General features: G+C 41.0%; 1 long non-coding RNA gene across 1 annotated transcript; it reads left to right on the forward strand.

The window, feature by feature from the left end:
* Positions 1-32,868: 32,868 nt before the first annotated feature.
* LOC119487920 lies at positions 32,869-56,713 on the forward strand. Its single transcript, XR_005206814.1, has 5 exons — positions 32,869-33,160; positions 34,880-34,885; positions 45,771-45,779; positions 48,655-48,658; positions 56,703-56,713. It is a non-coding gene; the product is annotated as an uncharacterized LOC119487920 (long non-coding RNA).
* The last annotated feature ends 15,376 nt before the right edge of the window (positions 56,714-72,089 follow it).

The following is a 72,089-nucleotide window of genomic DNA, read 5'->3' on the forward strand; positions in this document are numbered from 1 at the left end:
TAGGCATGAGCAGTGAGATTGGTTAGGTTAAGGCATGAGCAGTGAGATTGGTTGGGTTAAGGCATGAGCAGTGAGATTGGTTAGGTTAAGGCATGAGCAGTGAGATTGGTTGGGTTAAGGCATGAGCAGTGAGGTTGGTTAGGTTTAGGCATGAGCAGTGAGATTGGTTAGGTTAAGGCATGAGCAGTGAGATTGGTTGGGTTAAGGCATGAGCAGTGAGATTGGTTAGGTTTAGGTCAGACTTTTTTCCGTGAGGTTTGTTCCCAAGTGTTCCAAGTCAGATACACCAAACTCTCTTAACTGGACAAACTTGTTGTAAATTGTTCATTTTAGCCCGATGAATGACATGTGTGTGTACATGTAAGGGATATTTCATCATTAGCATAATCAAAACCCCTAAAATTGCTGTACAGTATAAAGCTGCCTGTTGGCCGCAGCCTGTACACTCCCATGTGTCTAACGCTTTCAGTGTCTTTTTTTATGCATGCCATAATGAAGGCTGTGTGGTCTCCTGTATGATATTGGTTCCAGCTGCTGAGGCATTGTTCATCCACTTCCTGCTTAGCTCCATGAAGATCCTGATTGGAGTGGCACCCAGTCCAGCTCTCCAATGCAGGAATGCAATCTCCGGTTCTGAAAAGTGAAGCCAACTTGAATCATTTGAAGATAAAATGAGATATTGCTTTATTATTCCCACAGCAGGGGAATTTGCAATGTCATTGAATGTTAATGCCACTTATATAGCTTTTAATCAGAGGTTGATTTTGTTCAAATTGCACTTGGATTCAACTTGTCAGCATTTATAGCCTACTTGTCAAGTAATTTAGCTTTAAAGCTTTAAAAGAGTTGCAAGACTGGCATAGTCTTAATAAATCCAAATATTCAAATTCACCTGTCTAAAGCGGAGTTCCAGTAAGTGCTTCAATTTCAAAATAATTAACTTATTGCTGTGTGTCACAGTTATATCACAGTTTCTATCGGCCCAAAGCTAACAAGGGTGGGAGTAATGGACACAATATGCTTGTTTTATTGGTGCATATGGTCCCCATCTGTAGATATGTACTTTTTAATGATACAGCACAATTTTATAATTAATAGCTAATTATTTCGCGGACCCCCTGGCAGAGTGCCACGGACCCCACTTTAAGAATCACTGCTTTAGGGCGGGGCTACCTGGTGATTGACAGGTCGCTACCACGGCGTTACCGGTCTGAGGGTTATCCGTGTTTTCATCCTAAAATTTTAACAATTTCACAGTGTGTTTTCAATTTATGAAAGTTAATTGTAACATTTTGGTCATCTAAAAATGTCTTATTCAGCGTTCAGTTGTACTTAGCTCCACCCTCTCGTGTCACTTCTGGTTGCAAAAAACCAAGATGGTGGCGGCCAAAATGCTGAACTTGAGGCTTCAAAACTGTAGTCAACAAACCAATGGGTGACGTCACAGTGACTATGTCCACTTCTTATATACAGTCTATAGATGCCATACAGGGGACAGTTGTTAAATACTTAGCCAGCTTGTCAGTCAAACATCTTGCCACCATGTTGCTCTCTGTTGTGTTCAGGAGATGTTAATCCTTCTTCAGGCTTTTGTGTGAATTAGTATTGAGGCACCTGGAGACCGGGCCAGGTATAGTTTTGTCTACTGATATTGCAAACACACGCTTAAGAACTTTAGGCGACCAAAAAGGTTATAATTAACTTTCATGAGCTCAGTACACATGTATAAGTTGTGTGAGAGTTTGTAAACAGATATTTTGATAAAGATTTGCTATTGTTAAACGCGGCCCCCATTTACTTCAATACTACAAGACTTTTCTCCATTTTGATATTCTCCGTTCACCGGGGAGGCATGTGGGAAAAACAAAGTTTTCTTCAAGAATTCAAAGTAACACAATGTGAGTAATTGATATACAAATAGTCATTTTGGGGGTGAAATATTAATTTAAGATGACAGTGAGCATAACACTGGGTATTAAAACCAACCAATCTTGTTAGTCTTAGTCATTATCAGTGCTCTTTAATTTCATGTTCCACTTCCTCTGTGAAGTTGAGATTTACTCAGTTTATGACTCCCTCAGGCGAATCACAGCAGGAACTATAATGTAATATATTATAGTATATATTAGTATATATTCATAATGCTTGTTTGACATGGTGTCAGAGAGAGAAAGAGAGAGAGAGAAACTCAGAGAAACAGAGGCAAGACGGACGAGTATGAAACATGACAACACATCATTTGCATTCAGTGTGTTCTAGAATATGAAAATACTTCAAATATAAATCAATTCATTCTAAATTGACAAATGTTGTGGTCTTGAATTCACGGTGGTTCTTTGGCTCCATCTACTGAAGTTTAAACCCACAAGTACAATAATATCACTGAAAATTGTTTTTAGAAATAAAACCTCCAGATTTCCAATCCGTGGTGTTATCAGACCTGACAGAACTAATGGAAGAAACAATGTAAATACATTCAATAAACAAGAATTATCCTTTAAAATCACAATATTTTATGGAGCTTATATTTGATCAGTTAATGCAGTATATCTATGCATCAGTATTACTAGCAATGAGTAACTCATACCACCTGTACAGTCAATAGCCAATAATTACCTCTAAATGTGTTAAATCTTTGTTAATGAGCGTAGCTGTCCATGTTGTACCCCGCCTCATTCTGTATATATACTGGGTAAAACAAAGTTTGGAAACTTGTGTTTGGTGGATTATTTCTCTGTTGTTACAATGCTAATTGGCATTGTATTTTACATCGCTGGAAAGCCTGTTTATTTACCTTCACAATGATGTCCAACTTGTAAGGATTATGCATCTGTGGGATGAGCAGCACAGCTGATTATGTGGGTAGCGCCCAAGAAAAAATTGCCAAAATGCTCCGTCAATGGTAAACAGTGTATTCTCCTGTTGGTATTGACTCTTGTTTTGAGTTGTTTGGTGGATTGGATGAATGAACTCTCTATCAGTAACAAGGAACAAACAAGACATATTGGCTATTTTACACTTTATTCATTTAATACACCGTCAGGAGCCTCAGTAGCGGTGGAAGATCCATACGCAGCCACAACAGCCTGGCACCTCCTCCTCATGCTGGTCACCAACCTGGTCACACGTTGCTGTGGGATGGCGTTCCATTCCTCAACCAGGATTGGTTGCAGGTCAGCCAGCGTGGTTGTGTTGGTCACTCTAACACGTACAGCACGCCCAAGCTGATCCCACAAGTGTTGAATTGGGTTGAGGTCTGGACTCTTGGCAGGCCGTTCCATTCTCTCTACTCCCACATTGTGGAGGTAGTCTGTGATAACCCTGGCTCTGTGGGGGCGAGCGTTGTCATCTTGGAGGATGAAGTTAGGTCCCAGATTGTGGAGATACGGGATCGCCACTGGCTGCAGAATCTCATCCCGATATCTCACTGCATTGAGATGGCCTTCAATGATGACAAGCCTTGTTTTGCCAGTGAGGGAGATGCCGCCCCACACCATGACACTGCCCCCACTAAAAGCTGTTACTCCAACCGTGCAACAATCAGCATAGCGTTCTCCGCGTCGTCTCCATACTTTGACCCTGCCATCCAACTTTCACAGACAGAACCTGGACTCATCACTGAACATGACATTCCCCCACATGTTCAGGTTCCATTGTCTGTGATGTTGACACCAGCGCAAACGGGCCTGACGGTGAAGGGCAGTCATTGCAGGCTTCCTGGTAGCCTTATGAGAATACACTGTTTACCATTGGCAGAGCATTTTGGCAAATTTTTCTTGGGCGCTACCCACATAATCAGCTGTGCTGCTCATCCCACAAATGCATGATCCTTACAAGTTGGACATCATTGTGAAGGTAAATAAACAGGCTTTCCAACGATGTAAAATACAATGGCAATTAGCATTGTAACAACAGAGAAATAATCCACCAAACACAAGTTTCCGAACTTTTTTTTCCCAGTATATATATATATATAGAGAGAGAGAGAGAAAGAGAGTCTAACTGTACAGTCTAACTGTAAAACATAAGTGGGTTTAGACATGCAGGTACAACACTCAAAACATGAGACATGAAAATCAGCTTTATAAATTCCACGTACCAACACTTATCTGACTTCAGCTACTGCAGTTTGATGAGTTGCAACGTGACTGAGACAATTTTTGGCATCATTGGGCAAAAATTCCTTAATAACCTTTCAGCATATTGTTATTCAAGTGTTCTGAGAGAAAACTAGACTTCTGCTCCTCTTCATGGCTCTGTTTTCAGGCTTTAGAACATCTAACCAGTGACGGGAGACTTTGACCAATCACAGGTCATTTCAGAGAGAGAGCGTTCCTATTGGCTGTGCTCCAGCTGGTCTCAACATGGCACGTCACAAACTTTCTCATTTTACAGCTAAACAGTACACTGCAAGATGATTCTGATAACATTTGAGTAGAGAAATAAACATTAAAGTAACAGAATATTGATTCATATTTGATCAGCGCTGCCCAGTTTGACCGTTTGATCGGAGTTTGCAAGTGATTGAGCAGCTGGACGTCAGACTCCAGATCAGCTCTGATTGGTGGTTTTCTCCGGTCTGTGAAATCTTGCAGATGCCGCTAGGAGCACCGGAGGACACCGGATGACACAGAGGAACATGATTTATTTCAGATTACCTGTCTCAATGACTACTGTCAGGATATAATGACCGTTTTATAAAAATGACTTTATTTAATCATATTTGCTCCATTTCTACCCACTGCTGCTTTAAAGATTTATTTGCTGTCATTTGTAATATTTGCAATTGATTTAATCATACCCCTATCATACAAGTGAAGCATGTATGAGGCAGGTCTACTGATGCGCGCCAGACCCATTCGTATGAGACAGCTGTCAGTTGTCACTGTTGAACTGAAACGAGACTCCAGTCTGCAGTGTAGTTCATACACAGGAAGGAATGGTTGCTCGGTATATTCAAAACCAAGTCAAAACTGCATCCCTTTCTGTTAACCTGAGGATTAATTCCCCATATATAGCTATTAACAAGTGTAGCGTTTAGCTGATACAGAGCTGCAAAAACAATGTTACTATATTAAAATGTGAGCATTAGAACTGAATCTTTGCAGGTCCCTTGAGCAGTTTTAGAGCGATGATCTGGTCTGAATCCACTGGGATCTTATTATGATGGTCTTGTCATGCACAGGAGGAAGCTATTTAATGCAGAGACTCCAATTCAAACCAAATTTTTTTCCACATTAAAAACACATTAAAAAACAGCTAAAGTTGACCAAAGTGCTCATTGGAGGAAATCTGCAGGAACTCATGGGTTAATGAAATAGCCTGACACTCACATTCAAAGTTTTAAATGAAAGCATTCTAAATGTGTCCCAGTTTATTTCCCGTTGCAGTGTATGTGAATGACATCAGCTGACAGGAATTAAACCTGGACCCAAGCTGTTGCCTAGCAACGCAATTCTGTTCCAATTTCATTGAAATGTACTAAAACGGAGCGTTTCAGACAGAGGGTAAATACAGGTATATTCAAGCAGACAGCATGAGGAAAATAAAGGGGGTTTTAAATATTAAAGTATGGAAACATGTTCTAGTAGAAACCAAAATTACAAATAAGAACCTGAAAATGAGCATGATATGTCCCCTTTAAAAAGCTGTCAGGTCATCTTAAAGGAAGAATAAACTCTTAATAACTTCAACAGTTGTTGCTGATGTTTAGTTTGCTACATTTCTAAGCCCATTTCATTGTTGTGTTGTACTTATAATTGACCACTCATATTCTATATACTGTAACCTCAAGCCTCCACATCTAAATAATATACTTCAAGATGTCTTGGCATTAGATTCACAGAGTCAGTGAGCCTGGGCTTTTTTCACATTCAGCTTTTATACTGCGAGAGATTAATCACAGAACAAGACTACAAATCTGCTAGCAAGACATTCTGATTCTTACATAGAGCCCCTTTAAGAGTATGCAATTTCCTAAAACAGCTGGTCACTGTAGTTTTAGCAGACGTTACTCAAACAGGAGGAAATAGTGCATTAGTTGGGGACTATTTTCAGTGGCGGATTAATCAATATTAGGGTTATTAGCACTCCTCTGTCTAACAAATGGCACAATATAACTAGGTCAGACAGAATTTGTTTGTTGGAAGGAACGTTTTTAATGCAGAAAATACCCCCCCCCCCCCCCCCCCCCCCCCCCCCCCCCCCTCCCCTCTCCACACACACACACACACCTATCAAACTGCTGCACTTGAGGAAAGACAGAAAAGCCATTTAAACTTGATTGTGGCAAATATGTTTCTATAACCACTGAGGCAAAGTAATCATTACTGAGCAGGAGTATAACCATTGGAATACTGAAGCGTTGTCAGCAATGTGATGATTGATCACTATTAATGTCATGTTCTGGCGGTGCCAGCCTCTTATTATTTACTTTTGTGATTTTGGATTTGGTGTTTTTGTATATATTTCTGGTGTTTCCTGTTTTATTTTGGTAGTTCACTCCTCCTGTCTTGTCTGGTTTTACTTCCCTCCTTTGTTTGTTTTCCCGCCTTTTGTTGATTGTCTGCCCCGCCCTGATTTGTTTCACCTGTGTGTAATCTTGTCTGTTACTTAAGCCTGTGTGTTTCCCCTCTGTCTTTGTCGGTTCGTCTTGTCTCCCCAGTCCCGTCTACCTTGTCCTCCGTGTTCATTGTTTCCTCCAGCTCTGGTCTTAGTGTTCCTCCTGCCCGTGTTCTCGTATCCTCTGGTTTGTAGTTTTGTTTTGTTCTCAGTTTGGTTTTGGTATGTTTTCTTTGTACTTTGTTCCCCTCCTTGTTTTGTGGTTTTTGGATTTTGTCAGCTTTAAATAAAGCTCGCTTTTATTTAAAAACTTCCGTTCCTGCTGGTTACTCTGCGTTTGGGTCAACGTTGTAAACAGATCACGACAATTAATTTCGTTTTACATGAGTTTGTCTCCACATTGCAAATAGGGCCATTCAAAAAAGTTTGAATATCTAACTATAAAGCACGGAATGTGTATGTGTCCTTGGCATATATCGAGAACTGTTCATCTGATTGAATTCACACTTGGCGGATGAATTGATAAGAGACCCAAGTTGGTACAGTCTTGTGACACCTTCAGTATTAATAGCGCTCTGTGCAGCAGCGGGGGCGTGGCTTCAGGGCTCCGGCTGGTGGGCGGTGCTTGGTATTTCCTCAACTGATGGCGAACACGGCTGCCGGGTCACAAACTTTCTCATTTTACAGCTAAACAGTGCACTACAAGATGTTATTGAAAACATCTGAGGAGCCGGCTCTCATATACGGCAAGACTCCAGATCAGCTCTGATTGGTTGATTGGCTGTGAAATCTTGCAGATGCCGTAAGGAGCACCGGAGGACACAGGAACATGATTTTTTTCATTGACTACTGTCAGGATATAGTGACCGTTTTATAAAACAAACTTTATTTAATCATATTTGCACCAATTCTATCTTCTGCTGCGTTCAGGTTAAAAAGAAAACATGGTTAAAAGAAACCAACATTGACTGTCAGTAGGAAGAAATAAACAGCGGTCTTCCATGTAAAAGTCTCACGCTTTGTTGACCTATTCATCCAACCCGACTTCTTCTACTGTATAAGGTTTCTCCATCTTGGTTCTTCAAGGACAAAAGTCATAATTGACACGACCACTAAAAGTCGCTTGTCAGCTACAGTAATTGTAAACCTGTCGGGGACCTTTGTTGCTTGTCATTCCCGACCGCCCACCCTTGATTAAAGGCAAAATCCCCTTCAAACACTTAAAAAACAAATGCTATTATTTTCCTCTTGGGACGACAACTAATCTAGTTTCAAGAGCATTAATATGAAATTTCTCATGTTTCATTGCTGATTTGTTTTACGTATTTTAAGGTCAGATAAATGGACTTGCATTTATATAGATAGTGGATTGATTTTAGTTCCTAGATAGATAGATAGATAGATAGATAGATAGACAGACAGACAGACAGACAGACAGACATTTTAGTTAGTGGTGAACGTCCAATATTGCAGCTTATCATGCTGTTGGGGGGAGGAAGGAGAAGCACATGAGCTCTCAATCAATCACTATTTCCAGGTATCACAAACATCATATTAAAGTGGGATAATAATGCAGACCAAAGTTGCCAGAGTACTAGTGTGTAAAGTATGGGATGGTGTCCTCTGTTTAACAGGGATTTATGGCCACAAGTAAATGTAAGGTTAATGCTGAGGATGGATGAGTTCTACGCCTCAGTCAGGACACCAACCACAAAGTCTAATTTGCTTCACAGAGGTTTTATATACCACAGACTCTGTCATCACGTCAGCAGTCATGTTGGTGCTGGTGGACAGATGGAATTGGTGTAAAATAAATTATTATTTATTTACAAGATTTTCACAAACACAAAAGGCCCTGAACCACAAGAGACTCTTAAAATAAGAGCGACATCTAACTTTAACAAAAGGAAACCAGAAAGGAGCTAAAACCACTACTTGACCTTAAATGATGAAAACCAGAAGCAGTCTTACAACTAGAATGATACTCGGAGAGCGCAGACCTCCGCTAAGGTGCCTGACTTTAAAAACAGATCCCAGCTCCCAGCTGGCGGTACGGTGAGGTGGTCAGCTTGTTATTAACATGGTGTGTTTCCGTGTAACGTATCGGTGGATGCCTCTCTCATTCAGCAGCCTTGTTATGTCTGTATAACGTTACACTACATTGTCTCTCATCCCGTCATCTACCGCTTTGTTCTTTCTCACCGCGGACGGACAGCAGCTCCCGCACCTCGATGTCTCTACACATCCACACACGTATCTCTGTGCTCTCAGGCGGGGGTCACGCGTCATCAACACATCATCAACACATCATCAACACATCATCAGTTACACTGTGCATGTGTTATACCCTGTGTTTTTAATGTTCTGGCTGATCGGAATCCTTAAAAATATTCCTGAATCCGGATCATGGTCTGGATCGCCACCAAAAGCGAATGTATTGTTCATTGTGCTACACCCCACCCCTCCATAACATGTTCAAATCCATCACAAACTTTTGGAGTAATCCTGCTAACAGACAGACAAACAAACAAACAAACAAACCAACGCCGATGAAAAGATAACCAGGTGTTACCGCCTTGACGGAGGTAACAACACCCGTGCTCCCAGTGGATCTGAACAAGGAATTTAGCTCCACCCTCTCATGTCTCTTCTGGTTGCAAAAAAACAAGATGGCAACAGCTAAAATGCCAAACTCGAGGCTTCAAAACAGCAATCCACAAACCAATGGGTGACGTCACGGTGAGTGCGTCCACTTCTTATACACAGTACAGTCTATAGTCTAGGGTCAGGCAGCAGTTAAGATGGCAACCATCAACCACAACATCTCCAGCTGGAGGCTGGCAGAGGACCTCTGTTGCATGTCGTTCTCCATCCCCCCCCCCCCCCTCCCCCTTCCTGTCATCTCTCCACTGTTACCCTCTGTCCTTGGACCCTCAATTATAGGGAAAGCTCCCCACTAATGTAATTATTGTCACACAGTTTGCTTGCTAACAAAATCCTGCCTTTTTCAGTGAAGCCACAGTGATGACAACCCCGGTCTCTAATTAAATCGCCATGGCTAATTTGTGTGAGGTGCTTTCAACTGACTCTGATAATCACAGGCTTTATTATGTTTGCATTGAAACAAGCAAAGTGAAACGAACTTTAATTGAAATAGATCTAATTGTAAAACTAATTTGAAAATAGCCACAAAAAGCAAATGTTGTCATCAGTGCATAGCTGTCGTTCCAGTTGCTGCCACTGGATCTGAATGTGTGCCAGCAGCAGGGAGAATGCAATCCTAGAAATTACATTTATATATGTTTCCCCAATTATGTTTCAATTCTATTTAATTGCGTTACTAAATTCTGTTACTGATTATAAATCCTGATATTTTCTGATAGCCCGTTGAGTGCAATCACTCATTTGTTGACCTATTAATGTATTTCATCTACATATTTCCATGCCCCAATTACTGTATTTATGCTATACAGTAGTGATGAACCCATTGAGACTTATAGCCAACTCTGCAGTTCCTCTAAACTCTACGAGGCTTTTAATATCTTTTCGCTCATTGTTTTAGTTTTATGGCTCTCAACTTACAGCACTGTCATCAGCGTCGTTGTCCAGCAGCAGCAGGCGGTGGTTTTCACAGGAAAACTCTAACAATGGTTTGTCCGTTCTGGGCTACTGTAGAAACACAGCAGCCAGCTCCATGAAGAGGACCCGTTCCCTATGTAGATTTAAACGTCTCATTCTAAGGTAACGAAAACACAACGATTCTTATTTTCAGATGATTATACACTAAACTAAACATACTTATTAACATTATATTCCATTTCTGCCAATAGATCCCACTAAATGTTACACACTGTTCCTTTATATACAAATAATGAAATATACAAATAAAGAACTGAACTGACTGAGGAACAGGGACTCAATGACATATATAAAACATGAAGTAACGGTTGTCATTTTTAACATTTTATTAGGTATATATGGGGCGGCTGTGGCTCAAAGGTAGAGCATGTTGAAGTGTCCTTGGGCAAGATACCTAACCCCAAATGTCTCTTGAAGGCTGAGCCATCAGTGTGTGAATGAGTCTTTAGATTAGATCCTGATGGGCAGGTTGGCTCTTTGCATGGCAGCCTCTGTCATCAGTGTATGAATGTGTGTGTGAATGGGTGAATGCTGACATGTAGTGTAAAGAGCTTTGAGTGGTCAGAAGTCTAGAAAGGAGCTATATAAATGCAAGTCCATTTACCATTTACCTACCATTTTACCATTAGGTATATACAGTATTAGGGCTAATAAGTTAACGCAAATTTGTTTTCAACGCCACTTATTTCTTTAACACTTTAACGCAACTTGCGTTTTTTATTTTGTAGCGGCCATGGTGATTCATACTAGCTTGTCGCGAAGGAGGCTAAATAACGCTCCAAACTTGTGCTAAATTGGAGGAAGGGTAGTGAACACAGTACTGTACTGTACTTTGTTATTGTCATCTATAGTGGTTATTTGCATAAGAACAATCTAAAAAATCTTGGCAAGTTGTTATGAAGTTAAACAGGTCATAATCCCCTCTCTATTATTTATTTTATATTGATGTGAAAACATCTCCTGGATGTATTGGATGTAACTGGATTCATTCAAGTTTCTTGCTAAACACTTAATTTGACTAGATTACATTTGAACGCATCATGATAACGTTGTAATTTACCTTCACCCGATAGTCATTTTGCTGAGCAGACCGTGTACGCCTCATAATAATAACAACTGAATGGCACCTCTGTTAACGTTAGTAGCTCCGCTATTCATCCAGTCAGGACTGTGTCAGGACTGTGCTACTAACATTCTCATCCTGCTGATTTCAACACAGATTTTTCAGGGAAAAATAGGGTGCATCCCTCAGGTTTAGTAGCACAATGCTGTTGAGCACTTTTTTCCTCTCCGCTGTGGCTCTGGTCCCAATCAAAACTGAAACATGATACAGCGTGCGTACGCATCATTGTGCAGCGTAACTGTGGGAAAGCATCAATAAGAGGAATCGATAGTCACGGAGGCATGAGATGCCAAGAAAGCGGACAACTACGGTTCTCTATTCCCATCACTAGTGTTTTCCCTGTCTGCCAAAGTGGCTGGTGTCCTGATGATTTCACCTGCCACTGCCAACAATTTACCTTCATTTGGCGGGTGGCGGGTGCTAATTTCAGACCTTGGCTGCAACGGTTGCACCGTAGATATTTACGTCACTGCAAAAGTTCATGGCAATCAATCCAATAGTTGTTGAGATATTTCTGCCTGGACCAAAGTGGTGGGATGAGTGGCTGGTGCTGTTGGCGTGGCTCGAGGGATGGCAGTTTTTAAATTCCAAATTTAGATTCATTCTTTTGTACAGTGGGTAGAATAATGAAAAGCCTTGGCTGTCCAGACTCCCAGCAAGGCGAGTGAGTCAAACAGGAGACCAAAGGGGGCTTCACAATAAAAGTGACTTCCCCTAAACATGAGCTGACACTGAACCCTGCAGCGATCACTAAGTAAGCAGGCTGAGAAAAACAACAGGGGGACAAAAATCAGCAAGTGCTCACACACATCCCATGGTGACTGTTAGGTATTCATTTGAAGAGATCAGAGATTGGATGAACGAGGGCTGACAATGCTGGAGAATTTTGATTTCTAATGTTAACTTCTTTCTCTCTATCTAAGTGCACAGAAGGAACCTTTTCAACCTTCCCTTTTCTTCAGCAGAGATCCCCAAATGAAACAGTGACCTGGTTAATATTTAATCACTTGAATGCAGAGCCGGTATCCTGATGGTTCAGATAAGATATCCCCTTGCAGACTGTGGATGAGGATGAGCTGCTCTCCAGTGGGTACAGTATCACTGGACTCCATTTCACTGCAAAACAAGCTTTTTGGTGGCAACTATCCTCTCTATTGACTGCTTCTTAGTTCCTGGCGGTTCAGAGAATGTGCTCCTTACTATTCACCCTTAACAAGGGATATCCTTGAAGAGAGGTTGGATATTTCCTTTAAAAGTTATACCTCTTTTTGAGGGAAAACAGTGATTTTATGCCATAAATCAGTGGTTCTCAAACTATGGTACACGTATCACTGGTGGTACGCGTGCTCTCTCTAGTGGTATGCGGAGGAATCTTTGACTATCGATTCCTCTGTATTGATGTTTTTCTCACAGTTACGCCGTTATCACGTTTCAGTTTGTTTTGGACCGGACACACGGCGGAGAGAAAAAAAAGCTCTCAGCAGTATGGCACACCTAAGCCTGAGGGGGTGCACCCCATTTTTCCCTGATAAAGCGACACAACAAATCTGTGTTGAAATCAGCAGGAAGAGAGTTGGTAACGTTAGCTGTTAGCAGTCGGTGGGCAGCACAGTCCTGACTGGATAAATACCGGAGATACGAGCGTTAACGGAGGTGCCATTGAGTTATTGTTATGAGGCGTTCAAAGTCGGCTCAGGAAAAATTACTATTGGGTGAAGGTAAATTACAACGTTATCATGATGTATTCAAATGTAATCTCGTAAAATGTAGTTTTGGTGAGAAACTTGAATAAATCCAGTTGTATGAAGGAGATGTTTTCACATCAATATAAAATAGTTATTAGAGAGCAAATTATGACCTGTTTAACTTCCTAACACTAGCCCTGAGCAGCTTGCCAAGATTCTTTTAATCAAAGCAAATATTTAAATAATCATAATAATTAGAATTTAGTGTTTTTATGCAAACCTTCTGCCCCGAAAAATAGGGCTTTTTGGACCTGCAGTGCATGTTTTTATATTGTGGCATGCTGGGGGATTCTCCGTTTTGTTAATGGAAACATTACTACCCAAAACAGTCAGTCCTGTACGGTTCATGTAATGTACTCCTGCATATAATGTCGTTTTCTTAATAATATGCTGTTTGGAGTGATTTTCAATAAATGCTGAAAAATAAGTGCGCAGTATGTTGTCTATAAATTAATGTAGTGATAAAATAGAGGTTACGTCTGAATTTGTTTGGCCCCCAGCAACAATCTGGGTTTCTCATGTGGCCCCCCAGGAAAAATAATTGCCCACCCCTGGTCATAATGGTGGTACTTGGAGAGTCAAATATTTTCTGAGGTGGTACGTGGTGTAAAAAGTTTGAGTTCCATAACTACTGCCATAAATGAAACTGAATTCTAAAGTTTAACTTAGCAGCTGAAAATATTGATTGTTGATGGCCCCCAGTGGTTTAGGGGAAACACCCTAGGTGAATAGGGTAAAAAAAAAAAAGTATAGCTATTGCCATGAAACTTCCCCAGTTGATTACATACTACATACCTACATTAAGACAGTCATTTTTTGTACTACAAGTTTTTTGAAAATGAATGTTGGAATAGGCAAATGAGGCATTATCTTATCAAATATGTACTAATTTGCATACATTTCCAGAATAGAAATCTGAACATTGGATAACCAAGGTTTAAAATTCTTGTTTCACTTTGTTGACATATTAAAGTCAAAGGTTTTTACTGAGGGGATTTTGGATATCTCTTTTTATTACTCCATAAATCTGAAAATACTGTCAACAGTCATTAAAAAGAGAAAAGAGGAAAACAAATTCTCCTCCTCTCTCCATTTAGGAATAAAATGTTATATAAATCAGGCATTGAATGATATATGAACAAACCCTTCTGTAAAAACTTTCTGAATATAGATAGGAATGAAACTGGAGGGTTTGGTGGGGATGCTGCTGAGGTGGAGATGTCTGTCTCAGAGTTAGAAAAAAAACTCATTTTGAGTAGAATTCCATACATTTTGAAGACACCACAGGTGAATAGGGTAAAACATATAAAACTAATAGATATCACCATGAAACCTCCGCAGTTGATTACTTACATTAAGGCAATTGTTTTTACTATTACAAGTGATCTGAAATTGTATGTTTAAATATGCAAATGAGGCATTTTCTAATGCTAACTTTTGGTGAATTCAGGGGAAATCTACAGACACAAATAGACTAAGTAATACAATAACAGTTTTTTAAAAAGTTATGAAAGCAAAATAGCTCAAAATCTCAAAATTGACAAGTGCATGAAAAATTATATTTTTGCCTGGAGTATCTGGCCTTAACTTCTCATCTGCTGCAGTGATGTAATAGTGTGCTCCACAGTGTGTCACCACACTATTATAGTTGAGCGTGGCTGCAGGTGCTGCAGAGAGCTTCTGATCGTCCCCACACTGCGTGGATCTAGATCTTTCAACCAGCCTGGTATTGATTCGTAGGTAAAATGGCATTTATTCTAATTTTCATGAATATTAGATTATAGAGTAATTTTTTTTTTTTTAAGCAGAACAACAATTTTTTTTTAAAGGTGGTTTTGAGGTGGAATAAAACACACTCAACCAGCACTGCAGTTTTAAAACATCACAGGGGTCCTATGACCATCTTTATAGTGCTGACCTGAGGTTATTACAGATTTTTACAATAGATAACATCCTTTTTTCCAATCTTTAGTCACATTTTCAAAACTCTAAACTAGGGCTGTCAAAGTTAACGCAATAACGTGTTAACGCAAATTCATTTTAATGTCACTAATTTCTTTAAATTCATTAACGCAACATGTGATTTTTAAGGTTGTAGCGGACTAAGATAATTGTATCATATGAATGTAGAAAAGGAAGATGATTAACTGTGATTAACGATGGACAATCATGCAATTAATCGCAATAAAATATTTGAATTGTTTGACAGCCCTAGTTTTTAATAGTTTCTGGACAATGATGGAGCTCTATGACAAAGAGGAAGTAGATATATCAGGCTCTGATACTTGTTAGTAGAATCACTTCATTGTTGGTTTGGATCTGTATATGTGATTTGATGAAAAATATATAATATCACAGAAATATCCATTAAAGCACTTGCTGAATTGGTTGCATTTCTTTTGCAGCTTTTGCACTTAGCTCCATTTATTCTAAAGAATGTTTTTTCCACACAGCTAATTTGCGGAATTAATTGAAAAACACTGCAACTGCAAAGATGATCAAGTTACATCACTGTGATTATTCTGCATTTCGACAGTCGCAGCACATGGGGTTTGGAGAAATTGTCTCTGTTTCAGCACATACACCAGTCACACACATTCTCCACAGGGAAAATCAGTAGATTTGTGGAAAATACCTGGCATCTCAGTTTCAGATTCAACTCTAACATACAGTACATCCCGAATGTAACAACTTACGTTAGTACATGGACACACACTGAAGGAGAAACTGGATTTGTTCTTGAAGAAGAAATGTGATTTTATCTTGAGCCTCGAGACAAGGTTCTCATCAATGTTTATGGCACCAAACAATAAGAGCTGATGTGGTGTTCTTTCGCAGATTGTGGCAATAGAAGGGGTTAAAGGCCACTGAAAAAACTCAGATTTCTCTTCAATAAATATAGATGGGAAGAGTAGAGAGGCCGAAATGTGGTCTTGATTTTGAGAAACACTCATTGTCTCAATGATAAGGATTATGGTTGCTAAATGCAGCCCTTAAAGAGTCCAATCTTTAACATTTATTTACAGCTGCCACCTAGAGGAAAACAATTAAAGGAACCAGCCACTTGTGTCACATGATACTGTCCCAACTTCAAAACCTTGATGCATATTAAGGCAACTAAAAGTTGAGAGCTTATGCCGGAAAAACCAGAAGCAGCAATTAAAGTGGACTTCTGCTTCTACATGAATGAACCTGTTTAGCCCGCACGAAGCATTGCTGTATTCAGATAGGCTGTCTGGCTGTGCTGCAGGCATCACAGGCTGCTCTGGGACCACTTCACATCCCTACAGTTGATGCATTAAAATCTCACAAGCATGCTAATTCGGTCCCACTGGAACATGCACTGTAGGGGTAAAGGCAATGTATGGAAATAAACTGTTACAAGGGTACATGAAAACACATGAACAGATGCAGCAGTAAAGTGGTGTTTGCAGAGGCAGAGTAAACCTTGTTAACTCTGTATGAGTAGACAATATGAAATGTAATCTGAAATGTTATTCTTTAAAATGTTAAAAAAGGAATTCTTAATTTCAGATTTGGCATAACTTAAAACTGAAATGTATAAATGTTGAAAAAATAAATGATAGTGCTGCACTGGGTCAGGAAACACGGTGTTATAAATGCTGAATTAAAAAACCAGGTGCTCTTCAAGGATGGGGCAAGTAGTCAAATAAAAATAAAAAACAGTGACTGTTCAGCAAACTTTGAAAGGAAGTCCTTGGTATAGGATGGCAGTCAGGAAAACATTCGCTACACTCTGATTGTGAATTTAAAATCCTTTATTAAGACATGGATAACAGCCACCAACGCGTTTCGACTCAAAGTCGAGACTCAAAGTCTTCATCAGGGTGTGAAGTAATATGACACGAGAAAGCTACCCACTTGAAACAATAAAATGACAATGGACATACAGTATGTAATAAGAGTGAAAAGACAAATTATCTGATAATATAAATTATAATGCTCACCCAAAACTAAAATAAAATATAATAAAAAATAAAGTGCAAGGCAGATAAAAAACAATAACTAGAAGTGCCCTCGGAGAGCGCAGACCTCCGCCAAGGCAGGTTTCATGTATATTGCTGCCCCCCTTCCCTCCACCCCACCTGGATTGCCACCAAAATCTAATGGATTGTTCATTGTACCACACCCCACCCCTCCAAAGAATTTCATTCAGATCCATCACGGACTTTTGGAGTTATCCTCCAAACGGACAAACCAACAAACCAACAAACAAACCAACGCCGGTGAAAACATAGCCTCCTTCCTAGGCCTTGACGTAGGTAATAAATAACCAATGGTATAAACTGAGAGCAACCGTGTGGGGCTCAACAGTGTGACTTAATAGTTCTTGTCTTAACTCTCTTAACGACTGATAAAAGTATTTTGAGGAAAAAGTAATGATGGTATACGGGGAAAAAAACTATATAATGTATATAACACAGTATAGCAACACATTGTTCCCTGTCAAACTTGATACTGAAAAACACAAACTTCATCACAGTTTAAAGACAGAACAACAGCCTATTGTGGCCCTACAGTGTGAATATACTCCTAAAGGAACTACTTAGACGATGCTTGTCATCATAGTTACAGTAATAACCACATGGTTGAGGTTAAGGTTTGGAAGTTGTCACCTGACTTCCTCCTTTTGCTTCCGTCATAATCCCTACGGCCACTACAGGACGCTGTCATTTGCAAACAAATGTTTGGGGCATTTGCTGAAACAACTGATGCTGTTGTTCATCACTACTGACACTTTCAGTATTTGAAGTTATCTTGTAACCAAGGAAAATTGCCTTATATTCTTTAAGAACATGAAAGAAATGTTCCATATTTTGCACTTTATATGTAAATAGATACAAATATGCAAATTATATCCAAAGCAGACCATATGCCAGCAGGTATTAACATCATATGGCACCAGGTTGCACTGAGATATTATCAGCAGGTTGTCATTATGTTTACAAGAGCTGATGTTGGATATGAAATGTTTTTATTGCTTGATATGTAGAGAAAGTGAATTATCACGCTTTAGTGTTCTGGTAGTTAGAAACTAACATTTCAATTAGAGCTTTATTTAGTGCTGTTGGATTCTGCCCGACTGTCTTTGGCTCCAGTGATCTTGTAGTGTCAAATATGTTCCCTGCACATGGCTGGATGCTGCACATTATACCGGGAGAATACCTAAAGGCCCAACCTGAAGGGGGATACATTCAAGAACTGAACTAAAATGCCTTTTGTGGCCCTTAGGTCCTTTACACTCCAGGGCCATGATGAATAAATGACACAAAAATGCGGAATAATCGCTTGATTTTTTTTATATTTTGAAATGTAAGAACGGAAGGAGTGGATCTGGTCTTTGTCAAGGTTGAAAAGAGTAATAAAGTTTGCCGTCTTGGTTTGGACTACAGAGCCGTGTTGTTGTACACTATAGTGTACTGTATGTATAAAATATGTCCATTCCGCACAATGTGATTGGTTGATGCCTTCATTCGCGGTGTGAAAGCCCAGGAAAATTGACGTTGCTCTGAAAAATAATTACATCGCTCTTTCGACGTGTAACATAGTTCTGTATGAAAGTACAAAAACAACAGTTCGAAAAAATATATTGACGTGAATTAATTGCACACCCCAGTGTGTAAAGGCTTAAACTGTTTACAAGAGTCAAATTCACTAATTTCACATTTGGCTAAAAGGAAACTAAAATAGCTTACAGTAGTTTAGGCTATACCAACATTTAGCTTAGACAGACTGCTGTGGTTGTATCATCAGATCTGCGGTCGTATGTCTTGGACACTCAGGTGAAGAAAGGAGCAGAGCTGTCAACTGACCAGCACCTGGTGGTGAGTTGGATCAGATGGCGGGGGAGGCTGCCGGACAGACCTGGGAAACCCAAACGTGTAGTGAGAGTGAACTGGTAACGTCTGGCTGAGGTCCCTGTCCGCAAAGTCTTCAACTCCCACCTCCGGAAGAATTTCTTGCGCATCTCAGGGGAGGCTGGGGACATGGAATCTGAGTGGGCCATGTTCAAAGCCTCCATTGTGGAAGTGGCTGCTAGTAGTTGTGGCCGTAAGGTCATCAGGGTCTGTCGTGGCGGCAACCGAAGAACCTGCTGGTGGACACCAGCGGTGAAGGAGGTCACCAAGCTGAAGAAGGAAGCCTTTCAGGCTTGTTTGGCCTGGGGGTCCCTGAAAACAGCTGACAGGTACCGGTTGGCCAGAAGGGTTGCAGCTGCGGTGGTTGCAGAAGCAAAACTCCGAGTGTGGGAGGAGTTTGGGGAGACCATGGAGAAGGACTTTCGGTTGGCCTCAAGGAAGTTCTGGCAAACCGTTAGACGACTCAGAAAGGGAAAGCAGGGCCTGACTCAGGTGGTGTTCAGCAGGGGAGGAGAACTGCGGACCCGGACTGGGGATATCGTCAAGCGGTGGAAAGAGCACTTTGAGGAACTCATGAACCTGACCAACACGTCCTCCGTAGAGTAGGCAAAGTTTGAAGACTCGGGGGAAGGCTTGTCCATATCCTTGGCAGAGGTCGCTGAGGGAGTCAAAAAGCTCCTCAGTGGCAAGGCGCCAGGGGTGGATGAGATTCGCACTGAGATGCTGAAGGCTCTAGACATTGTTGGGCTGTCTTGGCTGACACGCCTCTGCAGTGTCGTGTGGAGGTCGGGGACAGTACCTGTGGAATGGAAGACCGGGGTGGTGGTTCCCATTATTAAAAAGGGGGCCCGGAGGGTTTGCTCCAATTACTGGGGTATCACACTGCTCAGCCTCCCCAGGAAAGTTTATTCTAGGGTGCTGAAAAGGAGGCTCCGACCGATTGTTGAACCTCGGATTCAGGAGGAGCAATGCAGATTCCGTCCTGGCCGTGGAACAGTGGATCAGCTCTTTACCCTTGCAGGGCTGTTGGAGGGGTCCTGGGAGTTTACCCATCCAATCTACATGTGTTTTGTGGATTTGGAGAAGGCTTACGACCGTGTCCCCGGGGGGAGTTCTGTGGAGGGTACTGCGGGAAAATGGGGTTCAGCATGTTGCAATTCAAGTGTTCTGAGAGAAAACTAGACTTCTGCACCTCCTCATGGCTCTGTTTGAGAGAGCCTTCCTATTGGCTGTTCATTCAACAGAGGCAGCTGTCAATCACTTGGGAACTCCGACCTAACGGTCAAACTAGGCGCGCTGATCAAATATGAATCAGTATTCTGTCAGTGTAATGACTATTTCTCTCCTCAAATGTTTTCAGAAACATCTTGTAGTGTACTGTTTAGCTGTAAAATGAGAAAGTTTGCTCCGGCTGGAGGGGCGGTGCTTGTTATTTCCTCAACTGATCTCAACATGGCTGACGAGTCACAAACTTTCCCATTTTACAGCTAAACATTACAGAAGAGAAGCCAATATGGCTTGACTGCCGAGTGATAAAGTACACGGTCATCCGATGATCTTCTGCATCCATTGGGGCCATAGAGCAGGCGCAGTAGCGTTTCCTTTAACTCCGCCTCCCAGCCCTCAGTCCAGCCTCTGTCTGGGTCTCATTCACATGAACGGAGGAAGGAAAATAACTCTGGATTCGGCTATCAGTGCACTTTACAACTTTTAGGACCTGATGATTTAAATAAGGGCTATTCAAGTGTTCGTATTGGGAAGTTGATTTATCTAAAAAAAAAAAAAAATCCGCCGAGTTACAGACATCTCTTTGCCAATGTAAGTCTATGGGGAAAAAAGTGTTTTTTTGGCGTGATGGCATCTCGTGATGGACACAGAAGTTGTAGTACCACCGTTTGGCCTCTAAGAAAATTTGCTTCAACATCCGACGTTCTCCCTGGGGGCTTGGTCAGTCTCCCACTTGTGACACATAAATTAGCAATACAACATTCAGAAGAATATTTAGCAACATTGTTTAATTTTTTGAGTTTTTTATTTGATTATAGAGAGCCCAAGTCCCGCCCCTTCCGTTGGACCCCATGGGACCTTATTTCAGAAAAAGACATGTACGTATTCAACAAAGAGAGATAAATGATGAGATCTATGATCATTTGTCTTGGATATGTTTAACTCCAAGAAAGATTCATCACGCCAGGTGACAAACTCATCAATGACTGGGCCATGGTTGGATTTATTGTCGTGTAGCAGACTCTCACAATGACTAAATCATCTTCAAATTTCGGTACGTTACAGTTCTCATGTTTACTTCGACACATGTTTGTGTACAGAATATGAAGCAAAGGTGAGAGAACACAGACCTGGGGCGAGCCAGTAAAAGAACATAATGAATCTGATAAAATGCTGTTCACTTTCACCTTTTGTGTTCTGTTTATCAAAAAATCCATTATTCAACCCACCAGATTGGGATTCAACTCAAAATGCTCCGTCAGCCTCATGGCTGAAATGTGGGGTTGGATAGTATTAATTAAAGCCTGAAGAAAAATCAATAAATAGCAATCTAGCATGGTTATTATTCCCCTCTAGGTGTTTAAACGAAAGGTTAAGTAGGGTCATATTCCTAAATGCAGGATATTCCATCTGGTTAGAGGATGTAGTTTAGCCGGTAGCACTGTTGAGCACAAACTGGTATGTTTCGTAACAGTCTACTCGTGTTAGTAAATGCTGTATATAGATTCATGAATTCAAATGCAGGAACTAATCTATCTAGTTTTTCCTCTGTGCAGACGGAAACAAAATATTCTTAGTTTTGAAGCTCAGTAAGGAAAGGTACAGTATATACAGTATATGGCAATAGTTCATATGCACAGCATGCATGCTATAGTATAGAGGCATAGTGTTGCACCCTCCCTCCTCCCCCCTCCTGTTGTACAAATCCTAAAACAAGCCACCAGATGGTCTCCCCCAGGATACAGCCACTGAGGGGATGTACGCTGGGAAAAGCAGCTAATATTAGACATATTAGAGCATTTCTCAAGGTACTTCCACTGACAGATGGCATGGAAGCATCTTTGACTCACAGCACAATGTGGATGGAATCGAACCACACATAGCAAACTGTAGCACTCTATATCTAAGGCCAGAGAGAAGAAACATATTACTGGACCCCATTGTTTTATTGTGTAGGCAAAGAACACAAGATTGATTTGATTCTCAAGTCCAAATTCACAGAACACATTCATGCTTTTCAGAGAATGATCCCTTTCCGTTATGCACTGTGTACTCTATGAGCTTTCCTCTAGTGCCGACTCCAGTTCAAAACTTTTTACACAAGATAGCAACAACGTGCTCACACTATTCATAGTTGTAGTTTGTGTTACAATTAACTTTCACGAATTGAAAACACACTGTGAAAGGGTTAAAGTTGTAAAACATAAACTCCCAGACCGGACAACGCTGTGGTATCAACCTGTCAATCACAAGGTAGCCCCGCCCTAAAGCATCCCCTGCTTTATGGTCTATCTGACTCTAAATGGAACCATAAATTACTAAATGAACATCATGCTGTATTGAAGAAGACTTGAAACTAGTGATTGAGACAATAAACTCATGTTTACAATGTTTACCGAGGTAATAAATCAAGTGAAAAGTAGGCTCATTTTCTCATAGACTTCTATACAATCAGACTTCTTTTTGCAACCAGAGGAGTCGCCCCCTGCTGGCTGTTAGAAAGATTGCAAGTTTAAGGCACTTCAACATTGGCTTCACTTTTTCAGAACCGTAGGTTGCCGCCTGGTAGTGGCCCATAGGCAACCTCGCGGGCCTTGTCTTTTCCATGTTTGTTTACCTGGCTGGCTCTGCAGCCCTTAAACCTTTCTGTGGAAGTATCTCTAAACATCATGTAGACACAGACCTGGCTAGGAGCTGAGCTGACTGTTGCACATACATTTTACATTAATTATGAAGCAAAAGAAACGGTGGGACAGAAAAGCTCAAAATCAAGTTAAAGCCCAGAGAAATAGAAGCAGCCAAATGCTCCAAAATAAGCAGTTAATGCCGTGAACGCGGCGGTAGCTCTGCAGATGACAGAGAGGAGGAGCAGAGCAGAGTGGATTCAGGAACACAGCCCCCCAGTGAAAACACCAAAATGTCAAAGTTTTACATCTGAAATGATAGGCAGAATAAAACAGGGATAATATAACCTGGGTTAAGTTAACAGGATAAGGTTATTTAGCTCTGCTACTTTCATCAGAAATTCTAATATGCTAATTAACTAATGGTACTCCAAGTGTTATGTCTGTGCGATTAGCTCAGCCTCAGACCTTACAGAACTTCATTACAGAGGGATTCAATGAAGGAAGCCAGTAAAATGTATTTTGTTTGATGCCCTATTTATTGCTGCACTCACCAGTCTGAAATCTAATCTTACTCTAATGCATGGAGCTCTAGAGAGAGTTGAGTGTAAAAAACACTTAGATTAACCTGTAGTTGTAATGTAATAGAATGCAAATGGAACTGCAATAAGTAGCATTACCTTACTTATTAGTAATGTTCAGTTGTTGATGATAATAGCACTTATTTAGTTGTTTGTATGTTGACTCAGTTATAGAGAGGCGAAGTCCCTCCCCTTCCAATGGACCAGATTCGGACTTTTCAGACTAAGACAACTTTATATATCCCAAGAAGGACAATTAATTTACAGCTTACCCCATCACAAACACACAAACTACATCCAAAATGCTACATGTGAATCACAGATCAGTAAAACAGGAAAACAGAGGTCGGTGAAGGACCACGCTAGTCAACGGTGAGGGACAAATCATTTTCTGATCCTGTTTGAACTGTGCCACGGATCACACATATGATGTTCGTCAATTTAAAAGATTATTTTGCAAGTCATATCGGAATTCATTTTTCCACGTCATACTTCACTGCCCAAGCGTAGTTCATACCACCCGTTCTCACTTCCAACTCGTCAGATACTGCGTTTCTGTGCCCCTCGGCATCGGTAACCGACGCACGGAGGCACCCTTTAGCAACAATAAACCCACCCGCAGTGTTATTCGATGGTCGGAGCAAGTGACGTAATAGTGCATGAGAGTCAGCAAAGGGCAGGTGGGAGGGTTAGTGGATAGGAGACCAGGAGACCGCTGTTCGTGTCCCGTGTGAAAGTAAAGTAACGTTGACTTATTTTGTCACGTCAGACTTTAGTCACGTGACTCGTTGGTATCGTCAGTCTCGTGAGTCACTAGTCAGTGAAGTTAAAGTCAACCACGACTGTTTCCTAATCCTAACTAAGTGGTTGTGTTGCATAAACCTAACTTTCCGTGAAAACGGAAGTTTATTTTGAAAGGACACTATGCATGTAACTAGCGTATATTGACATGCCGTCCCTGGTCTGTCCAAAAGTAACGCAAGAGGAGTACCCCGTCGGTCTCCGATGCCGAGGGGGCACTGACCAGACGAGTTGGGAGTGAGAATGTGTTTCACCATACAGTGTCAGAGTAGTCTGTTGAAACTACATAAGGGGAAGAACAGAAATGGAGGAAGGTAGTCAGTGGAGGGAAAGCAAGGTAAAGGAATTAACAGTGATACAGGGAGATGCTTCTATCCAAGTGAAGCTCCAGTTATAGCAGAGTTTTTTAGAACTTGGTTGCAGTGTCAACAAAAGATTTAGCATCTCAAACCTAAATTTAAGGAGGCTAAGGACAGCAATAAACGCAGTGGAAACACAGCATGTCATTTCTAGATCAAACATATTTTAAGAAATAACCCCAACACCCAACAAGTCACGTGACTAAAGACTGACATGACAAAATAAGTCAACGTTACTTTTAGTTTTACACGAACATCTCCTGGTTGAAAGTCTTGTGTTTGTTTGACCCGTCCACCTCCCCTCCCTTCCGCCCTGAACAAACTCTCACGTTATTAATACTACGTCACTTGCTCCGACCGTCAAATATTGCGAGGGTGGGTTTACATTGGAGTCAGTTGAAAGCCCTGTTCGTCACATACTGTTGCTAAAGGGTGCCTCCGCACATCGGTTTTCGATGCGGAGAGCCACTGACCACAATTTGATGAGTTGGGAGTGAAAACGAGTTGGTTTGCACCGCTGTCATTCATTTTTCTTAAATACCTGCCTGGCAAATGTGATGTTTTATTATATTCATCATATACATACAGGTACATAGATGAAATTTAACCTCTGCATTTAACCATTCTTAGGAGCAGTGGGCTGCTTTAAAGCGAAACTTGGGGTTCAGTGTCTCGCTCAAGGACATTTCAACATGCAGACAGTAGGAGCCGGGGATCGAACCGCCAAACGCCGACCTTATGGTTAAAGGACGACCGGCTCTACCCAATAAGCTACACCCGTGGTTTTTATTGTTGCGCCAACGCATATTTGTGTGACATTATTGGTTTCAAATGAGGCATTTCAGGGCAGAGATCCGTTCACACTGATGTTAGATATGAGTGAGCATTAAGCCCTGTAATGTGAATGTAGTTTTAATTACTGTAAATCATATTGAGGAAACAGCATTCATGTGCCATGCATCATTCTTGTTTCGACCAAATGTCACACATGCTGTCAAATAAATGTAAATGTAAGCATGTGAGTGTCTGTATAGCGTGAGCCACGCTGAGAGAAGTACCTGTTTGATGTCTGAAACTCAATGCAGCCTTTATGTGAAGTCCTTGTAGTGAAATGTAATATTCAACAACACACGGTAGGATCAGAGGCAGTAAGACATCAGACGTTTGATCAGGAGTCAGCCTGTTGACGCATTTAGCTTCAGCTTGTTTAATGCATTATCTGTCTGTACCAGCAGACTGGGCTTCACCAAGTAAATGCTACGAAGCACTACTTCACAGCCCTCATTAGCTGCACACAGGGTCTGAAATTAGCACCCGCCACTGCCAACAATTTACCCACATTTAGCGGGTGGCGGGTGAAATCATCAGGACACCAGCCACTTTGGCAGACAGGGAAAACACTAGTGATGGGAATAGAGAACCGTAGTTGTCCACTTTCTTGGCATCTCATGCCTCTGTGACTATCGATTGCTCTTATTGATGCTTTCCCACAGTTACGCTGCAGAATGACACATACGCACGCTGTATCATGTTTCAGTTTGTTTGGGACCGGAGCCACGGCGGAGAGAAAAAGAAAGCGCTCAAAAGCGTGCCGCTACTAAACCTGAGGGGACGCACCCTATTTTTCCCTGATAAACCTGTGTTGAAATCAGCAGGAGGAGAGTTAGTAACGTTAGCTGTTAGCAGCCGGTGGGCAGCGCAGTCCTGACTGGATAAATAGCGGAGCTACTAACGTTAATGGAGGTGCCGTTGAGTTATTATTATGAGACGGTCGGCTCATCAAAATGACCATTGGGTGACAGTAAATTACAACGTTATCATGATGCGTTCAAATGTAATCCTGTCAAATTAAGTTTTTTGCGAGAAACTTGAATAAATCAAATTGTATGAAGGAGATGTTTTCACATCAATATAAAATAGATATTAAAGAGAGAATTATGACCTGTTTAACTTCATAACAACTTACCGCGATTTTTTTTAATCAAAGCAAATATTTAAATAATCATAATCATTGTGTGTTTTTATGCAAATAATCGCTATAGATGACAATAACAAAGTACAGTACAGTACTGTGTACAGTAGGCTACCCTTCCTCCCCCCAGAAATAGGGCTCCCCCAGAAGCTACGGTATAATTTGAACACTGTAATTTACCACGTATATAATGTTTTTTATGTAAAATATATCGAACATTGAATGACATCAGATCTAAAATGTTATTCCTTCATTTAGTGCAGAGATTTCAAAAGTGGCAGATACAATTTCTGACTGGCAGACAAAAAAAATACTTGTGGACACACTAAAGTTCAACTGAATTTCTGAATTGTGCTCACATGTTGTTGAGCACATGGGGAAATCTCCTCTGTTCACACTTAGCTAGCCAAGACAGAATCTCTAAAATTCAGATGATGACTGACAGCTGAGCAGGGCTGATATTCACCAAGCCCTCCACAAATAAACGTGGGAGTTTAGTTTTTTTGGTAGGTCTTAAAACTTTTAAACTCCTTATTGCAAAAAACATAACAGCTTAATAAGTATTTAAATGGCTGCTTCAATCAGAATGCACTAGACTAGAAATTATGTGGAAAATAACAGTCTGCTACATGTTGACTGAGGAACATGCTGACATTTAATTTGCAGTGAAATTTGGTGTTGCCGTCAATTATCTGAACGATTACTGAACACGGGACAAAGTTGTCTCATCACTCACTGTCTCTCTCTCTCTCTTTCCCTGTAGTCTCTTTACCTTGTGTGTGCCTGATAAAATAGTTTTTACACCAGATGCATGTCGAAATGTCCTTCAGACACATTTTCATTGCCTCCCATATTTTGCGGCCCTAAGAAGAACACTGTAAAGTAGATGTTGAATTAACCCAAACAAATGATTTGTGAACAGTGCCGTTTCTCATCCATTTTACTGGCCCAAAAACTCGACGACACAATTTGAGCGTTTAGGGGGGGGGGGGTGTCGGGGGGGGTGGCAAATCCTTTGAAATTTCTTACAGTATGATGTATTTCATCCTAGCATGGTTAGTAGAACAGCTCTAGAGAAGCACATAGAGCTATGGAGACATCATGTTACTAGAGCTGTCAATCGATTAAGATATCTAATCGCATGATTGTCCATAGTTAATAGTCACAAATTAATTGACCATTTTTTTTCTGTTCGAAATGTACCTTAAAGGAAGATTTGTCAAGTATTTAATACTCTAAATTTGGAGAATTATTTATCCTCCTTTCTGACAAGCTAGTGTGACATGGTTGGTACCAAAGGATTCCTCAGGTTTTTTACTTTCATATGAATGCCAGGACCTTCACTCTAGCTATAAAACTAAGCCCGCTACAAGTTAAAATTGCAAGTTGTGTTAATGCGTTAAAGAATTTAGTGTCAATAAAACAAATTTGCGTTAACTTTGACAGCCCTAGAAAACACACTTCAACATGTTCCAAGGGGTATAAGATCAGTGAGTGATAAGCACAAATGTGGTTAACACATTGAAATCACTACCATACACCACAGATAAAACAATCCAAGTGCAGGTTCTGCTGACAGAGCTGACATTGTCTGTGCCACTTTGTCACTTTTTCTCCTTATATCACATTTAGGACAAGTCATAGCTCTGTGGGAGGTTTGATTATATTTGACTTCCACTAACATGACTCTTGCTTTGGCACTAAGTCCAAAACAAAGATACTGTAAGCATGCACCTCCCAGCTATACAACAAGCAGACACATATCCAAACATCCCAATGTTCAATGTACAGTCATTTGTGTTTTCCATTTAATACTATTGTTCAGTAAATTATGTATTGGCCCAATAAAGGGAATAGTTCAATGTTTTTGGAAATACAATACACTTTCTTTCCAAGAGTTGTTTAATCCATACACAAAGAAAAATTAAAAATGACAAGTTGTGGTTTTAGGGAGGTTACATACAGTCACAAGCAATTTTTTCATTTGCACTAAGTTTGCCAGATACGGTTGCTGAGCGCAGGTATTGATCTCTGTACAGGCACATCCTCACTTTGACGCCAAGACTTCAGGAAGCTGCACTCAGTCACTGAGCCCACTTGTTATTTAACAAGAAATAGTTCCAGCCTGTAACTCCAACAAAACCTCTTTTACATTCTCTTTGTGTATGGAATAAACACACAGCACATAGTTTGATAAAGCAGCAGTAGGCAAGTTGGAGCAAATATAATAAAAAAAAGTTATTTTTATAAAACAGTCACTATATCCTGACAGTAGTGCATGAGACAGGTAATCTGAAGAAGAAAAAAAAATTTACCTCTGGTGCTCCTAACGGCATCTGCAGGATTTCACAGACCGCAGGAAAACAACCAATCAGAGCCGAGCTGGAGCCTTGCCGTCTGTGAGCAGCTGTCAATCACTCGCAAACTCTGATCAAACGGTCAAACTAGGAAACGCTGATCAAATATGAATCAATATTCTGTTACTGTAATGCCTATTTCTCTCCTCAGATGTTTTCAATAACATCTTGTAGTGTACTGTTTAGCTGTAAATTGAGAACGTTTTTGACCTGGCAGCCATGTTGAGATCTGCTGAGGAAATACCAAGCAACGCCCACCAGCTGGGGGCGCAGCCAATAGGAACGCTCAATAGGAATGCTCTCTTTCAATGAAATGACCTGTGATTGGCCAAAGTCTCCCGTCACGGCTAGATTTTTCTAAAACCTAAAAACAGAGCCATGAGGAGGTGCCGAAGTCTAGTTATCTCTCAGAACACTTGAATTACAATATGCTGAAAGGTTATTATGGAATATTTGCCCAATGCCAAAAAATGTCTGCCTACTGCAGGTTTAATCAGTGAGCTTAAGAGGTGTTTGTAGATGCTTCTTTGAGCTTTGGACAGAGACAGGCTAGCTGTTTGCTTGCTTGCTTCTAGTCTTCATTGCTAAACTAAGCTAACCACATCCTGACTCCAGCTTCATACTTGACACGCCGACATGAGATTGAGACCCATCTTCTCATCTCCCAAGATAATAAAGCGATTAAGTGTATTTCCCAAATTGTTGAACTATTCCTCTAAGTTTTTCTTTTAGTACATATAAATCAATTTACCACATAGTTGAGAAATCACTATTATCATTATTTGAATTTTAATCAAAGCTCCTATTGGTTAAAGTTACTACAAGGAACTTTTAACTGGCTATGAAACATTCTCAATGTCATACTGATGCCTCTATATGACCTACATAAGCAAATGAGACCATCAGTGAGAATATTGGCTATTTCTATATAGTTATTCTTTATGCCTGTCATCAAGTCCAATTCCCCGCGAAATCAGATGACGAAGTTTACGGCACGCAAGTTCACCAGAAACTCTTTCAGCTCAGACTCCAGCGACTAGCCGCCCACTGACACACCCAGATCCGGCTACATTTCCGGCTACACTGCCGCCTTCGACCTGCAGTCAGAGCTCCGGCGGGAGGTGGAGAGCTCCGTGCCCGGCAGCAGCGGCTCCTCCTCCAGCCAGGAGCAGAGCTTCACCTCGCTGGTCCGCTGGTCCCCGCTGGGAGAAAACAGCAAACATTTGAGGTTTAGCCTGGACCTTGTCTACTGTTTTGATAAACAAGCTCTACTTTGATGCTTTTTTATGCACTGTGTGGGGGAGATTGTGCAAAGGACTGTATTATTTTAGATGGAAATGGCGTTTGTTTGCCTCTATGTGTCGATCAGAACACAGTTTATCAGACATTTGAATCTTCCTTCCAAATATTTATTGAACAACTTCTAATAGTGCAACACAGTAGACAGAGCTATGCTGCATAAATAATATGACTGGAGATACTGCATGCAAGTGTGTGTGGGGTACTGAGACAGAAATAATTCAGTTATAAATGATTCACTGTATTACAGCTCTTATATATCAAACACAGGCATACAAACTTAAGTACATAACGTATCCCAATAGCTGGTAACATGAACAGAGTAACTGGCAATTATTTACTGCTCAATACAAGTTTCACCGCTGTAAAACAGCATTGCCTTAGCTGATCACACCGAAACACGTCGCTATAGGCGTGGCCGCTTCAAAAACGCCTTGGCAAAGCGTGTCGGGCAAAACAGCAGTGGTGCGCCTCTGGAGCAGGGCAGTGTGCTTCCAACCAGGCGATCAAACGCGCTACATGAAACCATCAAGACATGAGATATGAATTTCCCCTTCCCTCTCACATACTCCGTAGCTCTCTCACAGTCCAACAGCTAACTAGCAAGCTAGACCTACCACGTCTACCGGCAACAACGCAGGAAGGAAATGGTAAAGTAGACATTGACGAGTGGTGCAACTCCGCGCCTGGTGCTGAAAGGTTGAGACTATTTTAACTTTTATGTGCATCTAAAAACCGTGAGAGGAGCGCACGACAGGCATGCCATACCATAGGAAAACAATGGTTTTGCTGGTGACGTTGTGAAATGTTTTTTTGCCTTCCATCACTGTGTGGTGTCTGCTGCCCTCTCCTGGGCTCAATATGTGGCATCTACACTACACACCACAGACTTTTCCCGCCACACTAAACACGTACATAACGACCCCTCTGCGTCACTTTTCGGTCTCAGTCAACACATGCTTAATGTTTAGGGTGACCATATTTTCAAACCCCCAAACCGAACCCTTAAGTGTACTGCACGTTCATGCGCGGGCACGAGTATGCGCATGCACATGCATGCGTTATGCACGCACCATAGCCGTTTTCATCAGGATAACTGGATGCTGCAAGAACCAACGCACGGGCATCGATCACAGGGACGTCCCACACCAACACACATGGATGTACTGAGGAGAGATGCTGGACAGTGCTGGCGAGCTAGCCAGATGTATGGTGGACTGAGACAGCTGGAAGCTCCACTTGAAAGCCCGTCTGAGGACGACCCAATGATATCAATTCTGATAGTTGTATTATCACTCTTTCCATCCACCACTATTGGTTTTGTGTTATCAGTCCTACTTGTATTAGTTATTACAGCTGCTAGGCTACTACTGTGGCTGCTTCTCTCTCTCTCTCTCTCTCGATCTATCTATCCCCCCAGCCGGTCTCGGCAGATGGCGGCCCGCCCTGAGCCCGGTTCTGCTCCAGGTTTCTTCCCAGTAATCGGGGAGTTTTTCCTGGCCACAGCGCGCTTGGTGGATACTGTTGGGTCTCTAAACTATGGTGTACGGTCATAGACCTGCTCTATATATAAAGCGTCTTGAGATAACTTCTGTTGTGATTTGACGCTATACAAAAATAAATTGAATTGAATTGAATAACTAACTTGCCACACCTGTGGCTTTCTCCCCCTTTAATCACAGAGCTCTCCCCCGTCATGACGCACTGACAGTTTGGGAGTCCTGCAGAGAGTTTTTCTCAGAGGAAACTTATTGTTGTCTGGGAATACGGAAATTATTTTTCAACTATAGTTTTGAACCTGAACAATCTTTATCACATCATGTTGCTTGCCACAGACTCCGGCAATTATAATTTAAATGTGACGCTCCAGACAACATTGTGGCCAGGATGGCGGACTGGAACGGACGGTCCTGAGGGAGATGCAAGTGGAGGAAAAAGTTTTAAGTGATTCACAATGTTTTGCCTTCAAGCTTGTTGATGCGCAGAAGGAAATGTGTAGAATAATTAATCAAAACGACATATTTGATGTGCATAAGCATAAACACAGGGGGTTCTGTGGTTATTTTACAACAGTCTGATGCTGGTTGCACAAAATGTAACCAGCAGATCTGCCGTGCCGTCCGTGCGTAATTGTAGCTTGATGTAGAGAGAGAGAGACTGCAGTGGGGTGCCCTGTGCTGGCAGTCTATAAATATACTTATCTCGTGCGCACAAATTAATGAATGAGTGGGACAGAACATGATAAAAGTTTAAGTAAGTATAATATATTATCTTCTATCTATCTATTTTTATTGTGGTGAAAACGAGGACAATTTGTTAGTGACTGTTGTAAACCGGGAAATTTGAGTTTTTTACAGATATTTGTCGGGACTCGGGACACCTAGCTTGAAACCGGGACAATCCGGGACGTCTGGTCACCGTATTAATGTTGTGAATTAAACAAAAAGACTAACAAAAAAAAACATGGTTGGGCTTAAAATGTCAACGTTTTTACAGTGAAAATGTGACTGGACGTTGTGAACACAGGACATGAACGAACAGCTGATTGTAAAGTGAACGTGAAACGTAATGCACGGGACACAAACAGCAGTTTACTGGATGAAAGCCTTGTATCTAACAAATATATTATATATATTATCACATTTGGAGCAGAGCCAGCATGTAGAGTGTGTGTGTAAGTGTGAAGTGAGTGGTGAAGCAAGAGAGAGAGAGCGACGGGAGCGAGTAACGTTATCAACTCTGGTCCAAGCAGGAAACGGAAACAGTGTTGAGTTTCTCCGTTCTGGGCTTCTGTAGAAACATGGCGGCCCAACATGGCGGACTCCGTGAAGAGGACCCGCTCCCTATGTAGATATAAACAGCTCATTCTAAGGTAATGAAAACACAACAATTCTTATTTTGAGGTGATTATACGCAAAAGAAAATATACTTATTAGTATTGTATTCCATTTCTGCTAATAGATCACCCTAATTGTAACACACTGGTCTTTTAAGTCATATTTTATGACGACATCAACCTAAACAAAAGGAGAAATATGATTTTGTGCTTTTGTGGTTATATAAATGTAATTTATGGTGCTGTTAGATTGCTGCTAAACCGTTAATGCAGGAGCGTGTGCCTCCCTTTGTGTGTGGCAAGCGGGAGAGCAAACCGTTTTTTGACTGCAGAAAATGTTTTTGAAAGGCTAAAAGCCAACAAATATGTATTGAAGCAGAATATTTAGCTAGATAAAAATGCCACGGGAGAACCAGAACCAGGGATGCACGGGGCAGATTGTCAAACCCCGCTGCAGTAAAATGAGAGGTTTTCTAAAGGGACTCTGGTGAAATCACTACCGCTTTTGTCCAAAGGGACCGCCAATATTAAAACAAAATGAAAGGTCCTCTTAGTAGCTTTAGGATAGATAAGATGAACTTTTACTATTGCAATATCAACAGTAATTATTCACTTGATAGTTGGTTCATTTTATTGTATGATACTGTTGATACCATAAGATCATTAATTGTTTATGCAATCTTATGGACAATAAATAATAAAATATTTTGATATCTAGTAACTGTGTGTAAAGACAAGTTAATAACATTAATACGATTGCACTGATTAGCTAGCTCTGGATGAGCTCCATGGCGCAATCACTGGCTACGAGAACCAGCACCCGCAGGCCATTTCCATCGTGGCGGGGGACTTTAACCACTGCAACCTTAAATCAGTGCTACCGAAATATTACCAACACGTCAACTGTTCCACTCGGGGCAACAAGACTCTGGACCACTGTTACTCCACCATAAAAGGAGCGTACAGGTCTATCCCACGGTCTCACTTTGGGAAATCAGACCATTCTTCCGTGCTCTTGCTACCTGTTTACAAGCAGGAGGCAAAGAGGGAGAAACCCACCCTGAGGTCAGTCCAGTGCTGGTCAGCGGAGGAAGAGCTCAATCTCCAGGGTTGTTTTGAATCCACTGACTGGTCAGTTTTCAGAGATCCTACTAGCCTGAGTGAGTACGCTGATACAGTTACTGACTATGTTAAATTCTGTGTGGACACCTGTATTCCCACTCGTACCATCCGCTCCTATCCAAACCAGAAACCATGGATTAATAGCAACGTCCGCCTGAGACTAAAATAAAGGTCCGACGCCTTCAAAGCAGGGGATGAGGAGCGTTATAAGGAAGCCAGGTACGAGCTTAGGAAGGCCATCAAGTCAGCCAAAAAACAACACCGGGACAAACTTGAACAATATTGTAACGACGGGGACTCGAGGCGCTCATGGCAGGGCCTGAAAGCCGTAACAGGCTATAAAACCAAACCAGGTGGCCTCACTAACACCACCGCTTCATTCCCTGACCAGCTGAACACCTTCTATGCCCGCTTTGAGCATGTCGTGGAGCCACCAGCACAGGGACAAATTCTTGCCACGGATACACACACACTCAGTGGGACAACACATGAGGTGACAGAGGCTGATGAGTGCAGAGTTTTTAAATGTGTAAAAGCCGGTCCGGATGGCATTACTCCTCGGGTCCTCAAGTCCTGTTACAGTCAGCTTTCTGTTGTTTTTACAGACATTTTCAACCTGTCACTGTCTCTCTGTGTGGTTCCAACATGTTTTAATAAATCCATAATTGTGCCTGTGCCCAAGAAATCACCTGCATCTTGTCTGAATGATTTTAGACCTGTAGCCTTAACATCTGTGATTATGAAGTGTTTCGAGCAACTGGTTAAGGCATACATAAATAACAACATATCTGCCAATATTGACCCATTACAGTTTGCATATCGGTCTAACAGAGCTGTGGATAATGCTGTTTTACTGGCTTTATACACAGTGCTAAAACATCTGGAGGGAAAAAAACACACGTCAGAATGCTGTTTGTTGATTACAGCAGTGCTTTTAATACAATCAAACCATCTCTTCTAGTATCTAAGCTGACAGACCTCAGCCTCTGTAATTCCATCTGCAGGTGGATACAAGATTTTCTGACAGGCCGACCTCAGACAGTAAGAGTAGGAAACAGATACTCATCTACCACAGTTCTGAATACCGGTGCTCCAAAAGGTTGCTGTTTCAGTCCCTTACTGTATAGTCTGTACACATATGACTGTGTGGCTAAACATCATACAAACAGCGTTGTGAAATTTGTAGATGATACAACAGTGATAGGGCTCATTACAAATAACAATGAGATGGCATTTAGGGACGAAGTGAGGAACTTGACCATGTGGTGTCACAACAACAATCTGTCCCTTAATGCGGAGAAAACTAAGGAGCTTTTAATTGACTTCAGGAGAATTAAAACTGTTCAATCACCTGTTGATATAAATAACACTCCTGTCCAAATTGTCAACAGCTTCAAGTTCCTAGGGATCCATATTTCTGACTCCCTCTCCTGGTGAGGTGTTTCTGAGGTGTTTAAAGAAACATGGTATGTCCACAAAAACCCTCATCAACTTCTACCGGTCCACAATAGAAAGCATCTTAACTGGATGCATACTAGTCTGGTTTGGCAACATTACATCATATGATCACAAACTCCTGATGAGGACAGTGAAAACAGCATCAAAAATGATTGGATCACCGTTACCACAGTTACAGGACATTTACACCACGCGCTGCAGGAAGAAAGCACTTTGTATCATGCAGGACACAAGTCATCCAGCATATACACTGTTCTCTTATCTCCCTTCAGGGAAGTGCCTACAGAGCATCAGAGCTCGGACCTCTCGCCTCAGAGACAGTTTTTACCCTCAGGCAGGCGGTCAGACTACTGAACAGTAGCACTAAATGAATGCAGAGCTGTGGATTGTTTTATGGATGTTTTAGGTTGTTTTATAATTTTATTCTCAGGTATTGTCTTATTTATTGTAGTATTTATCAACTGTACTATTTATAGATTTTAAGGGCTGAGAGAGAGCCAGGGTAAAATGCATTTCATTGCATTTCACTGTACACTGTACTTTTAAATGCATATGACAAATAAACTTGAAACTTGAAACTTGATTAGCCTGAGCCACAGTAGATTTTTCTTGTACTGTAAGTTGAGAGAGAAACAAAGTGTGACTTGTTCTGAATCCTACTCTTTGTTTACTGTTGTCCTGTGCAGACCACCCAGACGGAACAGTATCTGTATCTGTTCACGCCTGGTCACTGGAGCATGGGGAACTAATCTCTGTGGAAATGCAGCTGTTAGCTGCATGCTGCTCATATCTCCCCACTACAGTGTCACAGTATTCTCTGTGGGGTCACCAGCAGCAGGAAATCGAGCTGAATTCCCTTAAACTGTGGCATGCTTGCTTTGCATAGTAATGTGTGTTTCTGCAGAACAGAGGTTTAGGGTGGATGTTCATTATACTGTATATGTCCCTGGCTGGGACACAGCTGACCCTGGAGCTATTAGAACAGGAAAAGGAAGAATTATATAGGAATTATATAGGAATTAAACAGGAACGTTGGTGCAGATACTGTACAGAACCAATTTGTTATATTGAGAAATGTGAGTCGATTGAGGTTGTGTTTTGAAAGTAAACAGCTTAACATATTATTATATATACAGTATGTATTTAGTGATAATCACATGCCCAGCGGCAGGAAGATAACATTCATTAACAGTGAGTAACAAATACATTTCAAACTAAAATCATGCAAATAAAACCAAGCAGAATAATAGAAAAAAAAATATTTAAAGCACACTATATACAAAATCTACCCCCTTACTGCGGAAGTTTAATCACCTTTAAGATGATTGTTATTTCAGTGTTATGGCAAGAAAATTAACTGGTTTGGCCATATTATACAATATCAATCATATCTTTGTGTAACTATTTGAAAAACTTTGTTACCACAATGCCTTTGCTGGTTATGTATTGTATTGATCCACACTTTTGTGGTCTAATACGGTACACAGATTTGACAGAATTTTATTTTAAGTTTTCATTCTTTTGCTTTCTGTGCATTTTACACCTTTATTTTTAAGATTGTTCTTTTGATGGGATGGATGTTCATATGACTAGATATCTTACCAATTCCTCCTCCTTCGATTTTAGGTTCTTGGAGTACAAGGCGGGGCAACAGACAGATGTCACACAGCCAACTATAGAGAGGCAAATCCCGCCCTTTACGGTGGACCACCACGGGACCTTATTTCAGAAAAAGCATAGACGGTAGTCAACGTTGAGAGACAAATATTTATTTGATCCCGTTTGAATTGTGGCATGAATCACACATATGATGTTTGTCAATTTAAAAGATTATTTCACAAGTCAAGAAAGTTGCGGTTTGTCGCAGATTTGTTGTTGTGCCATTTAGTTTGTGTGAAACCGCTCAGTGAACTACAGCTCTCATCTTGCACAAATACCAACATAGCCGTTACCTAGCTAACTTAGCTATGTTCCACGCACAAATGAAACGTTTACCATTTTTTTGTATTTGAAGACCTTAGAAAGATTTTCAGTAAATAGTTGAAACGAAGAACATGGACTACGGAGTTTTATTGAAACACGCGTCAACTACATGCTTGGACTCTATAGCTTAAGTCTTATTTTTGGCAAGGTTATTAGTCGGTTTGGCTGTGATTTGATCTTTTTTTTATTTAGTCAGGTAGACCTTGTTAAAACTGTGAGTTAGGAGTCCGCTTTTGGTTGTATTTATTTATTTGATTTAAAGGTTCTCTATATGATATCCAGAGCATTAATATAGCAAAAAACAACTATTTGCTATGTAAAGATATAGATAGAAGAAGATAGAGCATTTAGCTCCTTTAAGCAACACCCTCAGGCTCTTCTCCTTTGTAGTTTGCCTCCCTTGCCTACGACTGATCCATGCAATAAATAACTTTATTTTACCAAATCCATCTGGTTTTATGTTGCTTCCCTTTGTGTGTGTGTGTGTGTGTGTGTGTGTGCGTGTGTGCGTGTGTGTGTGACACCAGGAGTGTACTGGAGTTGAGTGTCTGTGGTAATGCAGTGCTGACCCAGTATCTGTGCTGGTCAGGTCCTCCAGGAATACTGGTTTTCATGGCACTAAAATATAAATCTGTCAAAGCCCAGATTTGAATTACACATTAGCCCCACTCCACCCCCATCTGATGTTTCTGCCCTCTGTCTCCAGCACTGCAGAGGAAAGGATATCCAACTGGCAACAAGGGACTCGATAATCATCTTTTTTATTTCTCTCTTTCACCATTTGTCCTTCATACACATTCAGACCCGCTTTATCTTGATAGTGCATCTCCTCATGATGTTCATATCAAGGTCAAATATGTACATTGAAAAATCTATGCAATACAGTAATATTCAACATTTTCAAACAAACAAATGACTTATGCAAACTGGAGTGCCTGGTAGCCGAGTGGTTACAGCGCATGCCATATGATCGCAACGTGCCCGGTTTGATTCCGGCCGTGGGACCTTTGTTACAAGTCATATCCCACTCTTTGTCCTCTGACAAATAAAGGCCAAAAAAAAAAGGAAAAGATTATGCAATAATAATAAATAACAGTGCATTAATACAAACTGATTCAGCCTAGAGACAGTTCATTAAAGCTTGTTCATGTGCTGTTCTCCAGAGTTGAAGATGTTTTATAGGTTTTTGCTTTGGACCAAATAAACAAATAAGAGGGTAGTCACTGTGTCATCAGCAATAAATAGTATCAGTTATGGTAATGTGGTATCCCCCAAAATGTGTGACTACTTCTGTGTGTCATTTTTAGAGGTCCCCTGGGCATAATATCATCCTATTAATAAAGGTGGCAATTATGTTCTTTTGTTTTTCACTTTTACTGTGGAGAGAAGCAGTAAGTCCAAGCAGAAGGAAGTTGGAATGTTCGGCATAGAGCTGTTGCATCCGGCTTTCCTCAGGGAGAGACTTCCACCCAAGCCCTCAGAGGCAATCTGGAAGACATGCTGCCGTCAGATCTGCATCTCCATGTGACTTCTTATGCGGCTTGAACATGGCTCCACCTCCAGCCAGGTGACCATCCCCACCCATGGAATACCTAGGCCCAATCCCAATGTCCCCCTAAGGCCTTAAACCCTAAACCCTCAGGGAATTGACTGACGCCACCCGGTAAATGGTTGAGTGTGAGAGGCTGCAAGGGCTTGAAATGGTATGAATATGAATGGGACGGCACTTTGTGGCAACATATCATGTTAACATTTTTATTTTACGTATTTTACTGCCTAATTGTACATCCGTCAAAAAATCAGTTTACATGTTTTTGTCAAACTTTATTAAGCTAAATTAACAGAAATGGTTGATGAATAAACCAGGTAGTAGTATAGTCTAATGCTTGCATTCCTCTGATTCCATGTGTTTTTATTGACCATCTTAAATCCTTAATGTTAAAGGGACTGTTTGTAAGATTCAGAAATGCTTGTTAACAGCGACACCTGTGGCCGTTAAGTCAACGAAAGTCAGCGTCCTGTTGCTCGCGCTTGCTCGCTCTACATAGACATGAAGGAGCATCACTCAAAACAGTGAGGTGACACACGTCAGCTAAAAGCACAATATCACTCTATATTTCAGCTGCTTGGCAGTAATGTTAGCTGACCAGACGAAGGTCTCTCCATGAATCAATGCTGATCCTAGTGTTGGCTTTTCCTGCTTCAGCCTCCCGACCGCGGCCGGAGGGAACAGGGGAGACACCGGCACCCGGTCGGAGACAATAACGTTTCTCTCTGAGGAGCCCCGTCACTTCACAAGACACGGGAAACCTCTGTTGGTCTGGAGGAGCTGCAGCAGTTATTTCTGCACAAACGTCCACTGTACATTCACTAGATATTCTCAGAGCTAAACTAACTCTTCTGCAGTGTATAGTGTGCGCGCATGCACGTGAGAGTGGAGCAAGCTGAGTGAAGACAAGCAGGCAGAGGAGCAGAGTACCACAGAGACTCCAGCCCTGGAGACCAAAGCTACGGTCTCCCCCGCATACTCACACCGCAGCCAACACTGTTTTGCAAGACTGGCTTCACTAGATAGAACTTTGCGGTTTTGGTGCTTCCATGTAGTTTCTGCTGGAGTCTTGTCTGAACAGCGTAGCCACACGAGAGCGCGCATATGCGAGCGCCCATGGGACATCCACCCAGGTGATTTATACGTGGTCCCTTTAATGTTTCTGTGCAAATTAAAATATGCCTGGCTGAACACCCATGTGCCATCCTCTTTGTTTACCTCTTTTCACGCCTCAGAGTTTCCCCTGGTAACCGTGGTAATCCTGTGTTTAATGTCACAACGCAATGAATTGTGGGTTATTCCCTCAGGCAAAGCCTACAGTAATGCGGACTTACGGAAAGTGTTCATAAAGGGCTCAAATTGTTTGCGAGAGATTCTTCAAGGACTTGGCAATTCGACAGCGGGACAGCCCTAAACACTCAAGGACTCTGCGGGAACGAGCCTCAAAGTCTGTGAGTGTGGACATTGGGATTGGGCCCTAGTGTGTCTACCTCGCTACCTTCTGCTGTTGGCTGCAAGAACCAACAGACAAGTTTTCATATACTCACACCATTTGAGCATGTGTATGTGGATTAACTTTATTTTTGACTGAACTGTCCCCACAACAACTGGAAAATGCTACTCTTTCTACCCAAAACACTACTTTAGGTCACCACAGTACACTGCAGTATTTACTAATTTCTCAGAGTGCATTTCTTTTAGTTAGTGTACCCAAGTTGTTTTTGTAAGTATATCAGACTTTTACAATGAATTAGTCCATAACTTCTTGTAAGCTTTTCTTGATAGAGACAGTGGAATTGATGAGAAAATCTACCTGTCTCTATATGAAGTGAAGTGTCTTTGTAGCAATAAAGTCCTTTCTTCTTCTTCCTGTTTTCTTCTGTCTCTCAAGGGAGTTTCTTAAATTTGCTCAGCACCTTTGTTTGTATTCACCCTAAAGCTGTTGTCAACAGTGTGATTCAGAGATGGAAATCTGCCCCTCCCATCGCACCAAACATTATAGTGGCTAATTTGAATCATTTGACTTTGAAAATGCCCTTGAGCAGTTTGCAGCAGTATGTCTGTGCCTTACACACCATAAAAAACACTGGACACTGCTGGAGAAAAACACTTTAACGGTCTAACACCACAATTCAGTACGACATAGTTCACAGTCTGTTCACGTTTTCAGCAATTATTTCCTAACATGTATAATGAGTTTAGAAACAAATCTCTGATTTTACTTTAGCCGGACTTTTAATGATAAAAACAGCAGGAAGTGGAAATGCTGGTCAACTATCATCTATTGCGAAAGAAAAACATTCCCAATACCCATTAAGACTTTTTTTCGATGTCACTTTGAGCGGATTTCCTCTGGTTGACTCATGTGCCTTTGATTCTTAGGGTGTGTACGTTCATGGGCAAAGTTTAATCTAAGTGTTGCTGTCCTTCAGGCACGCATGCTTATCTCCTCATTCCACACCTTAAAAGCCAAACGATAGATCAATCAAACCTGGTCAAAGCTTTGGAATTACTTTCCACATGCTTTTGCCTTTCCTGTCATCCATCATTTTTCCTCGTGGCTACAGTCTTGTCACGACCTGCGGAGGGATACCGGCATGTGAAATATTAAAGGCAGGCATAAATTGCTCATTAAAGTTACTACAAGGAACTTTTAATTGGCAATGAAACAGTCTCAATGTAATACTGATGCCTCTATATGACTCGCATAAGCAAACGAGACCCTCAGTGAGAAGATTGGCTATTTCTATATAGTTATTGTTGCTTGTCATCGGTGCCACCGGTTCAGTTTCAGGTGCAGGTTCACCAGAAACTCCTTCAGCATCAATCAGGCCGCTGCGGACGGACCCAGATCCGGCTTCGCTGCCGCCTTCCATCTGCAATCGGAGCCTGCTACAGTAAAATGAGAGGTTTTCTAAAGAGACTCTCTTTTGTCCACATGACCACCAAATCAACACAAAATGAAAGTTCCTCGTTGTCGCTTTAAGAATATTACAGTCTGAAAACACAAACAAAGACTGCATTTGCATAGATGCTGCTTTAGAGTAACTACTTCAAAATAAGCATTGCTCCTTCCTGGTTCAGCTTAAATTGTTGGACCTGGATTTGTCTTTTTGCAGTTTGACTGAGTAGCTGTAACACAATACTGCCAACAGGCCTGTTATTGCGTAATAATACACTCATAATTCATTTTATTATTTAAAGCTTCAGAGGGTAGAAATGGAGCAAATATGATTAAAAAAAATCATTTTTATAAAACAGTAGCTATATCCTGACAGTAGTGCATGAGACAGGTGATCTGAAAAAAAAATCATGTTCCTCTGTGTCCTCCGGTGCTCCTAACGGCATCTGCAAGATTTCACAGACCGGAGGAAAACAAGCAATCAGAGCTGATCAGAGGTCTGGACTACGAAGCAGGATTTGGCGTTAGCGAGGTAACTTCAGGGTTAACCCTTCAGGGTTTTCCGTACTATGAAGCTGGATCACTTCTTACCGTGGTGGATCACCATGGTAACTGATGCTGAACAGCTAACCTGCTCCAGAGCAGGTTATGTTCCAGATAAGAGATCAACTCGTATAAAAGCACCTCCTACTGACCAATCAGAGCTCGGTGCGGTGATCGTATGATAATATCACACACATATGAAGAAGTTTAAATCATAATCCAGTATGAAAACAACACAGTTTAAACTGACAAATGCAGGAAGGACAGCTGGATTTATGCTGTGGGTGTTTACCGCTTTGATTTATATTTTTATATTTATATTTTTTAACTTCATCTTGAGTCTGTTTCACACCGTCTGAGAGGGGGGATGCAGCTGAAAGAAGGTTTAAATAATGATAGACGCCACATGTTACACAGGGTAAAAAGATGAGTAATCCTTTCATCTATTACACTCTTAAAAGTTATTTATATTTAGACGAGTAAATCTGACTTTTGAGTGTTCCGTTAAATTAATAAATCTGTTAATCCAGAGTTTTTTCTTTTGCCAGCTGTCCTTCCTTCATTTGGCAGCTTCAACTGTGTTACTTTTAGTCTGATTATGTGTTTAACTTCTTCGTATTTGTGTAATATAGTTTGCTCTTCCTTTTTTAAATGTGCCGCTCTGTCTGTCAGTAGACTTGTCCATGTCTGTGATTGGTCATAAACCGCAAACACTGCCCCATTTATGTGAACGCGCTCATAACGAGATTGGAAAACTCTGGGTTGACTTACTGAGTTGATAACCAGCTTCGTAGGACCGTTTAGCGAGATGTCGTTTGTTAGGGTTAGTGAAGCCAGATAACGAGAAGATATCCTGGGTATGTTGATTTCGCTTCGTAGTACAGGCCTCTGGAGTCTGCCGTCCAGCTGCCGTCTATAAGAGCCACGAGTCAATCACTCGTGAACTCCGACCAAATGGTCAAACTAGGCAGCGCTGATCAAATATGAGTCAGTATTCTGTTACGTTAATGCCTACTTCCCTCCTCAAATGTTTCAGAATCATCTTGTAGTGCACGGTTTAGCTGTAAAATTAGAAAGTTTGTGACCCGGCGGCCATGTTGAAAACTCTTGAAGAAATACTAAGCACCGCCCACCAGCCGGAGCACAGCCAATAGGAACGCTCTCTCTCTCTGAAATGACCTGTGATTGGTCAAAGTCTCCCGTCACAGGCTAGATGTTCTAAAGCCTCAAAACAGAGCCATGAGGAGGAGCAGAAGTCTAGTTATCTCTCAGAACACTTGATTTACAATATGCTGAAAGGTTATTATGGGATTTGAGTGTTTAAGCTTTAACGATAATAATTATAAGCATTCATCCATATCATTATTTAAAAGGTTCAACAACATTTTTGGACAACATCCTGGCATCAACTAATGAATTAATTGGAGCTGCTGCACCTGTGGCAACTTGTTATTTTTGGTTATGTTGGTTTTCAGTTCATTCTTTTCATATAGCATCTTGGTTAAATTATTCATGAATCGAAGCATAATTCACACAGGCTAGCTGAATTTTTCTCTCCTCCACAATGCCTTTTTTAATACTGTTTTTTGTGTGAAAAAAAAGCATCTGCAGGCCAGTTGACTATCATCATCATGAATAATAATAATGATAAATAACTTTATTTGTATAGCACCATACATGTAGAGATGCAGCCCAAAGTGTTTTACAAAACAGGATTAATTACAATGTTAGGTTTAAGAGCTGACAAGGTTGAATTACCCCAAATTAAAAGCCCGATTAAAAAGATATGTCTTTAATATCTGTTTAAAAATAACAAGGGGAAGATCCAACAGGAGGGTATTTTGGAAGAAATCTTTGTGGACAACTTGAAGAAAATTGAAGAAAATAACCTTAACTTTAAGCTCGGGTAGGAAATTTATTTATAGAAGCATTTTTGTTATATTTTTTCTGAAATTCTCATTACATCCCGACAGCAACCAATAAATCAAGTGCTCTGACAAAAAAAGAGAGAAAATAATCTGGTGTCTGTGGCTGTAACAGAAATGTAATAAGCCCGTCCAATCGTTTCATTCAGCCCAAATGAAACGATTGGATGGGCTACCTACCTGTCTAACTACCTTCACTCACCCTGCCCATGCACTCATTCATTGTGACCCATGGATGTATTAAGAGAACTGGATCCAGCATTGGAGGCGGGGCCCCGTTCATTCCTATGAAAGTTGCTCAGTGGAGCATGAAGCCTAAATGGCTCGACTTCCGCCTGAAAAAAGTACCCGGATCTTGGGCACATGGAACATGCGCAGTAGCGTCCGCTCGGTCACATGACTCGGTCATGGGGTCCCAACATCACGCCGTCGCCTCGGTCTGGGTCTCACTCACATGAACGGAGGAAGGGAAATAACTCTGCATTCAGCTATTAGTGCGTTTTACAACTTTAAAAACTTAATTTTTTAAATAAGGACTATTAGAGTGTTCGTACTGGGAAGTTGATTCATCTCAAAAAAAAAATGTCTGCTGAGTTACCTACGTCTCTTTCCCAATGTAAGTCTATGAGAAAAAGTCCCAATGCATCATGTGACGGACACGGAAGTTGCAGTACCGCCGTTTGGCCACTACGAAAGTTGGGATCAACGACAGGCGCTCTTCCTAGGGGCTTGGTGTGACCTGAGTCCTCCACAAGGCTAGGCTGTTAGCTGGACAGCTGTGAGTACTAACAATAGCCACGTTCGTTGTTTACGTTCATTATGATAGCTGTTTTCTTACATGTGAATGAGACATGAGGTAGTAGGATTTGGTTAGTGATGACAGCAATGCGCTGTGCTCCTCTCCTTGGAGCGAGGCCTGAAGGGAGGATCCGTTGGATACTTTCAAAATCTATCACACGCTGGCTCATAGACTGTATATAAAGATGGATGGGGCATCTCCACTTCTTCCCACTGTACAGTAGTGAAACCAAAATATCCTGGATACGGGAACTGCCATCTTAAGTTTTGACATCATTTGGAGCCAGAGTCTGGAATCTTGGATCACTCGTGATCACTCGTGAACTCCGACCAAACGGTAAAACTAGGCAGCGCTGATCAAATATGAATCAATATTCTGTTACGTTAATGCCTATTTCTCTCCTCAGATGTTTTCAGAATCATCTTGTAGTTTAGCTGTAAAGTGAGAAAGTTTGTGACGCCGCCACCATTGTGAAATCTGGTGAAGGAACGCCAAGTTCCAGTCGCATGACTGAAGCACAGCCAATAGGAACGCTCTCTAAATGAAATGACCTGTGATTGGTCAAAGTCTCCCGTCACAGGCTAGATGTTTTAAAGCCTGAAAATAGAGCCATGAGGAGGAGCAGAAGTCTAGTTTTCTCTCAGAACACTTGAATTACAATATGCTGAAAGGTTATTATGGAATTTTTGCCCAATGATGCCAAAAATATACTGACTACTGCCACTTTAACAAGAAGATCATTTTAAAATGGTGTAAAGTAATATGTATATGAAACAATTCCATTTGAAATAATGTCATATTTTAATTGAATTAACTAATTTTACATTTCTCAACATTGAGACCCGGGGCTGCACTGTGGTGCGAATCCGACTTGGGACTCTTCTATGTGGAGTTTGAAGAAAAGTGGTGTTCGGACCCATAAAATGCTTCATACATTTTTTTAAATCACATTATTTAGTATTATTCTTTAGTATATATTTATCAAGCATTGCACTGCAAATTTTAACATCAATCCAAAAATTTCATTGCTGAGACTTTAAAATGCCCATAGTTGCAGAAACACCCGAATATGTTTCGCTGCAACGGTGGAAAACATCAACAAACTTCGAAGGAGTTTCCTTTGGTGACTGCGGCTGAGCCATCCTATAATGCACAGGGCGGAGAGAAATATGAAGGGCCGCCCTAAACACTTTGGACTGGTTCTGCTATGCGGGGGGGGGGGGGGGGGGTTGTCTCTATTTGAGCGGAGCAAACTGACTTGTGAGTCTAATAAAATAGTTATCCTCCATGTGGAAAAGTATTAATATTGATAAGGCTTGGATGTTGTTGCTGCAGGAAAACAATTTGAAGACAGACTACAGTATTTCCACCAGATTTTACTGTCCGGGGATTGCTGTTCAACACACAGAAATAAGCTTTTGGTCTAACCAGTCCAGGTGTGACATGTATGAATATCCTATTACAGATCCGTCCCGTGTCCTGTGTAAACAAGGTGGTATTCACAATCACAGGAGTTAAGGGGCCTATGGTGAAGACAGGCCAACACCTTGCATAGGTCTGTCACAGAGGGGTCTGTTGTTGGTGTCAATTACAGCCCGTGGACACGAGAGGTGAGTGAGGGCTTGGAGTCAGTGGAAGATGAGTTGGTGGAGGGAGAAAACACAAATACAGAGAAGCAGTGAGAGCAGTGGTAGACTGCTCATGGGCACAAGGACAGTTGGTGGATGCTTTCATCCAGAGTGCTTTCTATTTTTAAAAATGCTGATCTAAACAGTACATGCACGGGATATACGGGAACTAAATCCCCAACCACTGAGCTAAACTGATTCACTAATTACAATAATAAATGATGAATTATTAATGAAACAGAGAATTGTTTCAGCAAGTCATTTCAGTAAGTAAAGTTGTGAGGAGAAAGTTGTGTGAGTCTCCTCTTGCAAACAGTGTAGACGGATGAGCCCAGGTGTGATGGTCTCCAGAGCGATTAAAGGAAGGAAATGGATGGCAAGAGGCCATTCCAAGCAATTCATTTACTGAACTTTTCCCAAGAAAGATCTTTACAGAGACGTCAGGTCAGATGGGGCAAGTACCACTAATTTTCATTTCCTCGATCCTCGCTTGAACCGCAAGTTGTTCTGGTGGGCCATCTTGAAGACCGTCCTAAAGCTCTTATTTCTGCACGGAGGAGCGAGGAGGGATCTCTGATGAGCGATGAGCGAGGATACACTAGAGCAGCCTTCACGGAAGTCTTTTTACCGACCAACACGCCCCCTTATTGGATATCAGTTACTGATTGTAAGCTGCTGCCCACCGGACTGATCTGATAACTTTACCTTTCAGCATCACTGGAGTTTAATACCAGAGTGAAGACAGATCACAGATTAAACGTTTTATATTTTAGTTGTCATCTGATTCACCATCTAGTTCAAATCTGTGTTAATTGTAGGTGTTCCAGCAGCAGAAGGACCTGCAGTATCTCTTAGTGATGGGAATTCCGACTCTTTGTAGTGAGCCAGATCATTTGGCTCAGCTCACCAAGAAGAGCCGGCTCTTTCGGCTCCCAAACGACTCTTCGTTTTACCACTTCTGCCTTTTATAATCCGGGGTGCAGATGCCTACAGCGACCACTACCTTATCGCTGCCACCATCAAGCTGAAATTGAAAAAGTCGGTCCTAAAAAGCCAGCGAGGGAAGAAAGTGGACATTGCAAAACTCCAGTATCCTAAGAAAAACAAGGAGTTCGTGTTGGAACTCAGAAACCGCTTCAGCACACTAGATGCTGCCTCTGATATGGAAGAAGAATCCACCATAAACAGTAAATAGCATGCCATTAAGACCATATATTCAGAAACAGCACAAAAAGTACTGGGCTTCAAGCAGAAAGGGGCCAAAGAATGGATATCAGCTAACACCTGGCAAAAAATTTAAGAGAGGAAACAGCTGAAGGCAAAGATACTGAACACCAAGTCCCAAAGACTCCTTGAAAAAGCCAAGTCGTCCTATAAAAATAAGGACAGAGAGGTAAAGAGGAGTGCCAGGAGAGACAAGAGAGTTTTTGTTGAAAACCTGGCTAATGAAGCCGAGAAGGCAGCAGCCTATGGAAATCTGGGCAGTGTACAAGATCACAAAGAGACTCTGTGGAAATTTTACAAGCCAAACTACCCATGTTAGGGACAAGAATGGCAACAGCTGTACATCAGAACGCGAGCAAGCAGCCAGATGGGTTCAACACTTCCAGGAAGTGCTCAACCTCCCTGAGCCAGAACAACTAGCTAACATCACAACAACAGACAATATCCTGGATATTAACATCAGCCTCCCTGACTTTGCAGAGGTTAAAACTCCCATCCTAAACCTGAAGGGTGGCAAGGCATGTGGCATAGACGCTATCCATGCTGAGATGCTGAAGGCAGACATTCTCACATCAACACCAGTTCTGACGGACCTCTTCCAAGACATGTGGAATAGTGACACCATCCCTGAAGACTGGTCCAAAGGTCTCATTGTCAAAATCCCCAAGAAAGGCGATACCAAAAACTGCGACAACTGGCGAGGAATCACCCTTCTATCAATTCCAAGCAAGGTGTTCTGCAGAATCCTTCTTAACAGCATGGAGACAACCATTGACACCAGGCTTAGACAGGAGCAAGCAGGTTTCAGGAAGGGAAGAGGACATACGAACCAGATCTTTGCTCTGCGAAACATTCTTGAGCAGTGCTTGGAATGGAACACACCCCTTTATATCAACTTTGTAGACTTCAGGAAGGCCTTCGACAGTGTTCACCGAAACACTCTCTGGAAGATACTACACTCTTATGGAATTCCACCAAAGATAGAAAGCAGCACCCTATGAGAGAATAACCCTAAACAAGACAGAGATGAAAGAGGGCAGCAATCACACAAGCACACTTGAATTTAAGTAATGGGAGACAAGATGGAATTTAGATTATTTCTTTAACCTGAACGCCTTTCTGTGTTTGTTTGCAGTTAAGAACATCAGTGTGTGGTGGTGTAGTCTCTACACAACGATACACCTGTCTATAATTTACTCTCAGTATTGACACAAAAAATCAGAGAGAATTCCTTAATTTAGGATTGTTTTTTGTTCATGCTGCAACATCAGAATCCTTCAGAGATTTGGTAAAAAAAAATGTTTAGTCACATTGGAAAATACTTTCTTGTGAAACACTCTTACGTAATGCAGTCGTTCTGTCACTATGGAAGGCCACAAAAAGCCAGTTTGGGGAGTTTTTTGAGAATGTAAGGGGCGTGACGAAAAGGACCTGCATAAAAAGAGACAGAGAGAGACACACAGCAGACACATCTGCCCGAGAGCAGCAACACCCAGAGTGGTTCGTCACCGACCTCCATCTACAGAGCTTCATCTCCCTGTTGCTCCACCCGACCTCCAGACGGTAAGACAGGCTGCACACTCTTCCTCTCTCTGACTGGCTTCAGGTAGACCATGCTTATGCACCAACGGGATGACCGCTGGTCTTTAAAATCATTCTGCTTCTATCAAGATGCATCATGGTATATCAGTGTATCAACAAGAAAATTCATTTTGAGTCTGCAGTGACTTCAGGAAAACAAAGAAAAATACTGCACTGCTTATTAACATGATTTGGAAATATTCATTTTATCATTTGAAGAATCTTTTGGTTACTTTCAAAGCCCTCCACAGCTCATTTATGATCTTTTCATTCCTTTTAGCTCAAACACTGTGGAATAGAATGTCCCCCTCAGTATCAGATCAGCTGAGTCTTTGCCACATTTAAAAACCTTTTAATAACCCCATGCAGCATGCGAGAAAGGTTTGATGAGCACTATCCCTTATACTGTATGAATGGGGTTTAGTGTTGTTGAAGGGATTAAATGAGGTGTGTTGCAGTCTCTAACTATGTGAACTGTATCTCTCCCAGCTTGGGGCTCCATCATGAAGCCGGTTGCACTGCTCCTCCTGCTGGCAGGTAAGCAGCCATTGAAACGTTTTCAGTGCTTTAGTATATAACCTTGATTTTAAAGGCATTTGATGAAATCAGTTTCAAAGTAAAATCCTCTTTGCATACATTCCAACAGAAACATTTCATGAATGATACACTTTTAAAACATGTGCTCATCCATGAAATCAATACAAATGAATGAGGGTACCTTTAAATCAACATAAGTAAGTCAAGTTGAGACAATTTAGTGTCATAGATTCAGTTCATTCCTCCACTTGTTCATGAGGGGCTTAACCTTTAACTACTGACATTTATGAATAAGAAAACAGTGTTAGACTGAAGGCAGCTCTGATAGGAATTCACACTGAAGGAAAATATTTGGTAACGCTCCATGTTACAGGTCTGCAAATTTCATGGTAACCTATTTGAAGTTTCTTTGGAATTACTATCAAATTACCACAATATTTACCTCAAAATTGATCGAAAAATTTTTTTTCTATGAATATTAATCAATCATTTTATGCTAACATAGCATCTAATGGTTAAAATAGGGCCTTGAGGCTTGAGAAGCGGCTGTACGCTGCTCTTCATCGGAGATGGAAAACCAAACCTAATAGAAGACACTTCTGATCAGGAACAAATTTCATCATTGTGGGACACAAATGTAACCTGGAAGCTAATCTCATGATTCAGGGAGCTTTTTCAAAGAAGTTATTTGCTAATTATTATCTATTTATCAGCAGACATGAAAATAAAGCATATCAATTACCTTTTTATTCTTTTCCTGGATATGTATTAAATAAGCTATTGGGAAATAGCGGAATGTAGTTATTAAATAATGTTTATAATAATGTCATTTTTGATAAATTGAGGTAAATATTAGGATAATTTGGCTGTAATTCCAAATAAATTTCAAATTGGTTACTTGTTAATTATCACCTAATTACCCTGAAATTTGCGGACCTTTAAAATGAAGTGTTACCAAATATTTATTTTATTCAGAATTCAGAATTCATTCCGATGATCAATGTTATTTTAAGCCAGAGGTGTGAATTGGGAATGAACAGTGTAAAGTTCATCATGATGGATTGATGTATGATGTTTGTTTTGCTTCACATTCACGCTGTAGTTGCTGCCAGGCAGGTCGACCTCAATCTTTCTGAGGTGTTGGACGTCGGATTGTGTCCCATCAACTTTTATGGACGCAAGTATGTGAGTAAAATGAAACCATGTTTGCGTTTTTATCTAACAGACCGGCTGTTTGACTGTCTGGGAAAAAATGGATACAAAATGTAAAATGGAGCCGTTCCTCTGTTATTAAACTCTACACAACTAACTGAGCGAACTAAAACAACAGTCTGTTTTCCCTGAGATCAATATCAAAGTTCGTAGTTCTTTCCAGAAAAAACTTCTAAGAGATGATTATGAAATTATAAAGAAATAACAGAGCCATAAAATAGAGCATTACCAAATTATTATAAGCCTCAAAGAGTTATAGAAAATAAAATAGAAAACAATAAGTGTTGCAGAGTATATTTCCCATTGTATCCTAAATCATCTCCTGACCTTTCAGATTTGTTACATCACCAAATAATGCCCACAAATCTCCACATTTCCCCCAGTTCACTGTGGACTTTAATTTCTTTTCTCAAATGTAAAACTGCTCGTACGGGTAAAAAAAAAACTAAAAAACTACAAAAACGTTTTTGTATCGTTATTGACCTGAACTCATTTTATTTAGAGTAATTAAAAAAACACGTAGAGTTAGACATGGAGCAACAAATGTAACTAACAGTTTAATGAGATGGAACTATGCTGCTTTTGAGTCAAAGTCTTGAAAAGATTAATATTGCTACTTCATCAATGGTGTCTCTCTGGTTTCACAGGTGACCTTCAATGCAGATTCACCTGATTCAATTTGTTTCAAAAAATGACCCAGCTGAAACCGCACAAGACTGTCTGAAGTTGGAATATGGAAATGGTTCAGACGTTGTGTTTGTGTCGGTATACAGTATCTCAGCAATCATCACAGTACCCCCAAACATCGATTCCACTGCAACCTACGTTAATTATTTGAAATTCCACAGACACACTTCCTTTATGGTGAGTCATCATCAGTTCCATGTTTTTACACTGATCGACTGTTCAGCCTTTTGTACCACATTTGAAAGACATTGTGTGGCAAAGGGAACTTTGTTAACTAAGTTCATTTCTAAAATATGTTGGAAACCATTCCCTAATGTTTTCTGTCTCTCTTCAGTTTATGCTTTCAGATTTACTTTTGGTTCTACATTCTTGGGGCACAAGAAGCCGTGGCTATACAGACGTTTTCTAGTTATACATCTGACGTTGTAAGTATAGATATATCTTTGGTCCCAAAGATGATCCTGGGTCTCTTACTATGGCTACATATGTTCTCAAACCAATCTGCTTTATGACAAGTGAACTTGATCCTGACCTCAGGCTGTGATTTCAGAAGTTAACCACTGAAAAGTTCATAGCATCTGGTCCCTGAGAGTAGAGTGTCACTTCTGGTTACTTGGCAACCTGTGAAATGGGTTTAAAAGTCTTTTCTGTTGTGCAGTGGATTCTGGAAACATTTTTCATTTGACCTTCTGGGTTTTTCAAACGTTGCTGGGTAATATTGAATCTAATTGTAATATATGAGATCTACTAACTTGGAAATCATCAGAGATGATTAGCTCATTGAAACAGTCACTCATTGATAATATACAATGCAATGATATACCAATAATGCAGTGACACATGTCTGTAGTATTTGCTCTGTACTTCCACACACTGATTTAAATGAACAGTGACTACGACATCAAAGTGCTTCACCTTTTATTTTTAGGGTATTTACATCCACATTAGAAGAACAGTGTAGGAATTATGCTTCTTTTTATACACAGTCCCACAATTTCAGGGAACCGACACGTATTTTGAATAAAAACAGCACTAATGTGTATATTTTGCTGTGATAAACTCCCTGTCTACGACCTGCCCAGCACCAAACCGCATGAAGAAAGTTTAACATTTAGCAGCGAACACGGAGCTGGTGGAGACCAAACAGAGCTAAAGGGAGAGTGAATATTGGGCTCACATGACAAGGGGGGCTGTTTGTTTGTGGGCTCTTTTTGCCCTCAAGTGGCCAAAGACGTTGATTAGAAATAATTATCTTTAATAATTCTGGAGGGGCAACTGCTGCTCTTCGACTTTGCCTCCCCACTCAGATTCATCCTGCCAGTCTGGTCATCTGAAGCTTAGGTCACCACTGCTCTCACCGTCCCACTGAATCGTCCTAAAACTGGAGGAAAATAAACTGGAAAAACAAAGTTCGGAAACTTGTGTTTGGTGGATTATTTCTCTGTTGTTCCAATGCTAATGGTCATTGTATTTTACATCGTTGGAAAGCCTGTTTATTTACCTTCGCAATGATGTCCAACTTGTAAGGATCATGCATTTGTGGGATGAGCAGCACAGCTGATTATGTGGGGAGCGCCCAAGAAAAATTTGCCAAAATGCTCCGTCAATGGTAAACAGTGTATTCTCCTGTTGGTGTTGACTCTTGTTTTGAGTTGGTTGGTGGATTGGATGATTGAACTCTCTATCAGTAACAAGGAACAAACAAGACATATTGGCAATTTTACACTTTATTCATTTAATACACCGTCAGGAGCCTCAGTAGCGGTGGAAGATCCATACGCAGCCACAACAGCCTGGCACCTCCTCCTCATGCTGGTCACCAACCTGGTCACACGTTGCTGTGGGATGGCGTTCCATTCCTCAACCAGGATTCATTGCAGGTCAGCCAGCGTGGTTGTGTTGGTCACTCTAACACGTACAGCACGCCCAAGCTGTAGTGTTAGTGTTGAATTGGGTTGAGGTCTGGACTTTTGGTAGGCCGTTCCATTCTCTGTACTCCCACATTGTGGAGGTAGTCTGTGATAACCGTGGCTCTGTGGGGGCGAGCGTTGTTTCTTGTAGGATGAAGTTAGGTCCCAGATTGTGGAGATATGGGATCGCCACTGGCTGCAGAATCTCATCCCGATATCTCCCTGCATTGAGATGACCTTCAATGATGACAAGCCTTGTTTTTCCAGTGAGGGAGATGCCGCCCCACACCATGACACTGCCCCCACCAAAAGCTCTTACTCCATCGGTGCAACAATCAGCATAGCATTCTCCGCGTCGTCTCCATACTTTGACCCTGCCATCCAACTTTGGCAGACAGAACCTGGACTCATCACTGAACATGACATTCCCCCACATGTTCAGGTTCCATTGTCTGTGTTGTCGACACCAGCGCAAATGGGCCTGGCGGTGAAGGGCAGTCATTGCAGGCTTCCTGGTAGCCTTATGAGAATACACTGTTTACCATTGGCAGAGCATTTTGGCAAATTTTTCTTGGGCGCTCCCCACATAATCAGCTGTGCTGCTCATCCCACAAATGCATGATCCTTACAAGTTGGACATCATTGCGAAGGTAAATAAACAGGCTTTCCAACGATGTAAAATACAATGACCATTAGCATTGTAACAACAGAGAAATAATCCACCAAACACAAGTTTCCAAACTTTGTTTTTCCAGTATATATAAAAAGGGGATTCAAGTCTTAAACTGTTCACTCAGTATTACAGTATTAATCTTGATTTTTGTCTAATCCTTTTATAGAACCTGACTGCAACGGTCGGTAACTCATCTATGGGTTCATGGTCTTTCACTAATGTTGAGGTGTCCAACAAAGTTTACATTGATGTAAGCAGATGCAGAGTCTCAGAGTCTCAGGTAGGCAAATCTGGTGGTTCCCAAAGAAGGGATCCTCTGAACAAAAATGTGATATTTTGTATTTGCTGTTACTTCCTTCTCTTAAATTAGGGGCGGCTGTCGGTGGTTCGATCCCCGGCTGCTCTGGGTCACATGACGATGTGTCCTTGTGCAAGACATTTAACCCCAAATTGCTCCCGAAGGCATAGCCATCGGTGTGTGAATGAGTATTTAGATTAGATCCTGATGGGCAAAGTTGGCACCTTAGCAGCCTCTGCCATCAGTGTATGAATGTGTGTGTGAATGGGTGAATACTGACATGTAGTGTAAAGAGCTTTGAGTGGTCGGAAGACTAGAAATGCGCTGTATAAATGCAAGTGCATTTACCATTTTTAATTCTGTTGAAGTTTAATATTAAACTAATTTCATAACCCTCCTATCACCTCCCAGATGTCCTTTTGGTAGCCGGTTCAGAGATTGAGACGAGCCCAGAAACCTGCTCCAAAATCATCTGTGATGTGTCTTCAGCCGTCAGAACTGTCAATACATGTGGACCCACGGAGGTTTGCCAGGGCAACAACACGTAAATATGTTTGCTTTATATTTGGAACAAAGTTTGAATAAAGGTTTGGCTGACTGATTTAAATGAAGTGCACCATGTGGACTGAAAGCGACTTGTATTCAGAGAAACGTCACAAAACAAAGACTTGATGAGAAAGTTCTGATATTATTCGGATTAGAGCTGCAACTAACGATTACTTTCATTATTGATTAATCTATTTCTATTTCTATTTCAATTTAGCAATGCACTTCAATAACATTGTCAGAGTCACGATGGACAGTGTAACGACGGCTCGCCGTTACTGGAGTAATATAGTATGTTTAACTATAATTACTATACATATGGGTTATTGAATACACTTAATGATACATGTGGTTAAATGAACACACGGAGGTATTAATTAATTAATGAATTTATTGTTGATATATTTCAGTGGGGTGAGTCTGGTGTACAGGGTGTTTTGCAGCGGGGACGCGGGGCACTTCCTCCTCCTCGTTCTCCTGGAAAACACCAAAATAGATATTAAAATACACTTCTAATTATACCCCAGTGGTGTAAGTGTACAGGTAATGTAGATGAAAGATGATAGCTTCACGTATATTAACATTAAAACAGTCAATAACATGCGTAACTTACCTCTGCCTGTTTCCGTTTCCCAAGGTGTGCGGGTGAAAGAGATCGCCGGGGACTCGCGCCCTATTAATAGTTCCGGGAGGGCGAAACCAGTGGGAAGTGGGTAGAGGGGAGTTCGGCGGGACTGTTTTATATGTATTTATTCAAGGGTAATATTTATTGATATTTAATAAAGATATTTAGGTGGGTGTATATATTTATTAAGAGGCTTTATATTTGGGAACTGGTTTTATGTACATAGATGTGTATATTTTTGTATATTTGTGTGTGGTATTATATTTGGGAAATGGTATGTGCCAATTGAAGGGAGTATAAAAGCCTGGTGAATTCAAGTCCATGGGGGGAATACTAAGGTGGAGGCAACATGTGTGAAGGGTGTGTTAAAAGGAAAATAAAATGCTTCTATGCTGAAATGCCATCCAGTTGTGGACTGATCCTCATTTCCTCCTTGACCGCTCGGGGATTCTAACAGACAGTTTAAAAAAAGAACCAAATCGATGCAGCAGAACCAGATCTTTTACACCGTTAATAATAATAATAATAATAATAATAATAATAATTAAATAATAATAATGATAATAACTGCAAGCAGTAAACCCTTGGACTGAGGTTGCAGTACAGCCTTTTCTATCCAATAAGTGTCTCAAAATGTGTGTGAAGTTGTAGTTTTTCTTTAATCTGAGGTCACTGAGTGATTGTTCAGATTATTTGTATGGATATGTATGTATGGTTAGGTTTGTTATAGTCACAACATTTGCCTTTATGACAATAGCACAGCCTACATGTGGTTTGCATTTATTATGACATATTTCTTTAAAGTTAAGAGATACAGATAGTCCCTTTCACTTATCTTCATTTTCCTCAAGTGTGTATTAACTGGAAACGACGTCTTCAACATCTTTCTGTCTTTGTGGTCTTTGGATTGTGCTTTCAGAAATAAAAAGACTAAATATCTGTCCCTTTCCATCTCCATCAGGTGCATTATACCCCCCACACTTGTGTGCACTGTGACTGGCTCCACTGTCATTGATTTCTACGGCAGAGTCCACTCTGTCCAGGATCAGGGTCAATACAGTCTGATGAGGCCTCAAGGAAGGTCGGATTTCGACCTCTTGGCGGGTTTCCGGGAGCGACGCCGTAAAGATGTGTCATTTTTGGACCACTTGATAATCTCGCTGCCAGGTGTAGAAATGCATCTGGAACAAGGTGGAAGAGTTCGGGTAAACTGCCACAATCCATCTAAGAGCAAGTAACAGTGTATTTATGGGCTTGTTTGATCAGTCACTGATGACCATTACTTTGTGTAGATGTATTTAAAGTTAAGACACTCTCTGAGATGTAGTGGGATAGAAGAATAAAGCAGCATCAAATAGAAATACTCTACTAGATTTGTAGAGTTAATTCAGTATTTGTGTACAATTGTTACTTTCCTCCAATGAAATGTTGAGATGACTGGAGGTCAACGGCCGGCTGCCGTAAAATCCTCATTCCCTTTCACTTATGTTTCATACGATGAGATCTATAGAGAGCTGTTATATAAATATATTCAACACAAGCTTGTTTACATGAACAATAACTCTTTTCAACATGTCTGTAGCTGCTGACCCTCAGGCCTTCTGTCAGGACCAGTACTGCAGCGATCATGAGTTCTGCGGAGAGAAGCTCGGTGGAACTCGCTGCTTCTGTCGGGCCACGTTTGCCTCCAAGTACAAACCAACAAACACTTTAGGTACAGTGCAACAAGTGTGGCATTAAAAAACCTCCTGAAAGATTGTAATGTTTCATTAGATGGAGAGTTGGTTCTGTTGGGGACTCAGGTATGAGCAGTTCTGGTCATTAGCAAATATAAAAAATTATTATTGATATCAATCAAATTAATACATTATAAATATATATTAATAATAATTGGGGCCACCAATTATGTTGCATGATCTAAGCTTTAAAATGTTTTCTTTGTGTGAACAAAGATCCAACTCTGCTGAATGCAGGTCTTCTAAGTAACGCATAGGGCTGCTCTGCTCTGAATAACGAGTCTGGTTTGCCTGTGGAAGATCAGAAGCAAGCTTAACAATGGGTCTTTGAATGTGGTCTGCGCATTACACCTGTCATTGAGTAGTGATTCTATCTCTTTCCTGCACTCACTGAAACTCAACCTGCTGATGAGTTCAGGGTGGCCAGTGTTTAAGCTCTGTGCTGAGGAAGAAATAAAAAGTCCTACACAGCAGTTTTTCATTGTTGTGTCTGGAATGGAGGGTGAGACTAAACAGAATGTCTCGTATAAAAAAAAAAGCCAATGTGGTTGGCTATGGCGTTGCGTTGGCAGACACCTTGTAGTGTAGCTGGGGCAGTACACTAGCCTAACAAAACAATGTGCTGGCCTTAGCTATGGGGACTAGCTTCAGCAGCATCCAGTGGCTCTAGTGGGCATAAAGGATTGGGGCCAGTGCTTATCAAACTTTCAGCTTGTACTAACTGAGATGCAGGGCAGGAACAGTCAGAGGATTGTCTCTTAAAGTTGGCTCAGACTGGAACATATAGCAGTAACAGCTAGGTACATAACTTATATCACAGGGCTGGTAGCATGCTGTGGCTCTACCTCATGCTCTATATTACTCAGGCTGGAATGCAAGGCAGTAACAACCAGGTACAACCTCTCTATATTTCACAGGGCTGGTGGCACGCAAATGGTCACAGCTTGTCTAGATTGCATTGGATTGGATTGAATGGCTACCAGCAAGCTCTTAAAGTAACACTATTTGAGCTCAAAACAATAGTTATCAATTGATTGATCAAATTGATTTAGCTGAATTTGATATAAATATAAATAGATAAATAAATCAATTCTCAAGTTCAAGTTCAAGTACAGTATGGTGCTGCAGTGGTTAGCACTGGCGCCTCACAGCTAGAGGGTCGCAGGTTCCAATCCGGCGTGGGGCCCTTCTGTGTGGAGTTAGCATGTTCTCCCCGTGTTAGCGTAGATTTTCTCCGGGTACTCCGGTTTCCTCCCACAGTCCAAAGACATGCAGGTTAGGTTCATTGTTGACTGTAAATGTCCCGTAGGTGTGAATGGTTGTCTGTCTCTATGTGTTAGCCCTGTTGTCTGTCTCACTCAATGTCAGCTGGGATCGGCTCCAGCCCCCCCGCGACCCCTAACGGGATAAGCGGTTGCAGATGGATGGATGGATAGTATTGCACAATAATGAGCCTCACACGGGGCACCACTTTGTTAGGCGCGCAAGTATGGTTACTAGCAAATATTAAACATAATTATTAATAAATAAATTCATATCAATAAATGATCAATATATATATATTAATAATAACAGAGCACCACATTATGCAGTAGCTCAAAAAGGCATTTAAATGGCTATCAAAAGTAATGGTAATTATCAAAATAATTACTAATTATTATGAATAATATGACTTAATTTATATTAAATCAACTCGTGGGGCACCATCATTCTTAATAAAGGGATAATGAGAGCCAATTAATGTAGTCTCACAGAAATTGTGTCATAAAAGATACTAAACTATCAATTTGTAACTCTGACTAGTAATTCAATTAATAACTTCAACCAAAAGTTACTATATCAATAGCTAGTTAAGGTTGAAGGATTTGGGAGTTCTTGTCATAACAGAGGTTGGCAGTATTCACTCTTATGCAACGTTAAACAACTTAATCTAACTGAACAAACCAAAAACAGTTTGTGTTCGAGGTTCAAAATGGTGACTTAGGCTGCATGGACTATAAACAATATGGCTGAAAATGAAATTAAAACTGGACATGTTTCTGCCTGCATAAAAGCTCAGAATAAAATACATTTTATTAAAAAGATAACATCAAGCTAGCTGTTATTTATTGAATACCTCAACTGCAGATGAATCCATATTGAAGTGATGATATTTTTGGGTGTTCAGGTGAGCCGACAGTCTGCATGCAGAACTCTGCCATTGTCACTCTGGCTGGATGTCTGCTGGAGGAAAAAGGCATCGACTACTCCACCCTACACCTCAATGACCTGAACTGCAAAGGTCACATGGACGACCAGACCAACATGGTGACTTTCAGCTACAACAGCAGCGACATCTGTGGGACGGAGGTTATGGTGGGTACAAGCACAAAACAACATGCTGTCTTTGCATATCACTTCCCTGTAGACTCAAAGTAATGACAAGTCTCAGCCAGGCATGCCATGTATTGTTATTTTCAGGACATGTTAGGCTTAATCTTTTAACAATGAGAGTGACTCTACAGACGAGGACCATTTTAAAGCTGCATTAACTGATTTGTTTGCCACTTGGAGGCAGCAGACGGTTGCCTATTTACACTACGGTTGCCTATTTTACATTGGCAGAGCATTTTGGCAAATTTTTCTTGGGTGCTACCCACATAATCAGCTGTGCTGCTCATCCCACAAATGCATGATCCTTACAAGTTGGACATCATTGTAAAGGTAAATAAACAGGCTTTCTAACCATGTAAAATACAATGACCATTAGCATTGTAACAACAAAGAAATAATCCACCAAACACAAGTTTCCAACCTTTTTTTTCCCAGTTTATATATATATGTACATATGTTCATGTATAATGAAAATAATATTAAAACTACAATGCTGATTTCCTCACTGTTACCAATATACTGCAGTGATGTTGAAGCTTGGACATATTGCATGTGGCCTCGGGGTTGATGAAACAACAGAACAGCAGATGCTGCCTGCAGCCAACTCGTGGTCTGGAGAGGTTACAGTTTTCAACATGGAAGTCAGCACAGCAGCAGACTGTGGGTCCCAGGAGAGGGCATCAAATTAACCAAATGCTTCTCTGGGTTCACACAATTAGACTAAGCTCAGTGCTCTGAGGCAGACAGGGTTAACAAGTCCATATAGTAACCCTTGAAAAGTTACCCTTTTGTCTTCAATCATAACAAAGCAAAAGTGAGAATGGCTCATATATCCCCGCTCACTGCTTGACCCCTACTAAAGTAGGGCCCAAGGCTTTGCCCTTTTTGAAAAATGTTTAAAATTTTGGCACCCTGGACTTTTAACCCTCCAAAAGGCACAACTAGACCACACTGTCAACCACCATACCAAATTTGAAGTTGCTAAGTTAAATAGTTTTCTAGTTCTACTCCGGAAATGAAATGGAAGTCGACAAAGTCATAGTTTTTGGCCAACATTTCAAACATTTTGGGCACCCTGGACTTCTAACCCCCAAAAGGCACAACTAGACCACACTGTCAACCATCAAACACAATTTGAAGTTCCTAAGTTAAATAGTTTCTGAGTTCTGCTCCAGAGAAGAAAGTGTGACACGCGAACGGAGACACAGAGCACTATATAACCCCGACTACGTTGTCGCGAGGGGAATAATTAGTTTTAATAACTGTACAGTCAGGTACTAATGATCTGGCATTGTCTTTGAACAAGTGGATTGAGTGTAAGCCAACTACAAAGACACATTCATTTCTCCCTCTTTTTAAAGAGAGATGTCAGTGCGACCAGTAAGTTATAGTAAATAGTTAAATGTCTCATCTTGAAAACTGTCCCTCCATTTTTTATCATCTTGTCACTTTGCACATGGCATCAAAGATGTACTGCCGTCTTCTAGGTTGGTAAAATCGGGCATCTACTGAGATGTTTGCATCTTTCTTTTTCTCCTTTAGACGTAAGTCTCAAGCCCCAGTAGGAGCTCCTTCCCATTTATCGTATGAATGGAGCAAAGAACATACTGATAACTTCGCTACAGCCTCGGTGCCAGTACACATGACCAGCGTCAGAATCGTATTGTTTTGGCATGAGCCATTGTTTCCTGTTCTGAAGATGCTGAAGACCTCCCGGCAGCACTACCCCGGGAGCTGCTCTGACTTTACACCTCACTGCTGCTCCTTACAAACAAGAAGTATACTTCAAGTTAATTTTGCAAAGTAAACGTAAGTATAGTTCAAGTATATTCCCAAGTATACTTTATGTAACAAGTGAACTAATATCAATGTACTAGTAGAATACTTGTAAGTGTATTACTTCTTGGGACTAAATTGGCCTACTTTTTAATTTATAAAAGTATACTTTAAATATACTTTAAATGTAAGAGTAGTAAATGTTGAGTACACAACTAGTGTACATCCAAGTTGTATTTTGTACTGCAACTATAATATGAAGTGTACTACAAGTGAACTTATAGGTTTACTATTTTACTAGTTATATACTTGTAGCCCACTTTTTAGTTTATGAAAGTACACTTTAAAGTATACTCTCAGTAAACTACTAGTTTAATAGTTTTTACTGCAAGTATACTAGTAAGTTTTCTTTAATTGAACTTATAGTACTTAGCCAAATGTACCTTTTCTGTATACTTTTCAGTATATGACAAGTATACATGGACTTTTCTTTATACTTGCCAAGTACACTTAGACTTTTCTGTATACTTGTTGATATAAGCTAAGGATGCTTAAGGATAATTTTGTTAAGTATATCTCTAATAAGTACATATAAGTAAACTGAAAGCATACTCTCTTATTTCAAGGGGCACTCAGTTTCAACTTTGAGCTTGTGTGATGGTTTCTTTTAAATGCTCAATCAACGAGATGGCAGCTATCCTCGATGGAAACAAACAATGAGTAATGGGCAAAAAAGGTTTCATTCATCCAAATCTTTTTCCGGTACTTACATGTTTGTTTACTTTGAAAGAAAACAGTGACTTTGTTTGTGTTTAACTGGAATAAATTCACAAATGGTGGCAACCTCTAGCTCACCTGGTAGACCGTGCACCTCATGTAGGCCGAGTCCTTAGCAACGGCCTGGGTTTGATTGCAACCCGTGGTGCTTTGCTACATGTCATCCCCTCTCCCTCCCCCCTTTCCTCAAGTCACTCTGCAGCTGCTCTAATAAAGGCATAAAAAGTAAAAATAATCATCTAACTGTCTTTGTGTTGCAAGGTAAGGTGCAGGAGAGCAAGGTGAAAAGTCATGAAGAGAAACCATCACACTGGCAGGTAAGTATGCTTGAAAAATAAAGCAGACTTTTATTTTCAGTCTGTAAAAAATTCCATCAAACAAATGAAAAAACACATGGAGGGAAAAATCCTACGCATTCAGTTACACTGCTCACCACATGCCTGGTGCTGCTCTTTTGACCACTCTTCTCTCAACTCTCAACAGCCCGCCCTTCCAGTTCAAACTGGCCTATCAGGCGAGTACTGCTATTAGCTCAGACTGGAGACACCTGCAGTGAGAACCTGGGCAATCATAGCACACCTGATTACACTTGGAGCCACTCAGTCCCTGTCAGTCAATTAACCCCTTAATCACAGTTAACCCCTTAATCACATTAACCCCTTAATCACAGTTTTCTTTGTTTTTCTTATGTGTGTATACACATAAGAAAAACAAAGAAAACTGTGATCAACCCCACTTGGCTTAACCAAACAGTTAGTGAGGGAGTTGGTGCTTCCTCACACTTTGCAAAGCTTGTTTTTTTTTTGTTTTTTTTCTTCTCTAGTTAGCGGGTCATGTCAGTGACATAAACCTACACTAGACTTTGCCTCTGTACTGTGCTGTACACCACCTTGCAGCAAGCACAGTTCATACCGCTGATTATGTGTAATAAGGTCAGCCAGCAAACCTGCCCTTTCGGCAAACTTGCCAACCTTGAGACCATAAAAATAAGGAGGATTTCGAAACCAAAGCGGGGTGTCAGGTTGTCCTCCCATAGAAAGATTTGAGTTTCAGAGACTTTGTTTCCTGCATTCTGGTGACTTTAAAACAATGAAAATATCAAAATAAGAAGTACACTGCAACAGCATTTTGATTTTAAACTTTTTTACCTTTAATTCTCAGGAAAGAAAATTTAATAATTTGCTCCTCTGCCGTAAACTTGGCGTGTGAATCTCTAGCATAAACTAATGTTTATCAGTTTTTATTCATTTTTCGTCCCTGTTTGAGTAATCTTTCAGTTAGCTCTTTTCATTTCTCTCTCCTTCTCTCTCACTCACTGAAGGCCCATTCAGACTCAACGCGACAACGGCACCACTGCGCTCTGAACCCCATTATTTCCAATGGTTTGCGCAACACCACGACTTTTTCTCTAAGTCGAGCAAAGCCCGACTTTGGGCGCTGCACGCAATGATGTGCTGAACCCAGCGGCGAGCGCAGCCGAGCACAGCTCAAACTGAGCTGTGTCGCAAGCATAGACTGCTCTTTTACGCTTGGAAACAGCTTTTAGTGTAGCTCTATTGTCGTCCAGATGGAAACAGTAAGGATTCTACATCCTATACGATGCCAGAAATGGGTTAAGTGTTAAACTTTGCCATAAATCGGGAGAAATATGGGAGAATTGTGACCCCGGGAGGAAACCAGTAGAGGGCAATGAAAAACAGGAGTCTCCCGGTAAAATCGTGAGGGTTGGCAAGTATGACTTTTGGGGCCTGTGTGGAGCCATTGCAGGCAGAAAATTGGCCCTGTGTGGGCATCCCACTTTGGGCACTGTTACCATCATGAAATGTGGGGGTCAACACATAAATGATCTGGGTATATGGCTATCTGGCTTCAGGCCAATCACATTCCCAAACTAGCAGAGAGGGAAGGGGAATGTCCAACGTTGGCCATGGGTGACACTACATTTGGTCCATGAATAGGAGAAGTGCGTTATACCCAAGCTTATATTGAGGAGGTCTTTTTTATTCAAAATGTGCCCGTTTAGTGTGGCATACTTTAAAATCACTTTGCAAAGCCCTAAATATATTCAATGCACATGGGTTACAATCGTAAAAGCAAAGATAAAATGCAATAAAAAATAGGAACAGCAATGACATACATCATAAAAACACATGAATAAGGGATTTTGAAATATTTAAAACTCATAAAACACCACTATAAAAACTCATTAACTGATAAGTCCTCAGTCATGCCCCTGGAAATAAACCTTTGAAATAAAAAACCCAAATGCTTCTCGTTTTTTTCTGAGAAAATTGACATTAGTACCTCTTTGGCAGAACTTAATCACTTCTGTGCCGATGAAAAATAAAGATGAAATGTGATGTTTCATTTCATTGAAATTTCTTGCAACACGACTAGTTATATCATTCATTGTTCCCCTTAATGGAGCTTCTATATTGATGCACTCTTAGAGGGGATGTGATGACTCACGGCACTGTATCATCTAATTATCATTTTTAGTTTTCTCAGGTAATAAAATCCTTAATAATTATGTTTTTTTTCATTGGTAAGGTGGTGAAAAGACTTGAGATTTGTTTGTATACTGGCAATTTTATGCAGGCTCCGCACTTAAAATTGCCTTCAGGATGTTTAGTTATGAGCTTACTGTTAGAGACGACAAAATGTTGACATGCTCTAATAACAAGGATGGGGGCATTTTGGAGAATATACCAATGTTTTACAATCATTTCCTTGATGTTCTTAGTCTTGGCATAGTAAATAAGTAAATAATGTGGCTTAGATTTGGAGGGTTTTTGAACTGGCAGATAAGCCTCACAGCTCTTTGAATACACTTTTATTCTGCATATACAAGGCAATTCTCTTTGTAATTGATTTTGCTGAATTTGGATTGCTCAAAAACTTTCCAAACTCACATGATAACAAAACATGAGTCTTTTATAACCTTGATCAGGTACAAAAAGGTTTCTAATTACGTATTTTCACAGTCTGATACTTTCTTTCTTGATTAACTTTGAAATTGACAAACATCATATGTGAGATTCATGGGGCAATTCAAACGAGATCAAAAATGATTTGTATCTCCACGTTGACTACCGTACATATTTTTTATAAGCTATATAAGCTTGGTCCCGTGGTGGTCCACTGGAAGGGGAGGCACTTTCGTGTTTTGGTTTTGTGGTTTGTTATTGAACTGTATGTTGAACGGTCGTGTCTAGATGGTAACCCTCGATTTGCAAAACTCTGGCGAGATGGTTGAGGTCAGGCACCAACCTCAAATGGTTAAGGTTAGGATAGGGTTGGGCGATATCTGGAAATTTTCCAACCGGCCATCGTCAGCCCAACAACCGGCAATCGTCGATATATTCACGCAGGTATAGTATGTGTATGTGCGCACACTTCATTCAAACTTGACAAATACAAAATAAAACTCACTAAACCGTCTTGGTTAAGCTGGGCATACAGTGTACGATTTTAAAAATGTTGTTGTGTAACTCCTACACCTACTGTACGAGTACATCGTTTGTGATGTAAAGCCAAAGCTCACGATTTATGATAGTCTGCCACGACCTGAGTGCTCACACTCTACGTATAAAATAGAAAAAAAAACACGGCCTGTTGGCCCCTGAGGACCGTTCTGGCTGTTGACAGTTGTCAATAAAGATTGGTTTGAAAACTGTAAGGCAGGTAAAGTGTGTTTGCTAGCAGAGGTCTGTACGGGTCACAGTGCTAACAAGGCAGAAATGTGCAGCCTTTATCATCTGTGCCATCCTGTCTGCTGAAACATCTAAAAAAAGAGGCAGCATCGTTTATGGACTCGCAGGTGGCTAGGAAGATATGGACAATAAGGTTTGTCCATTTCGCAGAGAGAATTGGAGGTAAGCTAGCTACATTTTACTATATTTATTGTACATTGTTATCTAGATATCTACGGTCTGATTACTGTAAAAAGGGTAGAAATAAGGCACTGACTTTGGGGAATCGGCTTGTGGCTCTGCTTTAATTGTGCAAGAGCCTGTGGACGGCCGACCAAAATTTCGGACATTTCAGAAATTCATCCGACTGTCCGACGGCCGGTCAGTCCTCGGTCCCCATTGTACACTTCACGGTAAACGACACTGGACAAAGCTGGAATTCCGTCCGACTCAAAATTCAGGCCAGGAAAAGGGCTAAAATCACCAACTCTGGTTTGGGCAAAATAAATCCTTATTTCACTGAGTTAAATGTGAAAATATGCCAACTCTACACGTCGTTCCCTCCCGCTGTAACTCTCTGCCCGCAGAGCAGTGGCTGAGCGGCTCTCGTTCTTCAGAAGAAGACCATTAAATTAGCAAAAACAAATGAAAAACATCTCCTAAACAATCACCCCAAAAAACAACCCATAGCAGATAGCAGATATATCCGTCCAATCGCACAACCCTAAATTAGAATACGTCGTCGGGCAGCGAGTCTCGCGAGAGTTTTTGCAAATCTAGGTTTACCATCTAGACACGTTGGACGACCACAACTAAATCAAGCCAAAAAGCCTTTTGCCTATTGGCATGGGTGTTCCTATTGCTGTAGAGTTATCAGTATTTTTTAATAATCCAATAAATTCACTTGCTGTGTGGTAGTCAGCTGATGGTGGGAGTCGGACCACCTGCTGGAAGCTGCATCTGAACCTTAAAGCCACGAACAGCGACACCTTGTTCTGTTTGAGGACTCGGTGACACATGTAATTTACAGCTGTGCACAGCCGTGGACAACTACGGCTGTGTTCATTTTGCTTCAGTGACCATGGAAGCCTGCCCCTGCTGTCCCCGGGCAGCGCTGCACAGAGCCAACAGACTGTCAAGCCATCAGCTGGATGCTCAATCTCATTTCACATGCAAAGAGAAGGAGACACAGTCTGTTTAAAAGTGAATGTCCTCCACTTGCCCATGAGCAGGCCTGTTGTGAGAGTAATCAGCTGAATGTTTAATGAACACGCTCGAACACAACAGCCTTCCAGTGATGTGTGGATGTCAGTGCACTATAAATGTCTGAGCTGAGCAGCTCTGTGGCATCAGAATGAACATGCACTTATTTACTTCTTCTTGAGAAACGATGTGGCAGTGCCAATAGATGACATGCCTGACACAGTTCACTGGCTTGAGATCATTCTGTCAACACTGGCCTCAAGCAGCCTCGAGGGTCGCAGCGGAAATATTGCTTCTGTTCTTCCACACAAACTGCTGTGTTACCACTCATCTATCAGCTCTGTTTGCAAAGTCCAAGCGAAATGAAACCACTGACGAGCTGTGCTTTCTTTCCTGTGTCAGGGGCTGTATGGTGCAGATCATCTGCTTCTCTACCGACCCCAACATCCACACAAATACGGTCTCACTATGGACCTAGAAACAGAACAAGGAAGCGCTTTTTTTTTGTCAGATTAGCCACTTCATCTGGAATACGTTGAGCTGTATCGACTCTGTCTTTTCATGTGTTCAAACCAACCCTATGATTAGACAGAACAAGGATATTGCAAAACCCCAGATTACACACAATCACGTTTTAAAGCCCCCTGAGGCAAATTTGTGATTTGTGATTTTGGGCTATACAAATAAAATTGACTTGACTTGACTTGATGTTTCTTAACCCCTTAACACTTGGCCGGACGCTATTCTGTCTTTCAGAGATGAGTTTTCAAGTGAGAGTGAAGGTACTGGTATCATATGAACCTAACCTAAGGAATCCCTTGATAGCAACCATGTCATGCTAGCTATCGGGAAGAACGCTAAATAACTACGAAGTTATGCTAAATTTTGGCGAGGAAAAAATGGCATGACGATTTTCAAAGGGGTCCCCTTGACCTCTGACCTCAAGGTATGTGACTGAAAATGGGTTCTATGGGTACCCACAAGTCTTCCCTTTACAGACATGCCCACTTTATGATAATAATAATAATCCCACGCATTTTGGGCAAAAACCATGTCATTTTTTGAATGCAGTATAAATGTGTTATTACACTAAAATGGTATATTTGAATATTTCTGCATACTGGGGTCCCTAAACAGTCTTTGAATTACATAAATTGAATATGACTGTAAAGCTGAGATTCTTGTGGATCCAATGAGCCTACTTGTCTTCATGTGTGATGTTGTTACTTCTCATAGGAGCCATTTCATTGAAGTGAGACCATTTTTTTTAAACTTGACCTCACTGTAAAAAATGACCTGTTGTGACCTCTAGGATAATCACAGCCTCTTGAAACTGTACAACCACAAACTAGAGACCTATTTCTTATTACTGACTAGAACAACTTAACACACAGTGCCGAGCTGCATATCAAATTAATCTTCGGGTTCCCAGCTTTCAGATGATGTACACCACTTCTATATGACATCTACTGTTGACTATTTATCTACCCCTGAACATCCCCTGCCCCTCTAAAAAAAAAGGGGGCGGGATGGTAAGGGGTTCGTCCAGTGCGCAGAGAGATTTCCAGAGATTTCACACATTCACAATTTTTAACAGCAAGTTTGGGTTTTTCCAACTGAGATTAACAAACAGATTCCAGCAAATGTTAGAACTGACTCAATAAAAGAGGTATAGAAGACTTTAAACAGAGAACTAAACATTAAAACTTCTGAGATTCCTTAAAGCAGCAGAAGGAGAGATTGGAGCAAATATGATTAAAAAAAGTTATTTTTATAAAACGTCGCTATATCGTGACAGTAGTACATGAAACAGGTAACCTGAAAAAAATCATGTTCCTCTGTGTCCTCCGGTGCTCCTAACGGCATCTGCAAGATTTCACAGACCGGAGGAAAACAAGCAGTCAGAGCTGATCTGAGGTCTGCTGTCCAGCTGCCGTCTATGAGAGCCGGATGTCAATCACTCGCGAACTCCAACCAAACGGTCAAACTAGGCAGCGCTGATCAAATATGAATCAATATTCTGTTACGTTAATGCCTATTTCTCTCCTCAGATGTTTTCAGAATCATCTTGTAGTGTACTGTTTAGCTGTAAAATGAGAAAGTCTGTGACGCTGCCGCCATTGTGAAATCTGGTGAAAGAATGCCAAGTTCCTGTCATATGACCGGAGCACAGCCAATAGGAACGCTCTCTCTCTCTCATAAATGACCTGTGATTGGTCAAAGTCTCCCGTCACGGGCTAGATTTCCTAAAGCCTGAAAACAGAGCCATGAGGAGCAGAAGTCTAGTTTTCTCTCAGAACACTTGAATTACAATATGCTGAAAGGTCATTATGAAATTTTTGCCCAATGATGCCAAAAATATACTGCCTACTGCCACTTTAAGTGCATGCAGAGCCTACCTTCGCTCTATATCATGAAATAAATAAATAATAGAAAATAAATAAATGAAAGACTGTTACTGTGGGGATGCAATCCTGTCTAGAGCTGCAACGATTAGTTGATTCATTAGTCGAGTGTCAGAAAATTAACCGTCATTTTTTAGGAAAAAAGGCTTAACATTCACTGATTTCAGTTCCTCAAATGTGAGAAATTGCTGTTTGTCCTTGTCTTGTGTTATAGTAAACAGCATATCTTTGAGTTTTGGAATGTTGGTTGGACAAAAAAATGACATCTGTAGACTTTCTGATGCACATTCAGGGGATTCGAGGGAAGCTCAGAGAAGAATCCTGGATGTCATCAGCTTTCTTCACACGGAAAGGTGACAAAATCTCCTGCAAAAGGATGAGGCGGAGTATATGCAGGTGTCTGAGCTGAGAGGAGAAGACAGAGAGAATACTTCTCCTGGTCTGATACAGATGATTACTTTTTGAACTTGTAAAAGTTTGATGTAGCAATGAATAGTAATAATACTAGATAGAACAAGACAGTAAAATAAATTGTGCCATTTTCTCTCACATTCTTTTTAATTCAGATTTATTATAACTTGGGTCTTATGTTTGTAGGTTTGGCAAACATTTCTGTTCTTAAAATTAACAAATATGTTGCTGATAATCCCTTATTTAACCAAATTTGTGTATATGATGGGCAGCTTGGGTATTGATTTAGAATGATTAGCTTTTACTCTTGTCTTTTTTATGTCATATGTTAAGTCATATTTCATCCAAGAGATAGAAAAAAAAAACAATAACGACAAATAAGGAAGAAAGAAAAACGTATAAAACACAAAGCAGCCCCAGCTGTCATATATCAAGCTAATATTTCCACAGGTCACTAAAATCTTTACTGTACAAAATTCCCTTTGTAAAACCAAAATAAATTAACAGCAGTAGCAAACAATGAAGGGACAACATCCATTGAGTTCAAATTTAGTTAAAGGGACTATTTGTTACTTTCAGAAATGCTTGTTAACAGCGACACCTGTGGCCGTGAAATCAACGAAAGTCAGCGTCGAGCTCGCGCTTGCTCGCTTTAAATAGACCTGAACGAGCATTGCTCAAAACAGTGTGGCGACACACGTCAGCTAAAAGCACAATATCACTCTATATTTCAGCTGCTTGGCAGTAATGTTAGCTGACCAGACGAAGGTCTCTCCATGAACATGATTTAGATCTGATCCTAGTGTTGGCTTTTCCTGCCTCAGCGCAGGCTGATGCAGCGGGGCTCTGCAGCAAGTACCTTGTCGTCTCCGCCCGCAGCCAGAGACAGCAGGGAGACACCGGCACCCGGTCGGTAACGAGACAGTAAGGTTTCTCTCTGCAGAGCTCCGTCACTTCACAAGACACGGAAAACCTCTGTTGGTCTGGAGGAGCTGCAGCATTTATTTCTGCATTCACTAGATATTCTCAGAGCTAAACTAACTCTTCTGCAGTGTGGAGTGAGCGTGCGTTCACGTCTAGAGGTGGAGCGAGCTTAGTGAGAACGCGCGCGCTGTCTGAGTGAAGGCGAGCAGGCAGAGGAGGAGAGGCAGCGGCCACACGCGAACGCGCATATGTGAGCGAGCATGTGTCCAGACCTGGTACATTTATACGCTTAAAAAGTTACAAACAGTCCCTTTAAATTGTCATAGATTAGAACCCATAAGCCAACTCATGTAGGTCTACCCTAGAACAAAATCTGCCTGACAACCTCAAATCCACTCAACAGTTGGAGTCCTCACAACTGAAAATGAACCAAATCTGAAAGGAAAGAGGCCTAAAAATCATCACAAACATTCCAAAGTTCTGCTTGTATGGAGTTAATTCCTCTGGTTATATGAATGGTAAGAATGGAAAAATCATATATAGGACTAATTTAAATGGCATATGAGCTTTTTCCTTCCAAGATAAAA

This window comes from Sebastes umbrosus, chromosome 5 (genome assembly GCF_015220745.1).
Source record: "Sebastes umbrosus isolate fSebUmb1 chromosome 5, fSebUmb1.pri, whole genome shotgun sequence".
In the NCBI taxonomy this organism is placed as follows: Eukaryota; Metazoa; Chordata; class Actinopteri; order Perciformes; family Sebastidae; genus Sebastes; species Sebastes umbrosus.